The following is a 71,741-nucleotide window of genomic DNA, read 5'->3' on the forward strand; positions in this document are numbered from 1 at the left end:
TGTTTGCTACTGCTACCCTTTGAAGCTTCAGTAAATTAAAAAACTAATAGAAAACATCAGAAAGCTGCTTTATTGGTTCTAAAAGCTATTAATGAAGAGAAGGGGGTAGCAAGAGGAAGCTAAATATCTAACCATTATTGAAAATATAATTATAAAATGTTCATAGAATGGAGTAACATGCTAACATTCAAAGTGATTTTGTATCCCAGTGGGCATGGCTCAGTGGTTGAGCATCGACCTATAAACCAGAAGATCATGGTTGGATTCCCCATCAGGGCACACGCCCAGGTTGCAGGCTCTATCCCAGTGTGGCGTGTGCAGGAGACAGCCGATCAATAATTTTCTCTCATCATTGATGTTTCTATCTCTCCCTCTCTTTTCCTCTCTGAAATAAAATAAAAAAAATTTTTTTAATGATTTTTGTAGAAGACCAGTTAATTGTAAATAAGTATTTCATGGTATGCTTTAAGTGGAAAAAAACAACAACACACCATTATAAATGTAAGTATAATATGATTCAAACTTGTCTTTTTAAAAAAACCTGTGTATAGTTTTGCTAATCTGTACCTTCTTAATTTGTAAAAGAAATGTATATTTGTAATAAAAAAATGTAAAGGAAGAAGTCTCAGTTTCCCTACCTTTAACGGGAACAATAATGGTAAGAACAGTTCCTGACGCAGTGCTTAATAACTGTTAGCTATTGATAGAAATGTAAGCTCTGCGGGGGGGGGGGGGGCGTTCGGATTTAAACACCTTTTTGTCTCCCACAGAGCCTAGCGGCTTGCCCCCCGCCTGCTACGTATTTGATATTTGCGATCAGAAGAGTCCGCCCACCCCCGCGCCGCAGGACGCACCACAGGGCTCTCCGGAGCAGGGGACCGACGCAGCCCAGAACCCAAAGCTCGGGCCGCGGAGGCGTCGGACCTCCTTCGCGATCGGACGCGGGACCGGAAGTGGCGAGGGCGGGGTCTGCGCTGAAGGGAAGGTGGCGGCCCGGCGAAGATGCTGCTGGACCTGTCCGAGGAGCACAAGGAGCACCTGGCCTTTCTGCCGCGCGTGGACAGCTCGGGTCCGGGGCGCGGCGGCGCGGGTGGCGTTGTGTGGTCCGGGAGGGGAGCCGCGGGGCGCGGCGGGGGGTGGCGTTGTGTGGTCCGGGAGGGGAGCCGCGGGGCGCGGCGGCGGGTGGCGTTGTGTGGTCCGGGAGGGGAGCCGCGGGGCGCGGCGGGGGGTGGCGTTGTGTGGTCCGGGAGGGGAGCCGCGGGAGCGCCCGGTGCTCACGGTCTCCTGGCTTTCGTTGCAGTGGTCGCCGAGTTTGGGCGCATTGCGGTGGAGTTCCTGAGGCGAGGCGCGAACCCCAAGATCTACGAGGGCGCCGCCAGTAAGAGCAAAGGGGCGCGGCCCTGCCGGCTGTGCTGGCCGTTGTCTGTAGCCCTGAGAAAGGGGCCATGGCGACTCCGAGGGTCTGGTGCCCTTGTGGTAGAGTAAAACCGGGGGGGGGGGGGGCGCCTTCAGTGCGGGCGCGGGTCCTGCCGGTTCCGAAGAAGCGGAGGTTTTTAGAGCTTCTGTTAGTCAGCCTCCTCGCGTGTGAAATAGACACCCTACCGTCTGCGGGACATGCTGTGAGGCTTGCGCTCACCGAAGTGTGCGGGCTCGCCCGGTGAGCCGACCACGCAAATGTTTGGTTATTATTCCTTGTTCACACATCTTCTCTTGGTGAGGCATTGCCTTTCCCGCTGCACGAGGGCCGGGTTCTCAGATGGTCGGTCCCTGTGGCGTCCCCTGCCGCAGGCCTGAGGGGCAGCGCACCGGAGGGGCCGCGCCAGGCTGATCTCGGGGGTCGGCGTTGGTGAAGAAGGTTACCGCGGGCACTGCTGAAGGCATTGGGCTGGGAGCCGAGAAGGCGCGGACGCTGTTACCAACTCATTATTATTATTATTTTTAAATATATTTTATTGAGTTTTTACAGAGAGGAAGAGAGAGGGATAGAGAGTTAGAAACATCGATGAGAGAGAAACATGGATCAGCTGCCTCCTGCACACCCCCTACTGGGGATGTGCCCTCAACCAAGGTACATGCCCTTGACAGGAATCTAACCTGGGACCCTTGAGTCCGCAGGCCGACGCTCTATCCACTGAGCCAAACCAGTTTCGGCCCAACTCATTATTTTTAATTGCAGTGTTTGGGGGGAAAAAAAAGGAATAATGGGCAATATTTAGTCTTAAATAAGAGTTTGAATAAAAGGATAAAAAACACACAATAATTTATTTGCTCATTTTTCCTTTTTTCTCAGGAAAACTCAATGTGAGTAGTGACACTGTCCAGCATGGCGTGGAAGGATTAATATACCTGCTCACTGAAAGCTCAAAGCTCATGGTAAGGGCTTCTGTGGACTGTCTTGCATTTCCCAAACCTTAAGAAGGTCATGCATACTCCTCTACATCATAGTGCTGGCAAATACCTGCTTATTTCAGTAATGTTATTCATGGCTTATTTTTTATTTGATGAAGGCAGGCCTAAACAATATGACTAACAGTCTGCTTTCATGAATACCTCCACCTATAATAATAAGAGCATAATATGCTAATTAAACCGGAACTTCCAGACAAAGCCGGGGCTGCAAGGGAAGTCCCCTCCTGGTGCCTGCCTGCTGGGGGGAGGGGGGGGTGTGGGGGAGAAGACCTCTTGCATGAATTTCGTGCATCGGGCCTCTAGTTACTGAACCATATACCGTAGTATGTATCCTAAGAGAAGGGAGAATATAATGATTTACTTTTTTGCATATTAGCAGCATCTGGCATGATGAAGAACAGGAGAGAAAACAGGGCATTTTAATAATTCTATATACTTTCATTAAGTACTTTTATGTCTCGGAAACTCAGATTTTAAAATAGTGAGAAGGGTTGCCTTTAACTAAGGAGTGTTGTTTCTTTTACCAGACAGAATTTGGGAATTTACCAAAAGAATTCGGGGATTTCATATTCTTTTGTTTATATCAACTGTTTTAGCATTTTCTAGACAAAGATCAATTTTGATGTTCTGTTAAATTCAATCACTTTAGATTTCTGAACTGGATTTCCAAGACTCTGTTTTTGTTCTGGGATTCTCAGAAGAATTGAACAAATTGTTGCTTCAGCTTTATCTGGATAACAGAAAGGAGATCAGAACTATTCTGAGTGAACTGGCACCAGACCTCCCCAGTTACCACAGCCTTGAATGGCGACTAGATGTACAGGTATGGCTTTTTATTATTATTAATCTGAATTAGATACAAGATTAATTTTAGGTTTATGTCTTTAGGCCTATTCTTTACCAACTTAACCAAACTCTGGTTTGAAACTTGAGAGGTTTTATTTGTTTGTCTGTTAGGTAACATTTTCTAAAATATATCTTTATTGTTGAAAATATTACAGGTGTACCCTTGTTTCCTCCCCCCCCCCCCCCCATTGACCCCCTCTCCCGATCCCAACCCCCTCCCAAGGCCTTTTAACCAAAGAACTTATATGCATATATGCATAACCCATGGACACAGACAATAGTGTGGTTAAGGCCTGAAACTTTAGTTTTTTAATGTTCATTTTTCAGGCCATTTCACAAATAGTTCATTTTCTTATTTTTTTTATTAATATATATTTTATTGATTTTTTACAGAGAGGAAGGGAGAGGGATAGAGAGCCAGAAACGTCGATGAGAGAGAAACATCGACCAGCTGCCTCCTGCACACCCCCCACGGGGGATGTGCCCACAACCAATGTACATGCCCTTGACCGAATCGAACCTGGGACCCTTCAGTCCGCAGGCTGACGCTCTATCCACTGAGCCAAACCGGTTTCTTATATTTTTAATGTGTCAAATCAGTTTAATTTGCAAAGTTTGTAAGAAATAGGTTATTTTGGAAAAGGAGATGATTATGCAGATTTTCTTTAGTGATGCTTAGATTTTTTTTAAACTTTTTTGTTTAAATAAATACACATATAGAAAAGTGCACAGGTCAGTGAATGTACAGTTCAGTGAGTTATCTCATGGTGAAAACACCCATGAAACCAACACTTACCCATAACCAGCATCCCAGAAGTGCCTTCCTCACCTCCTGCCAACTACTTCCCCTTTTCTCTTTTCCTGATTTCTAGTACATAGATTACTTTTGCTGCTCTTTAACTTTTTGTATATGGAATGATTCAGCAGTGTTCTTTTGTGCCTGGCTCTGGCTTCTGGACATATTATATTTGTGAGATTCAGTTGTTTTTAAAGCCATATAGATAACCAAAAGGGAGTTTTCAGACTATTGCATGTAACCCTTAAGCAGTGACAGATTAAGACATGTTTATTGATTGTCATCCATTTGCTTTGCTAAATGCTTTGGGAAACAAAAGTGTAAGATGCTTTCTCAGCTGGAAAAGATATTTTCATTTAGGAATATTAGATGTTCTCAAAAAACTAGTAATTAAAGATAGTTATGAAATACTAGAGGCCCAGTGCTCAGATTCGTGCACCGTTGGGGTCCCTCAGCCTGGCCTGCGAGGATCAGGCCAAAACTAGCTCTCCAACATCCCCCAAGGGGTCCTGAATTGCGAGGGACCCCACTGGTGCACGATCGGGACTGGGGCGGGGCCGCGAGAGGGCTCCAGGGTGTGTACAGCCCGTGTTGCCCAGTCCCTATTGGGGCTGATTGGGGCCAGCCAGCTGGGGAGGGACCGCGGGAGGGCTCCAGGGCATGTCCGGCCCGTCTCTCCCAGTCCCGATTGGCCAGACCCCAGCAGCAAGCTAACAAACCGATTGGAGCGTCTTCCCCCTGGTGGTCAGTGCGCATCATAGTGACTGGTCAAACGGTCGGACACTTAGCATATTAGGCTTTTATTATATAGTACTAGGGGCTCAGTGCACGAATTCGTGAACCTTAAAAGGAACTGTGGGCCTCAAGGCTGTGGTGGGCTCAGGAGCGGGTCTTGGCCCATCCTCCACACCCCGGCCTGGCCCCTCCCGTTGTGACCCCCAGTCCCCTGTCTGATGGCACCGGCCCCACTCATACCTGCTGATGGCACGGAATATTAGATGTTCTCAAAAATATTAGATGTTCTCAAAAAACTAGTAATTAAAGATAGTTATGAAATACTAGAGGCCCAGTGCTCAGATTCGTGCACCGTTGGCGTCCCTCAGCCTGGCCTGCGAGGATCAGGCCAAAACTAGCTCTGGGTGAGTGGTGGCTGCTGCCCCGATCACCCCTCAGGAACAGGGGGAGGTGGAGAAGCCCTCAGGGGTGATTGGGGCTAGCGCCAGGGGTGATTGGGGCTGGCGCCAGGCACTGGCAGCAGGTGCAAGTGCCCGGCAGACCGCAGTGTGTGGGAGCAAAGAATTTTCAGTAACCACCAGAGGCTTGCCCCGATGACAGTGACCAGTGCCCCACCTTGGTCTGGTGCCCCCACTCACCTGCTCCACCATCCCGCCATGGCCAATGCCCACCATGTCCCACGCTCTGCCTCCTGCTGCCAACACCCGCCATCATCCGCGCGCGTCCCCTGGTGGTCAGTGCACATCATAGCGACCGGTTGTTCGGTTGTCTGCCATTCAGTCTATTTGCATATTAGGGTTTTATATATATAGATAGATGGTTTTGGAGGAGGGAAAAGAATAGAATTGTGTAAATCAAGATACACATGAGTATTTCAAAAAAAGCTATAGTTCAGGTATTTCAGTTAATGTATACAGGAATGATCCAGAAAAGTTTCAACAAAAGGGGGTGAGATCTCAGAAGGATAAATGAATAGAAAAAAAAAAAAAAACCAGGATAAATATTCTTGACAGAGGAAACAGTGTAAGCTGTAAAGGCCCACATGCACATGGGAATGAGCATGTTGAATATGTCAGCGGTCGCCAACCTTTCGGACCTCCGTGGACCACTGGTTGGTGACTGCTGGAATATGTGGTTTTTAGCACACTAGCCTAGCCAAACTGAACTGCATATTGGAATGACCTGGGAGCTTTAAAAAATTCTGTGCTCCATTCCGCACCCCACTCCCCTAGAGATTCTGACTTATTGGTAAGGGGTTTGGCCAGGGCATCCGTAGTTTTTTTTTTTAATGTTTTTATTGACTTTAGAGAGAGATGAAGGGAAAGGGAGAGAAAGAGAGAGAAACATCAACGTGAGAGAGAAACGTTAATTCGTTGCTCCCACACACACCCTGACTGGGGATGTAACCTGAAACCTGAGCATGTGCCCTAATGGAGAATCAGAATCAAACTGGTGATCTTTCAGTGCATGGGATGATGCTTAACCAACTGAACCGTAATGGCCAGGGTTTAGGAATTTTTTTAAAAGCTCTCCATTTATCCAGGTAATTCTAATATGCAAAAAAGTTTGTAAACCACTGTTATATTGGATTCTTCCTGACTTGAATAGGTGGTCCAAATAGGTTATAGAAATTCTGCTAGAGGAGTTTAGCAATTATAATTTAGTTTGATGAGTATTTGAATAGATATTAACACAGGATATGGCATAAACCAGATTATAGAATCCATGAGGGCAGGTACTGTGTCTTGTTAATAATTGTGTCCCCAGCATAGTGCCTGGCATATAACAGGAATTCACTGCTAAATATAAAAACAGTTGGGAGGGTGGCTAGTGGTGGTAAGCACCTTCTTAAAAAAATGATTTATCAAATATTTCTTGTATACCTATCATGGGCTGTGGATACAGCAAAGGACAAGGTACAGGTTAAGCAGCAAGTCCTGCAGAGCTCTTGGGGAGGAGGAGATCATTGGTGAAGCCTTTATGTTTAGGTCCTTTCATAATAACCAGGTGGAGGAGAAGTAGGGATGGTCATGTTCATGAGGCTCAGAGGTAATTTATCTTATACATTTTTACCTCTCTTGTGTGGGGATATCTTCTGAATCCTGGGGTCCAGTAGCCCTTAGAAATTTTTTTTTTTTTTTTTTGCTTTATAGATTTTGAGTTTTTCATGATAAAGACATTTTAGAAATTAGGAGGATAAGCAACTAAATTTTCTAAAATTAAACTCAAGAGAGCTCATTTATTCAGTGAAATTAGTTTGAATAGCTGGGTTACTGCAAGAATTAATACAGTTTAAAGTTGAGGGGGTACTGAATGAATACTGCCTCATGGTGAAATGAATTTAAGTGCTAAAATAACTACTCAGAGAACTAATTAATTCTGTGGGTGAAATGCATTTAAGTGCTAAAAATGCTACTCAGAAAACTAATTGATTCTGTGTGCACATTAGTTGAAATTATTACAAGTGATTTTAACTGGAGTGGATTTTTCTGCTATGGGAGGAAGACTTCTCAAATGAAAACCAGCAAAAAGGCTAGGGAACTAGTAACAATACAGAACCTTTCATTTTTGAGTAACTGATTTGTCTAATAGAGATTGGTAGTGAACCATCTAATTATTGTGCAGTTGCTTATGGGAAATAAATTAATCATAGTTGAGTTTCTAAAAAAAAAACAACACTTCCTGTACTTCATAAATTACAAACATAATTAATACCTTTATTAATACCTTCAGTAAACTGAATGCATCTGGCATTGGTGGAAGAGGATGTTACCTTAGCGCTAATGTATTTAAAGTTGCTATTGTTATTTTTACAGGGAGAAGGCAGAATTTCATCCCCATTAAAAATAAGTTCATATCAAGAACTTTGTGGAATAGATACTGTTCTTTATCCTGTGGTAGTACTACTGAGTGTCATTCAGTTTCTTTCTGAGAAAGAATTAGGTGTAATTTTACCTTACTAGGTGTTTGTTAGGTATCCTATATAATAAAAGCCTAGGTGGCGTCATGCCCTCATGCAATGTCGTCACAAGATGGCCGGCACCAGATAGCCAGCAGGGGAGGGCAGTTAGGGGTGATCGGGCCGGCAGGGGAGGGCAGTTGAGGGCTACCAGGCCTGCGGAGGAGGGCAGTTGAGGGCGACCAGGCCTGCAGGGGAGGGCAGTTGAGGGCAACTGGGCCTGCAGGGGAGGGCAGTTGGGGGCAACTGGGCCTGCAGGGGAGGGCAGTTGGGGTGATCAGACCTGCAGAGGAGGGCAGTTGGGGGCCATCAGGCCGGCAGTGGAGGGCAGTTGGCCATCAGACTGGCAGGGGAGGGCAGTTGGGGGCCATCAGGCCGGCAGGGGAGGTCAGTTGGGGCCATTGGGCCGGCAGTGGAGGGTAGTTGGGGGCCATCAGGCCAGCAGGGGAGGTCAGTTTGGAGCCATTGGGCCAGCAGGGGAGGGCAGTTGGGGGCCATCAGACCAGCAGGGGAGGGCAGTTGGGGGCCATCAGGCTGGCAGTGGAGGGCAGTTGGGGGCCATCGGGCCAGCAGGGGAGGGCAGTGGGGGTTATCGGGCTGGCAGGGGAGGGCAGTGGGGGACATCGGGCCGGCAGGGGAGGGCAGTTGGCCATCGGGCTGGCAGGGGAGGGCAGTGGGGGTCATTGGGCCGGCAGGGGAGGGCAGTTGGGAATGATTGGGCTGGCAGGGGAGGGCAATTGGAGTCATCGGGCCAGCAGGGGAGGGCAGTTGGGGGCAATCGGGCCGGCAGGGGAGCGGTTAGGAGCCAGCAGTCCCAGATTGTGAGAGGGATGTCCAACTGCTGGTTTAGGTCCGAACCGTAAACTGGTGGTTGGACATCCCCCAAGGGGTCCCAGATTGGAGAGGGTGCAGGCCAGGCTGAGGGCCCCACCCCCCATGCACGAATTTCGTGCACTGAGTGTCTAGTATTATGCAATCTTTATCTAGAAAATTTTAAAAATGGCACAGATATGTATCTTATAAGTACATATACATATCATGTTGCCCTGACCAGTTTGACTCAGTGGATAGAGCGTCGGCCTGAGGACTGGGGTCCCAGGTGTGATTCTGGTCAAGGACACATGCCCAATTTGTGGGCTTAGTCCCCGATAGGGGGCTTGCAGGAGGCAGCCAATCAATGATTCTCTCTCATCATTGATGTTTCTGTCTCTCTCTCCCTCACCTTTTGTCTCTGAAATCAATAAAAATATATTTTTTTAAAAATAGATGTCATGTTATCTAAAAGTGGGAGGATAGATTGAGTGACCTTAAGTCTTTCAATAAAAAATTCCTGGCTTAATTACACCTAGATACATTTGGTCCCTATCTGTCAGTGCAGATAGAGAGGGAAAAGAAGTATAAATAATGCATAACTGAATGAATAAGTAGTATTTCCAGTAATCATATTTATTCTTCTGTACTAGAGAAATGACCTTTAAGAGATAATTTGCCTTACAAATACCTATTTTATGTTGGGAGACTAACTCACCCAAAGGAATTAATTTATTGTTTCCAAATTATTTTGAGACATTAAATTTCAGCATTGGATCAGTATTCTTGGGGGTTTTTTGATGTACAAATGATCCAGAATTAATTGGAAGAAGTTATTAGTCAGAATGTTCTGTTGTGGTATTAAGTTAATCCTGAAATCTTAGGTTTAGATTTGTCACTCACTTGGAAATCTCTTCAGTTTGGCTTCTTGTCCTTTTGACATTACTCCAGTAGTTTTAGATAACAATCTTGCTTTCTTGTATAACAAGATGTTTCAGGTTCATCTTGTACAATTCCTGTCCCAGACTTCTATCGAATCAGCTATTCAAGGAGGTCCTGATTCCTTTTAATGGAAAATCGTCTGTAGAGAACACATTCTGGTATTGGGTTAAATGCCATAATTTCCAAGTTGGTTATTGTTTCTAGTAGTTTTTTTATCTTTTAATAATATATCACTAGTACTTTTATTTTTAATCCTCACCTGAGGATATGTTTTTATTGATTTTAGAGAGAGAGGAAGGGAGAAAGAGGGAAACATTGATGTAAGAGAGAAACATTGCTGAAACCGGCTTGGCTCAGTGGATAGAGCGTCGGTCTGCGGACTCAAGGGTCCCAGGTTCGATTCCGGTCAAGGGCATGTACCTTGGTTGCGGGCACATCCCCAGTAGGGGGTGTGCAAGAGGCAGCTGATCGATGTTTCTCTCTCATCGATGTTTCTAACTCTCTATCCCTCTCTCTTCCTCTCTGTAAAAAAATCAATAAAATATATTAAAAAAAAAAAAAAAAAGAGAGAGAGAGAAACATTGATTGGTTGCCTCCCATACATACCCTGACCAGGATTGAACCCAAAACCTAGTTATGTGCCCTGATCAGGAATCAAACCTGCAACCTTTTGATATATGGGATAATGTGCCAACCTACCAAGCCACCTGACCAGGACAATAGTGCTTATTTTTTAAATTTTGGAATAGATCATACAAATGAAAGATTATAGATACTCAGTTTTAAGAAAAATAATAAAACAAGTACCCAATTGCCAAGCTGAAGAACTAGAACAAAACCAGTACCTTTGAATCTCCCTCCCGTAATCAGAACCCCTCCCAGCATCCTGGAGGTAGCCTGAATTTTCAGTTAATTTTTGTTTATAATTTTTTACTCGCTTACAGTGGATGAGATTTTCCATTCCCATCACCTGCAGTGCTCCATATGGAAAGCTTTTTAATCATGCTAGTGAAACATGCATGATTCACTATGGTTTTATTGGCCATTTTCTTGATTCTAATAAAGTTGAGCATACTTTCCTATTTATCTGTTAGTGTTATTCTTTTGTCAAGTGCTTATTTCAGTCTTCTGTATGTTCTCTTGGTTTTATGTTTGTTCCTTATAAATCAGAGCAGTTATTCATGCATTCTGGATACTAATTTTTTTTTGCTTGTATGTGTTACAAAATACTCTCAGTTTGTTGCTTGTTTTTCCACCATCTTTATGTATCCTTTGAAGAAAATTTAATAATTTTAAAATAGTTAAATTTGTCATTTTTTTCTTTATGGTTTGTGCCTTTTATATCATGTTTAAGAAATTTTTCCACACTGTAAGGTTGCATGTATGTTCTGATTTCTTTCTTTTTTTTGCCCCAAAAAAGTTTTAAAGTTTACTTTTTATTTTGAAGTCTATACTTTATCTGAAGTTTTATTTTTGTACATGATGTAAGTAATTATAAATGTAATGTATTCAGCTTGATTATTAAATAGATATTATGCTCTTATTCCATTTAAAATCAAGCTTTCAAGCAGAAGCCTCAGGCAACAGATAAAACCATCGGTGACTATAAAGCTACACCTTAATCAGAATGGAGATCACAACACCAAAGTTCTGCAGACAGACCCAGCTACCCTGTTGCACTTGGTTCAGCAACTGGAACAAGCATTGGAGGAGATGAAAACAAGCCACTGTAGGAGAGTCGTGCGCAGTATCAAGTAGTCCCGGTTTTAAGGTTTATTTCCTTTTTAATTGCTTGTGAATTAATGATGTGCAGCAGTTAGTTTTAAAAAACTATTTTTTTAGTTAATTGATAGTGATAACTACATACAGATTCTATGAAAGTTTTTTTCCTATGACAAGATATGAAGTCATGTTCAAAAGCTAACATAAAGTTTCTTTCCTGGTGCTAAATGTGGTCAGCTTCTTGACAAATTATGATGTATTTTATATTTGAAATGTGTAAATAGGATTGAATCAGCTGAAAGTGAATCTATACTGTTCATATTATCTGTATATATGAATGATTATACTTTTCTTAGTACTTCGTTTGACTACTTAACTTCATTACTTTCCTCCTTATTGACCAAAATTTGAAAATAAAATTAGCAGTATTACTATTACTATTCAGAATGTTTCTAGACAGTTCAGTGTTTTTGAACTTTAAAAGCAACTCATGGATGTTAATAGTCACAGAATAATTGGAAATAAATATGGATTTTTTTAAATACTCTATAGCTTAGGCAGTTCATGCATTTTTCTTTGCATATTGCTTAAGTTTGAGTTGTCGTGGCTAATTAGTTTAAGTATTTAATAATCAAATCTGTGCAATCATATATTATATTTTATCAAGGACTACTTTTTCCTGAGTACCCAAAGTATCTAAGAGACATGCTGTCATTTACATTTATAAACAATGCGTGCAGGGGGGAGAGATCAACCAAAGGACTTGTGTGCATCCATACGAGCCTAACCAATGGTTAAGGACAACAGGGGAGTGGGGGCATCCATGGGGTGGGGTGTGGGTTGGGAATGGGGGGATGAGGACAAATATGTGACACCTTAATCAATAAAGAAATTAAAAAACAAAACAAAAAAAACACAATGCGTGCAGGAGTAATATAATTGATTCTTAATTATCTGGCTAAAAGTTACAGTCACTTTTTATATTTTTGTTTAAATAAAGTATAAAGAAGGCAAAGGAAGACCATGTTTACTACATTCCAGGCTTTCTTCCTTACAAACTGGATTTTTATTTTGTTTCATTTTTTAGTAGGTAACCAGAAGCTGTGTGGCCTGCAAAACTCAGATGCTGGTGTGTCAGGTCAACTTGTTAGAGTACAGGGACACAGGGAGAATTAAGGAAAAAAGAAGACTTACAGAGAAAAATCACATGGAAGTGGGATTGAGTCTTAAATATTTGTCCAGGGCCTTATTCTGAGAGTGTCATCCCCATGGAACAACCCAGGAAGGCCTAAGAACCATGAGACTTTAAGCTGCACTCTAGGCTCTGCCAACACTGCCTCCTGAGAATGAGAGATTTTTAGGTCAGAGTGACATCATGTTTCTTTCTCTCATGAGAGAGCCTATGAGGAAACAGGCCATTGAAAGAAAAGCACAGTAGAAATTGCCACCCATCAGCCCTTGCAGGCATGTGGGCTAGCCCTTTCCCAGAGGTATATTTCTGCAGTTATGAAATAACTAGATCAGATACTAGCAAACCATAATAAAATAATTTTTAATTATAATGATAACATGAGTAATGAAGATTTCATATTTATCTCACAAAGGAAAACTACATGAAATAGCATATGTCATCGGGTTTTAGAGCAACATATCTGCCAAGTTTAGATGATATAAATAGCTCTGCGATTAAAAAAAAAGCTCTGTGAGGCAGCTTCTTTGTCCATATTTGGTGGAAGATAAGCAGGACTGACCCCAGCCAAGATTGAAATAATAGCCCTGTGTCCCTTCAGGGCAACCTTTCTTCCACCTCATATCCACTGTTCTTCACGCCAATCTAAACAAGAAAGCATGTGCTACTCTTTCATTTGTATCAAACTTTCCTGGCCTCCTCTCTCTATTTTCCATTATTCTTTCTGATGTTCTGCCTTCTTTACCTTTTGGGTCCAGAGTGAGTTGAGAGCAGTCTCCTAACATCTTTTTGAACCTGGGCTCACTTTTTAGTATAGGCCATCTAGGGAGCCTCTTCCCTTTCTTGTTTAAACAGTCCATACCCTATAGGCAACTCTGCCTTGTTGGTTTTATGCCATTTGATTTGGGGGTTTTTTTGGTAGCTTATATATGAACATATTTTCTGCAGATGCAGTCACTGTTCTACTCTCCTCTGTGATCAAGCTTTCTGACTCTGAGTAATGTGCCTTTTCATCTATAACTAAATTCTTATTAAAACACTAGGGCCTAATGCACGAATTCATGCATCTTGAAAGGAACGTGGGCCGCGGGCTGCGGTAGGTAATAGGGGTGGGTTTCAGCCCATCCTCTGCGCTCCCGCCCGGCCCCCGGCCCCTTCCGTGGCCTCCGGCCCCTCTGCTGGCAGCCCCGCTCTCGCCGCTGCGGCTCCCATGCGCTGATGGCACTGGTCCTGCTCATACCCACTGATGGTGCAGAGCAATTGGGGCCAGCGCCAGCAGCAGGTGTAAGCAGGGGCTGCTGCCTCCATCGCCCCTCAGAAGCAGGGGAAGGTGGAGAAGCCTTCAGGGGCGATCAGGGTTGGCATCCACCACTTGCACCTGCTGACGGCGCCAAGCGATCGGGACTGGTGCCGGGTGCTGGCAGCAGATGTGAGCGGTGACTCCGGTGCTGGCAGCAGGTGCGAGCACTGGGCGAGTCCGCAGCACGTGGGAGCAAAGAATTTTCAGTAACCACCAGAGGCTCGCCCCAATGACAGCAATGGCCCCGCCTTGGTCTGGCCCCTGCTCACCTGCTCCACCATCCCACTGCAGCTGACACTTGCCATGTTCCGTGCTCTGCCGCCTGCTGCCAACACCTGCCATGTTTCCACGTGCGCCCCCTCATGGTCAGCACACGTCATAGCGACCGGTTGTTCAGTTGTTCCGCTGTTCGGTCTATTTGCATATTAGGGTTTTATATATAGAGATTTTGGATTATTATTGTGCTGATTTTTCAGGATTGGCTGATGCTTGTTTAGACTTAAGTGTCATATCCTTCATTAAACCCAGACAAAGCTGTGAGAAGGAAATAAATATGTGTCACACAGTCTGTATATACTTTACCCACTGGAAGTCTCCTTTGTTTCACAAGATTTCAGTTAGCTTGTTATTGATATGTTCACACTTATACAAATCTAAAGCAACAGACTGGAAAGGTGATGGGGAAGTGGTAAGAAGAAAATAGATCTTCTCTGAAAACTGAAAAATAAGAACTTGACGGTAAGGAAAGTTTGAAAATCATTAAGCGTGTATGTCAAGGATGCATATATGGGGGCCCTTAAAATTCATAACATTATGTGACCTTTTAGGCTATAATGCTATGAAAAAAAAAAGTTAACAGGTCAGCCTTTGGAGCTGGATAAAAGAGTTTGAATTTAGGCTCTGTGGCTTATGGGTCCTTGATAAATTCCCCGAGTCTTGTTTTCTTCATCTCTAAAATAGGAATAATAATACCTTCTTTATTGGCTTAAGTGAGACCATGTATATAGAATGTTTATCATAGTACCAGGCTTTAGAAAATACTCATATAGTCTGAGATCTCATTATTTTATGGCATTGAATTATGTATCATATTCACTGAGACATAATTCAAGAAATAGAAAATGTTATCTAATAGTTTCTGGATAGTAGGATTATGGACATTTATTTTCCTCCTTAACTTCTAGAACGAGTTTGTAACTCATAATATTAAAAAAACAACTTTGAGCCCTAGCCAGTTTGGCTCAGTTGGCCTGCGGACTGAAGGGTCCTAGGTTCAATTTTGGTCAACGGCACGTATCTCGATCCCTGGTGCCCATAGTGTGTGGGACACAACCAACTAATGTGCCTCTCTCAAATCAATGTTCTCTCTCTGTGTCTCTCCACCTCTCTTCTACTCTCTCTAAAAATCAATGGAAAAATATCCTTGGGTAAGGATTAACAAAAAACAACTTTGAAATTTGAAGTAAGGAGAAAAAAAAGATCAAGGAATTTAAGTACATTTTTAAATAATATTTCATCCAAATTCTAATTCTTGGAATGATATACACATAGTTCTCCAGAAAATTCAACTATTCAAAAGTAGTCATCCCCAAAGGACTCAGGTGGTCAGGGTGAGGGTTTTACACAGAAACTTGGTCAGGAGTCCCTTTTTTCTATCTTTTTCTCTCCCTACTAGTAAAAAAAGCAGGGGAAGCTCGAGATATTATCTAAGCCAACTCTTTTTTTCAGGTAATATTACATCTAACCAAAGAATTATCTCTGTTGTTTTTAATCTCCAAAGGCAACACATTTGTAGTTTTTACAGCCCTTATGGTTAGGAAGTTCTGCCAGCTGCTATATTAAAGTATTCCTGCTATAATTTATGTAACTCGCCTCTGTGCTTATTTTTAAAATATATATTTGATTAAGTCCCTCCTTAGTTTACCTTTCACAGTTTCCATAATCCTAGGTTATTCTCTCTTTTTATGTCACAAACAGTAGAAAATATTTTGGTGAAAAGGGTATCATAAAACACTTGCCTCTAATTTAAATATATTCACTTTTTAAACCATTGTGACTGTTCAAAATTGAAAACTTATTTTTAAAAACAAGCCCAACTCTGTCATTAATGTGGTTAGTTCAGTGAGCTTTACAAACTTTGAAAATGACGTTTTAATTATAAAAGCAGAATTATCCCATTATGTCCTATATTTGCAAAACAGTATACTACGGAGTTGAAAAAACAATGACGTACTTTATTTCAATAAAGTACATATATGATCACTGAATAGTAATGGCTCTTTGTTTTTTGGTTATATAACTCCACTGCTCTGCCCAGGAACTCAAATGATTAATTATGCTTGATAGAGATGAGTCCATAGTGGGGAAGTATAAAAAAGGTGGGGAAGTATAAAAGAAGTATAAGTTCTATTTCCTTAATGGGCTTAATCTGAAAAGGAGCTTGAGAAATACAAAAATGTGCATTAATGTATTCTGAATGTGGCTTATGCTCAGGTTGTTGCTGTTTTAAACACAAGCAACTTTATATGAGTTCTTAAAAATAATTACGTTGTAAACTAGAGGCTCAGTGCACAAAATTCGTGCACGTGTAGGGTCCCTTGCCTTCCTTCGTTCCATGCTGCCTCCTGGTGGTCAGCGCACATCATAGCAAGCAATCAAACTCCCAATTAGTTGAACTCCCAAGGGGACACTTTGCATTTTGGGCTTTTATATAGAGAGAGATTGTCTGTTATCATTAGGAATATTACTAATTATGTGGCCATCAGAGTTGGAGGCCATGCTCTTTCACTGTGCTTGAGCCCAAATTGATGCTTTTAATTTATTTTTTAAAATATATTTTTATTGATTTCAGAGAGGGAAAGAGAGATAGAAACTTCAATGATGAAAGAGAATCATTGATTGGCTGCCTCTTGTATGCCCCACACTGGGGATTGAGCCCACAACCCTACATGTGCTCTGCCCTGACCATGTGCCCTGCCCTGTCCAGGAATCAAACCTCGACCTGCTAGTTCATCGGTCAAAGCTCAACTGCTGAGCCACATTGCTGGCCAGGCTAAATTGATGCATTTTATTTTCAGGTTTTGTTATTTTTTTAAATAACTATTGTTGAAAGTATTACATATGTCCCCCTTTTTCCCCCCCATTGGCCCCCTCCAGCCAGCCCCTCTCCCCCACCCCAGGCCTTCACCGCCCTATTGTCTGTGTCCATGGGTTATAAATTGATGCTTTTTAAAAATATATATATTTTATTGATTTTTTACAGAGAGGAAGGGAGAGGGAGAGAGAGTTAGAAACATCAATGAGAGAAAAACCTCAATCAGCTGCCTCCTGCACACCCCCTACTGGGGATGTGCCCGCAAACAAGGTACATTCTCTTGACCGGAATCAAACCCAGGACCCCTGAGTCCGCAGGCCGACGCTCTATCCACTGAGCCAAACCGGCCAGGGCTAAATTGATGCTTTTTAATTGCAAAGATTTTAATTTTCATTTTCTTCTCTTGTAGTTGTATCTTTTCTTGCAAAACAGTCTGCCAACAACCAGCTAAATAGAGGCAACAGAGAAAAAAGATTTTTGCCCTTTCTCACAAACCACCAAGTCTTTCACCTCTTTTATTCTTATTTTTCTTACTCTTTACTCTCTTATATTGAACTATAATTCACCAGTTTATGTATGGCATTGTGTTGATCAGAAAAACACAGCAAATATAAAGCCTTTTCTAGCTCTTTTAGATAATGGTACTGACTCAGTTTTTTTAAATATTTATTAAGTGCTTAGAGTGATCCATGTTGTGTGTCGAACAAAGGGTAAAGTCCTATTCTCAATTTAGAATGCTCCCATGCTTTTCAGCCTATTCATCCTTGAAAATAGTTTAATCCATAAACTCATTAGGCTGCAGAAAGGAGTCTCCTAAGGGAGCTATTTTGAAAGAGGGATGTTCTGTGCTGCTATCTACTGGAACCTCTTTTCCTTGAAACTCCACCTTCTTCTGGAAGTCAAAAACATGATTTATTGGCTAGAGCTGTAGAAATGTGCAGAGGAAAGGGGAGATCACTACATAATATTGTGGAATACCTGGACATGGTTACAATGCCAGAAATTATCCTTCCTCCCTTCCCATTGAAGTGGGGTTCCCTGAGGTAATCAGAGGTGTGATGGGAAAAGCAAATTGAGTTCTTTTTTTACCTGCATGCCAATGTTGTGATTGTCATAAATCCAATGAGAAGTGGATGCCTGTGGTTTTGAAGGAATGTGCTTAGTTCACAGAATGAAAAGGCTTCTCAGTTAACTCAAAGACTAAAAACACACAGATTAAAATTCAGAGAATGAGGAAAAGAAAATCCAGGGAAGTCTTTGAGTTTCATTGGGGCAAATACAGATGGTTAGGATATGATTTTCTGGCATGATCTGCAAACCGTGCTTTTATTCCAAATAAATAAGAAGTTCTTAAAAAGCTCTAGTCAGTTTAAGTGCTGCAACATCATAAAATTGCTTGGTTTGCAGCTGAGACTGTTGCACAGTTCATAGACTAAGAACAAAGAATGGCTGCAGGCAATTTTTTTAGTACTTAAAGGTCAAAAATGATTTGTCTCATGATATAAGCAATGTAATTAAAACCTTTTTTTAAATGTTTTTTAAATGTTTATTGGGAATTTTTAAAAATTTATCCTTATTACAAATGTCCCCCTTCTCTTCCCCTTATTGACCCCCAGGTCTTTTTTTTTTTTTTTTCTATGCTTTTTTTCTCCCTCTCTTTGTCTTTGCCTTGATATGAATACAGAATTCCATGCCTTTCTTAGGCCCTTACAACAATTTATTTTCATGCCAAACCTCTCATTAAGCCTCCTCCTTTCCTTTAAAATTTTATTTTTGAGAAATGATTCACATAAATTTCATCTTTTCAGAGTGTACAATTCAGTTGTTTTTAGTATGTTCACAAAATTGTACAATAATCACCACTATCTGATTACAGAACATTTTCATCACTTCAAAAAAAAACCAAATACATTAGCAGTCACTCTCCATTTCCCCTCTCACTAGTCCAAGCATGTCAGACTTGCGGCCCGCGGGCCCCGTGCAGCCCATAACGAATATTTTTGCTGCCCAGCCGATATGACAGTATGTAAGAAATGTTTTAATAAAAATTTCATAACTTAATTTTTACAATATCCTGTTATACATAACTAGTGGATCGGTGCACGAAATTCGTGCACATTAAAAGGGAATTAATTAGAGGAAATATTTTAATATTCCTATTTGCCCTTTCTCTATAATAGAAGTGTCAGAGATGAAAGAAAATTAGTAAAATGTATATGACAATCTCCCTCCTGTCAGAGTCTTGGGCATGCCGCGGGACCTAGAGTCAAGTCCCCACCCACTACCCGCACACGGTTCAAGAACACAGGAGACCTAGACCCAGCTGGCCCCACCCCCATTGGGTGAGACCCAGACCTGGCCGGCCCCATCCCCGTCAAGCCCCACTGGGCAGGGGGTGCAGCCTGAGGTCCCCTGACCCAGTGTTGGGGTGGGGGGTGCAGCCTGCGGTCTCCCAGCCCGGCGCCGGGGCCAGGGCACGGCCTGAGGTCTCCCATCAAGCCCCGCCAGGCAGGGGGCTGTGGCCTGAGGTCTCCCGTCAAGCCCCGCCAGGCGAGGGGCATGGCCTGAGGTCTCCCGTCAAGCCCCGCTGGGTGAGGGGCGTGGCCTGAGGTTCCTCATCAAGCTCCGCTGGGCAAGGTCTCCCAGTCTGGCGCCGGGGCGGGGGGCATGGCCTGAGGTCTACCGACCTGGTGCCGGGGTTGGGGGGTGCAGCCTTAGGTCTCCCAGCCTGGCGCCAGGGCGAGGGGTGTGACCTGAGGTCCCCCATCAAGACCCGCCAGGTGAGGTCTCCCAGCCTGGCGCTGGGTTGGGGGGTGCAGCCTGAGGTCCCCCATCAAGCCCTGCCTGGCAAGAAGTGTGACCTGAGGTTTCCCATCAAGACCCACTGGACAGGGGGTGCAGCCTGAGGTCCCTCGCCCCCGCCAGGCGCCATGCAGTCTCAGGTCCCTGCTTTTCGGTTGTGACATTACGGTGTCTCAGCTAATTTGCATATTCCTCTATTATATAGATAGACTAGAGGCCTGTTGCATGAAGATTCGTGCAATAGGCCTTCCTTCCCCTGGCTGCTGGCACCAGATTTCCTCCGGCACCCGGGACCCAGGCCTTCACTCGGGCCGCCGCCTTCTGTCTTCGCTCCGGCCAGAGTCTTCTGGATATTTCATATAAGTAGAATTATACAGTATGTGGCTTTTTGTATCAGGCTTCTTTCACTTAGCATCATGTTTTCAAGGTTCATGTTGTAGCATGTGTCAGTACTTCATACCTTTTTATGGCTGAGTACTAGTAATATTCCATTGTATGGACACTCCTTTGCTTTTTACAGTATTCCTGCTCTTGCAATGAAAATAATCTTATATTTTATTTTACAGTGTTTATAAGAGAACCTCTGACAGATTTAGTAATGTATTTTCTATAATTATGGCTTTCTAGAATTATCTTCCCAGATACAAGTTAGAAAAGTGTGAGCGTGATTTCTTTGCTCCGGCCGGAGCCTTCGGTCTTCTTCGCTCCAGCCGGAGCACCGCTCCTGTAGCTCCCTCCACCCCCCGCCCTCCTCCTCATAGCAGGCATCCCACCCTGCCTGGCTGCTCCGTGCCTGCATATGCAAATTAACCCGCCATCTATGTTGGGTTAATTTTCATGCTCACCCTCATTGGCTGTGGGTGTCGTGGAGGTATGGTCAATTTGCATATTTGTATTTTATTAGTGTAGACTAGAGGTCCGGTGCACAAAATTCATGCATGGGGGGGTGTCCCTCAGCCCAGCCTGTACCCTCTCCAATCTGGGACCCCTCGAGGGATGTCCGACTGCACCCTCTCCAATCTGGGACTGCTGGCTCCCAACCGCTCACCTGCCTGCCTGCCTGCCTGATTGCCCCAACCACTCCGCTGCCAGCGTGATAGACACATAACTGCTCCCATGTTGGCCCAATTGCCCCTAACTGCCCTCCCCTACCAACCTGGTCACCCCTAACTGCCCTCTCTTGCCGGCCTGATCACCCCCAACTGCCCTCCCCTGCAGACCTTGTCCCTCCCAACTGCCCTCTCCTATAGTCCAGGTCCCCCCCAACTGCCCTCCCCTGCAGGCCTTGTCCCTCCAAACTTCCCTCCCCTGCAGGCCTGGTCACCCCTAACTGCCCTCCCCTGCAGGCCTGGTCGCCCCTAACTGCCCTCCCCTGCAGACCTGGTCACCCCCAACTGCCCTCCCCTGCAGGCCTGGTCACCCCCAACTGCCTTCCCCTGCAGGCCTGGTCACCCCTAACTGCCCTCCCCTGCAGACCTGGTCACCCCAAGCTGCCCTCCCCTGCCAGCCTGGTCGCCCCCAACTGCCCTCCCTGCAGGCCTGGTCACCTCCCAACTGCCCTCCCCTGCAGGCCTTGTCCCTTCCAACTGCCCTCCCCTGCAGGCCTGGTCCCTCCCAACTGCCCTCCCCTGCAGGCCAGGTCCCCCCCAACTGCCCTCCCCTGCAGGCCTTGTCCCTCCCAACTCCCCTCCCCTGCAGGCCTGATTGCCCCCAACTGCCTTCCCTTTCAGACCTGGTCCCTTCCAACTGCCCTCCCCTGCTGGCCTGATCACCCACAACTGCCCTCCCCTGCCAGCCATCTTGTGGTGGCCATCTTGTGTATTAGAGTGATGATCAATTTGCATATTACCTCTTTATTATATAGGATTATTAATCACGAACAACAACGTTTGCCTTACATGCAGGTGCACCATTTCTCTCCACTAATACTAGCAGCTAATATTTTAGCAGCCGATTGCCACGTCATTAGTCTTGTACTGACTTGTTTGTTGTGCGCAACAGGAAATATTTTGCTTTTGGAGAACAAGAAGAATAGGTTTATTTGCATTATGCTTTTTAATTTGTACAGTTACTCAGTGTCTGGTAAGTTAATGTTCAAGAAAACATTAATTTTTATTAAAATGTTCTATTATGTTAACAATTACTCATTTATTTCAACCCTTTGTATTCAGCATGCCTCTATCGAAATAAACCTATGTTTTTATGAAAATTGAAGCTTTTGTTTTTTTGTAGCCCATATAAACTTAAACCTTGTTTATTTGGCCCATGTTAGCCTTCGAGTTTGACATGCTTGCTCTAGTCCCTGGCAATCACTAGTCTTTCTGTGGATTTATCTCTTCTGAATATTTCATATAAGTAGAATTATACAATATGTGGCTTTTTGTGTCAGGCTTTTTTCACTTAGCATCATGTTTTCAAGGTTCATGTTGTAGCATGTGTCAGTACTTCATACCTTTTTATGGCTGAGTACTAGTAATATTCCATTGTATGGACACTCCTTTGCTTTTTACAGTATTCCTGCTCTTGCAATGAAAATAATCTTATATTTTATTTTACAGTGTTTATAAGAGAACCTCTGACAGATTTAGTAATGTATTTTCTATAGTGATGGCTTTCTAGAATTATCTTCCCAGATACAAGTTAGAAAAGTGTGAGGGTGATTTCTTCCTAAGCCAATTATTAGTAGAGTTATTCTCCAGTGTTTTAGTTTTAGTCTTATTCAGGAAGTTAGACTAGTTAGGGAACTAGTCAGCTAAACTGTTGAAGAGACACTTAACTGAAATTGACTCCAAAAAAATTATATTGGTATTATTTTTATTTTTATTTAAAAGATTTCCTACTAAAATGAGAAGTGTTCTGTGGGCATTTCATAGGTTTAGAGAAGATGGGAAAGCAAATAAGGATTTATGCTTTCCTATATTCATTTTGTATATTTTTCATTTAGATAAAACTGAACATGGGGTTGGGGGACAAGAAGAAATAAACCAAAGAACTTACATACTTATATGCATAGCCCATGGACATGGGCAATAGGGTAATGAAAATCTGGGGGGTGGGTATGGGCTGGGAGGAAGGGGGTAAAGGGATGATATCTATAATACTATCAAAAACAAAAAATATACAGTACTGAACATGGTATAAAACTTGCCTGTAGTGGAATAGAAAAAATGCATTTCCTTTAGTTTAAGTTCACTCCTCAGGATATTGTAAACTAATTTTGAAATAGTGTCCTGAGGGGTCTCTGGGATCCCGGTCTTCAGGTGACGCAGCTGCTACAGCCCCTGCTCTGGGATTCCTAGGACAGAGGAAATGAGAGGTAAGCAACACTGATTCAGTCGATGCATGATTACACACAGGCTGGATACAGCAAATAAGGAGCTCTGCATACACAGAGGTAGTAATTAGCTCGCGAGGCATATTGGGAAGGCACTTTTTCCCTTTATCAGTTTTGCTGTTTTGGTAATTACACTCCCATTTATGTTTGGGGAGTAATCTCTTCCCCATTAAATAGAGTTTTGTGGGACTGTCAGACTAGAGTCCATGCCTTCCACTATTCACGCTGAGCTTCTTGGGACTATGAAATTGGAGGAATCAGAGAGAGTGGTATGGCAGCTGCAAGATACTTGCTGACCTGTTACATGGCCTCCTGGAGACATTCCTGTTCTTGTCCTATAAGGATAGTCTCAGAGCTGCCCCTTGATTCTGGAGAGTACCTGATACATGTCCAATCAATTCCCATGCTCGCCCCCACCTCCCCTCCCCACTGGCCTGCTTGCCCCCAACTGCCCCCCTGCTGGCCTGCTCACTCCAAACTGCCCCCCCCCCCGCTGTCCTGATCACCTCCAACTGACCCCCCCTGACTGCCTGCTCAACCCCAACTGGCCCCCTTGCTGGTCTGCTTACCCCCAACGGCCCCGCCCCCCACCAGCCTGATCACCTGCAACTGCCATCCCATCCTGGCCTGATCATCCACAACTGCCCTCCCCTCTTGGCCTCTAACCACCTCTACCTTGGCCCCGCCACCATGGCTTTGTCCAGAAGAACGTCCGGAAGGTCTCCTGGAAGGTCTCCCAGTCTAATTAGCATATTACCCTTTTATTAGTATAGATAGAGGCCTGGTGCATGGGTGGGGGCCGGGTGGTTTGCCCTGAAGAATGTCCCGGATCAGGGTGGGGGTTCCATTGGGGTGTGAGGCAGCCTGGGTGAGGAGCCTGTGGTGGTTTGCAAGCCAGTCATGCTCAAATGGGGTGATGGTCCCCGCTGAGGGGGGGCGCGTGGCTAGCCTGGGTGAGGGATTGAGGGCTGTTTTCAAGCTGGCCACAGCCTCTTCAGGGTCGGGGGTCCTGCTGGGGTGCCTGGCCAGCCTGGGTGAGGGGCTGAGGGCCGTTTTCAGGTTGGCCACGCCCGCCAGCAGGGACCCTCACCCCATGGGGGTGTGGCCAGCCTAGGTGAGAGGCTGAGGGCCATTTTAAGGCTGGCCACACCCCCTTCAGGGTGGGGGTCCCGCTGGGGTGCCTGGCCAGCCTGGGTGAGGGGCTGATGGCTGTTTGCAGGCTGGCCACAGCCCCTTCAGGGTGGGGGGGTCCTGCTGGGGTGCCTGGCCATCCTGGATTAGGGGCTGAGGGCTGTTTTCAGGCTGGCCAAGCCCCCCAGTGGGGACCCACACACCCCGCTGATCCAGGCTCCCAGCCCCTCCTTTTCATTTTTTTTTTCAGCATCTCCTTGAGTGGAGGCCAGGGCCGGCTGGAAGCAGGTATCTGGGATTTATTTATCTTCTGTAATTGAAACTTTGTAGCCTTGAGCAGAGGCTAGGGCCAGCCAGGGCGGGCAGGAAGCTTGGCTTCCTCCATTGCCAGGGGCAACCCAAGCCTCCTGATAGCTCTGTGGCTGCCAGCCCTCTTTGTTGGGTTAATTTGCATACTCACTCCTGATTGGCTGGCTGGTGTAGCAGAGTGATGGTCAATTTGCATGTTTCTCTTTTATTAGTGTAGATTAATAAACGAATGAGTAAATGTGAGTGAGTGAATAGTACATACAGTAAGCTCTCTGGAACTTCAGCATAGGGAAACAGCACTTTAGCCTGAAGTGGTCAGAAAAGATTTCTGAGTTGTTGAGAGGAGGGCATGATTTGAGCAGATAGATGGGAAAGATGGGCATTCTAAGCAGGAGATGAATATGAACGAAGGCACAGAAGTGGGAAATCAGAGACTGCACCTTTGTCACCTTTGCTGTGGTATGGGTTGTGGGTGCTGCCTTTTGTGGCTCCTGTGCAGAATGACCCACTGTCACTGCAACCGTAGATCTGGTTCTCTCCTCAGGTTCCACTTCCCTTTTGCCTTTTTTAGTGGAGGTGGGTGTTCTCTGGAGCTTTGGGTATTTCAGGAATGGAAGAGGAGGTGTCAGTGTCATTTACCCATTGTGCCTTTCAAACTTTCCCTTTTCACTCTTGTTTCAAAGCCCCAGCTCATTAGAATGTATGCTGTTCATTAATAGCTGCCTTTCATGTACTTCCTGGATTCTTCCTCTTTTCTATCCTCTATTTATTCAACAAGTATTTATTGAGCACCTACTATATCCCAGGGTCTGTTTTAGGTACTGAGAATACAATGGTAACAAGAGAAAAATCACTGCCCTCATTGAGCTTACATTCTAATGGTGGGATCTATACTAATAAGAGAGAAATATGGTAATTGACTGTCACTCCATGACACCCACAGCCAATCAGGAGGGAATATACAAATTAGCAGGACAAGGATGGCGGCAGCCATGGAGCCAGCCAGAGTGGGCGGGAGGATTGGGTCGCCCCCAGTGATGGAGGAAGCCAAGCTTCCCACCCCCCTGGTCCAGCTGCCAAAGGAGGAGCCTGTGGGTGTGGCGGCCACGGAGCCGGGGGCGACCCAAGTTTCTTGTCCCCCCTGGCCAGCCGCTGAAGGAGGGGCCTGTGGGCGGCAGCCATGGAGCTGGCCTGAGCGCACGGGAGGCTTGGGTCACCCAGGCCAACCACCGAGGGAGGGGCCTGCAAACGGCTCTCAGCCCCTCACCCAGGCTGGCCACTCTACCATCGGGGTGAGGGTCCCTGTTGGGGGGAGTGGGCAGCCTGAAAATAGCCCTCAGCCCCTTACCCAGGCTGGCCACGCCCCCATGGGGTGAAGGTCCCCACTGAGGGGCTTGGCCAGCCTGCAAACAGCCATAAGCCCTTCACCCAGGCTGGCCAGGCACCCCAGCAGGGACCCCCACCCTGAAGGGGGTGTGGCCAGCCTGAAAATGGCCCTCAGCCCCTTACCCAGGCTGGCCATGCCCCCAGGGTGTGAGGGTCCCCACTGGGGGGCGTGGCTGGCCAGAAAACAGCCATCAGCCCCTCACCCAGGCTGGCTAGGCACCTCAGCAAGGACCCCCACCCTGAAGGGGGTGTGGCCAGCCTGCAACCTGCCCCAGCCCCTCACCCAGGCTGGCACCATCCCCAGTGGGGACCCCCACCCCAATTGGGTGTGGATGGCCTGCAAACCACCACAGGCCCCTCGCCCAGGCCGCCCTGCCCCCCAAGGAAACCCCCCACCCTGATCTGGGACACCCTTCATGGCAAACCAGCCAGCCCCCACACGTGCACCAGGCCTCTATCTATACTATTAAAAGGGTAATATGCTAATTAGACTCGGAGACCTTCCAGGAGACCTTCCGGACGTTCTTCTGGACAAAGCCATGGTGGGACCAAGGTAGAGGCAGTTAGGGGCCAAGAGGGGAGGGCAGTTGTGGGTGATCAGGCCAATGGGGGGGCAGTTGGGGGTGAGCAGGCCAGTGGGGCGGGGGACAGTTGGGGGTGAGCAGGCGGGCAGGGGGTGCAGTTTGGGGTGAGGAGGCCGGCAGGCAGATGATTGGTTAGGAGCCAGCAGTCCTGGATTGCAAGAGGGATGTCCGACTGCCGGTTTAGGCCCGATCCCCAGGGATCAGGCCTAAACCGGCAGTCGGACATCCCCCCAGGGGTCCCAGATTGGAGAGGGGTTCTCCCCCCCCCCCCTCCGCCCCCATGCACAAATTTTGTGCACTGGGCCACTAGTAGATAACAAAAGAAAATAAATGTGCCCTAGTTGGTTTGGCTCAGTGGATAGAGTGTTGGCCTGTGAACTGAAGGGTCCCAGGACCGATTCCAGTCAAGGGCACATGCTGGGATTGTGGGCTCAATCCCCAGTGGGGGGTGTGCAGGAGGCAACCAATCAATGATTCTCTCTCATCATTGATGTTTCTATCCCTCCCTCTCCCTTCCTCTCTGAAATCAATAAAATATTTTAATAAATGTTTACTATAATTTTGGGTTGTGCTAAGTCTTCTGAAGAAAAATAAAAACAGATTAGGGTTTAAAGTGTGGGGTCAGAGTCAAGAGCTGCCATTTGAGGTAGACTGGTCAGAGAAAACTGAAGAGGTGATGCTGGAGTATAAATCTAAGTGAAGTGAAGGAGTGAACTATGGAACATATGGAAGTGTATTCCAGACGGAAGAACAGGTATATAAAATGCCCTGAGGTAAGTGTGAGGAGGTTAGTGTGGCTGGAGTTAAGTGAGGATAGAAGTGATCAGAGGATGGGCAGCCACAAGGTTCTGAAAGGCCGTTTAGCTTCCAGTTGTTCTCCCCCATGTTCTTCCATCAAATTGGGCATGTGGATGATCCATCCAACAGTTTGGCCTCGTTTCCTGAATCTCATTTCCTAAGGTCTTCCCAGTTTCTTTCAGCCTCTTGTTCCCATGGGTACATTCTGGATACTGTCCCCACCTGAACTGTTCTATTTTTGAAGTCACAATTGTAGACATCCTATCCTTTGAAATTGATCCAGCTCATTGGTCATTTACTTCCAACAGTCAAGTTGTTGAGCTTCAAATGGGCCCTCAATTCTCTTACCCTACTTTCTATTTGACAGCCTTTGCCAATCTGTATTTCCCTCCCTATCCAGCTTGGATTCACAATCCATCACTTCAAACAACCCATCACTGCCAATATTCTAAATCCTTTTCATTTCACCTATATTGCCCACCATAGGTGAACTCAACTGTCCATCTTTTTTCTTCATAGTTCATGGGGTGCTGAGACCTATAGGAGAAAATATGCAGAATCACACAGACTATCAAGTTTATATATTAAATATCTTCAATCTCAACTAAGCTCTTAACACTGCCAATCTAGCCTTCTGTTTCCCTAGTCAACTGTCTCCCATTTTCAGCAACTAGTTTAAATCTTCTCCCCTTAAACCTCTGACTCACCCACCACCCCTCCCATTCTCTGTTGATGATTGCATCCTTCACAGAATATAAGTGACCAGATAGGAATTTTCTCCACTTCTCGTAAACAAACGTACAATCCTCTCTGTTCTCTGCACTGATACTCCTCTTTTCTCCAATCTAGTAGAAGAGGCATTTCTGGATCCTTGACCCACATGCCTTTTCAGTTACCACACTCTCTCTTATCCATTTCATTAACTTTTGAAAAAGTTCACATTCTCTTTCAAAGACACTCCTGGTAACATTTCCAGGACCTTCCATGTTACTAAATCTAGCATACATTTTTCAGTCCTTATCTTACTAGATCTTTCGTTAGTATTTGGTGGATGTATCACTATGTCTTTTCCCATCCTTGTGTGTGTGTGTAAAACACTCTCCTGTTTTGCCTCCAACATCTCTGGCAATGTGTTCTCGTTCTTCCTTGCAAGACTCTGTCCTCGATTCTCCTCTGAGTTGTAGATTTTCCTCAGAGCTTCGTCCTAAGCCATTTCTCTCTACAGACTTGTACCAGGTAATTTGGTTCATTCTCTTGGTTTTAATTACTGTTCATTTTCTTTTCTTTTTTTAAATATGTTTTTATTGATTTCAGAGAGGAAGAGAGAGAGAGATAGAAACATCAATGATGAGAGAGAATCATTGATTGGCTGCCTCCTGCATGCCCCCTACTGGGTATTGAGCCCACAACCCAGGCATGTACCCTTGACTAGAATTGAACCTGGGATCCTTGAGTTCACAGGCCAACACTCTATCCACTGAGCCAAACTGGCTAGGGCGATTAATGTTCATTTCCTGATGACTATCAACTATAGCCCATATTAGTCTTCTGAATTTGAAACACATGTAACTTCCTATCAGCTCTCTGCACTTAGATGTCTAAAAGGCACTCAGGCCTGGCTGGCGTGGCTCTGTGGTTGAGTGTCAACCTGTGAACCAGAAGGTCATGGTTTGATTCCTAGTCAGGGCACATGCCTAAGTTGCAGGCTCAATGCCCAGTGTAGGGCATGCGGGAGGCAGCCAATCGATGATGTTTCTCTCTCATCGATGTTTCTGTCTCTCTATCCCTCTCCTTTCTCTTTCTCTAAAAATCAATAAAAACATATTTTAAAATAATAATAAAATATAAGGTACTTCCAACTTGAGATGAGCAAAATTCAACTCATCTCCTACAAACTTCATTTTCTCCAGTATTCTTTATTCAATAAATGACATTGTGCTCGGCCAGAGGGACGACTCACTGTCCTGCCTACCAAAAGGTTGCCAGTTTGATTCCTAGTCAGGGAGCATATGCAAGGCAACCCATAAGTCTCTCTCTCTCTCTCTCTCTCTTTAAGCATGTCCTCAGGTGAGGATTTAAAAAGAAGAAATGACATTGCCATCCAGACAGTTGCTCAAATCAGAGATATGAGTGTCACTCTTGGCTTCTCTTTCCCCCTCAGTCACCATAAGCTGGTCAATTACAAACTCCTATCAATTCCACCTTCTTAACTATCACTCATATTAGTCCACATGTCTCCATTCCTGTGGCCTCCATGTTCTTGCCTGGGCTACTGTATCTCCCTCCAGTTAACTGGTCTCTCTGACTCCCTCTTAAGCTTGCTGATCCCCCAATCCCATGCATTTCCTACACAGCAGCCAGAATTATTGTTTAAAAAGAGAAATCACAGCCCAGCCAGCATGGCTCAGTGGTTGAGTGTTTATCCATGAACCAGGAGGTCATGATTTGATTCTGGTCAGGGCAGATGCCTGGGTTTTGGGCTCGATCACCAGTGTGGGGTGTGCAGGAGGCAGCTGATCAATGACTCTCTCTCTCTCTCTCTCTCTCTCTCTCTCTCTCTCTCTCTCTTTCTTATATTTTTAAAGGAAGGAGAGAAGGCCAGGAGCACAGGGGAGCTGCTGAGAGGTGGAGGGGCCGGAGAGGAGAGGGAAGTGGCTGGGAGGTGGGAACGGGGGTCTGATCAATGACTCTCTATCATGGATGTTTCTATCTCTCCCTCTCCCTTCCTCTCTGAAATCAATAAAAATAATTAAATAAATAAATAAGACAGAGAGAAATCACATCCTTTGCTGCTTAGTACCCTTCAGTTGATGTACATTGCTTTTGGGATAAAGTCCTGGCTCCTTGTCTTTATCTCCAACCTCATCTCTCTAGCATTCTCACCTTCTTCATTCTGTGTTCTTTCAGTTCCTTCACTTCCATTATCTGGGTTTACTTCCTTCATCTACCAAAGTAACTCATATGCATTTCTCTTGTTTTAGCTTAAATTTCATTTTCTCCAGGAGGGCAGGAGCCCTGCTCTGCTTACATAGTGCCACATGCTGCCCTTACCATAAATTTTACAGGTTTTGTTGTAATTAATAACTTAATTACCTATTTTTTCTGGATTGTAGGAGATGTGTTTTTCTTGTTTTCCTCTGTATCCCTGGTGTCTTTCACTGTGACTAGTAAATGGTAAGCTCCTACTAATGTGGAAGGAGAAAGGACTATGAAATGAATAGGATACAAAATTTGCACATGTTTTGTATAGTTTGCATTAACCTCATAAGTTATAACTCAGCCTTTTTTCCCCCTTTAGTGGGAAGACATTGAGGTCATTGAGTCTGCAGATGCCATTGAATAGACAGAGCCAGATATTTACTGAGACCAGTGGTTCTCAGCCTAGGATGCCCTTTGAATTTACTGTTTCCTGAGTCCCACCTTCATAGGTTCTCATTTAATTGGCCTGAAATTTGCAAAAGCTCTCCACATCATTCTGATATACAGCAAAAGTTAACATGATAGTTGCTGGGGTTTTTCCTCTCTGATTGCTACACTGAGCCTGTTGGAGAATAAGAAACTCAAACGTTCCAGGTTCAGCAGTGCCCTGGCACCACCAGTGCTTTCAACTACAACTAAAGGTGGCTGATACAGTAAAAAGAAATCATTGGTATAAGTAACTGTCAAGTCCAGAGATCGATGTGGTTTCAGCAAACTTGACCCAGTGGCCCAGTGACCACCACTTATCTCTCTGCTTCTCTCACCTGTCTTAGTATTACCGTTCTCCAAATTTAGGCCTTCCTCATGGCCAAAGATGACAGCTGCTAAAGGTACCCAGAAAGCAAACCCATCTTTGTCTCAGTATCAGTTTTAGAAAATGTTTTCAGATTCACTTTGACTGAACTGGTTTAGGTTACAAACCAGTGTTCAAAGGGTTGTAATGTGCTAGAACGAGAGTAGAGTCATTTTCTCAGGAACCATAACAATCCTCAAATGAAAGTAAGGTGTTTGAGGAAGGAGGAGGGAAGAAAAATCAATGCAGAGACAATCAAATGTCTGCTTTCACCACATAGTGGTTTGGCCTAGCTGTAGAATTTGCTTACAAAACTGTAATAGTACTTTATAGATTACTAGAGGCCCGGTACACAGATTCATGCACTGGCAGGGTCCCTCAGTCTGATCTGCGCCCTCTTGCAATCCAGGACCCCTCGGGGGATGCCAGACTGCTGGTTTCAGCCTGATCCCCGCAGACCAGGCCAAGGGACCCCACCGGTGCACGAATCCATGCACCGGGTCTCTAGTATGCATATAAGATCTTTGGGTAATCTTCTCCCACCCACCCCTCCCCTTACCTCTGAGATTTATCAGTCTGTTCCATGTTTCCATGCCTATGCATTGCATGTCTGCCCCCTGGTGGTCAGTGCAGTCAAACGATCTAATGGTCGCTTAGGCTTTTATATATATAGATACTATATTATAAAGTACACAATACTTTATAAGTAACATAAATACATTTCTACATCAATTCCCATAGTTAGTGACTAATCATAAATTAAATACGATTATATTCATCACAAAATTATTTAGTGAGAAAGAACTTGAGAACAGAAAATTTGATTTGCATCCTGTGAATGTAAGTTGCCGTATGTATGGGTTTTGCCTAGTGCCTCAGTGAACAATGTCTTCTTGTCTAATTTTGAAAAACAAAAAGTCTAAGACCCTCCAGAGAGTCTGATTTGTGGATTCCCACCCTCCAAACAGTGTCCAGCCAAGAAGATTCTATGGAACTTTGCTTTGTAAAATTTTCATTATGAAAGAAATAGGGTTTAAATCCCCCCAAAAAAATATTATTGAATTATAACACTGAGTATGCCATTTCTAAAGACATGCTAAAAAAAAAACAACAACAACAAAAAACCCAGCACATAGAAAAATTCCTCTAAAAGCTCCCTCCCTCTCCCCATCCCCCAGGTGATGCTAAATCTCCCCAGTTGAAAACTCACTGTCCTAGAGTTGCTCTCACCAAATGCCCCTCTGATTATAATTTGGCTTTGCATAAAAAGTTTCCCATAGGCAGAAATTTGCTAACCAGCAAATATGGATCTGGGGTCTGCTTGTAATTAAGTCCCCATTGCAAGTTTATTATTGGTATTCACCAGCCCTTGGAAGCTCATTGTGTGCTAACATTTCAGTTTATGAGTTTATAAAACCGAGGACCACAATCCAGAACAAGGCCCTTGCCATAAACTTTACTACGACCAGAGATGTTATTCTGTCCTGGTGGCCAGACAGTCATTCTTCAAGCCACCCTGAACAGACACCTTTCCATTCAAATTGTACCAGTAAAATTCTTTTGAAAGGGGGAATAAAATAACACAGGTAGAATTTTTTTTCCGTTTAGAAATGCAGTGCCTGAATCCTCTGTCTATATACCTAGCAAGATAGCATATCTTAAACATAGTGAAAGGAGAACAAGACCCCCAGGCACCATCATCCTAGGGCTGAATATGAGAAGTTCCCTTGAAGAGAGTTCTTATAAGGAAGAACTCAGCAGCCAGAATGTGTACATTGAGTAAATATGTGGAGGGAGAGAGTAAGCTTATTTGCAAGAGGTGGAGACTGATTTCATCTATAGGGCTGCAGGTCCCATTATTCTGGAAAACACAGAGAGATCTTCCAGTGATGAAATATCTTGGGCAAACCCTCTGCAGAGATGCAGTTGTTGATGTTTTTAACTATAGAAGATTTCAAACATGTACAAAAGTAGATAGAATATGCCTCATATGTCCATCACTCAATTTCAATAATGATTAATTCATGGGCAATTTTTTTTTCATCACCCCCATACACATGCACACACTTTGCTCTGTGTCACCCATTCCCACTCTCATGTAATTTTGAGTTAAATCTCAGACATACTTTCTAAGAGGGAGATCTTTCAGTTGAGGAACAAACTTATTTTGGCTGGCTATATGACAATGGTCACCATGGTTAGAAGACTTGTATGTCTTCAGATTGTGATTCCCTTACAGTGATGTGTCTTTGTTAAGTATGGGATTATGCTACTTTGTCCCAGTAAAATTTCATGTGTTCTTGAGGGATTGTGATGTGTGCTGTTATTTAAGGGGTTGTTCACAAGCAATCAAGAGCAAGTCTGAGGATTCTGGGAAAGGTGTGAAGGTCAGATCCTCACCTTGAGCCTTATGGAACTGGGTTTGATTATCTGTGATCCATAGTGACTACAGGTGACCCTTCCTGCCACACGTGGTTTTGTCCTAAGACGGAAGAATCCAGACTGAAAAATGTCTTGAGTTCTTACTACCTTTTGGGTCAAAACCACACTTTTCTGAGTGAAAAGGTAAATACATTTCCTGGAGGGAGTGGACATTCCCATTGTCATTAGGAGGTGGACAGCCAGGGTGGGCTTTGATTAAAGTTAAGACATATGCCTTTCTTTCATAGCCTGAGAGAATTTGGGAGCTTAGATTCCAGTTAGGAGAAACAGGCTCAAGACCCACATACAAAGGGAGAGCTGACACCTCCCTTACTGGGGATCACAGGGAGTCAGGCAGAGAGTCCATGATCTTGATTTGAGCATTCTGATGGGACCACATCTACTAAGACTTGTAAGTTGTCCTTTATGTTGTATTTTCCTTTCGTTATTTCTTTTTTTTTTAATTTCTTTATTGATTAAGGTGTCACATATTTGTCCTCATCCCCCAATTCCCATCCCACAACCCTCCCCACGGATGCCCCACCCCCCTGTTGTCCTTAACCATTGGTTAGGCTCATATGCATGCACACAAGTCCTTTGGTTGGTCTCTCCCCCCTAACCCCACCCTCCCCTAACCTCCCTCAGAGGCCCGACAGTCCGATCGATGCCTCCTTGTTTCTGGGTCTGTTCTTGTTCATCAGTCTATGTTGTTCATCATTTCCCCTAGATGAGTGAGATCATGTGTTACTAGAAATATACTTATAAGAACTGATCCAAATGCGAGACGAGCAATAATAGTTATGCTGACAGGCAAATGAATCAGTCTGTATTGAGTTTCTTTCTGGACCAACAGTTCTTTTGAGACCCAATTTCAATGTCCACCAGTTCCTTATGTGTACATGTCAGCACTGACTTTTCAGTTCTGGATGGTGGACAAATGATGGTGGTAATGCAGGTCCAACTCCCTCTGGTTTGGTCTCGCCCGGACCCAGGGGCGCGGCCTCACCCGGACTCAGGGGCACGTGGCCTCATCCGGACCCGGGGGCGTGCGGCCTCACCCGGACCTGGGATCCAGCCCCACCCGGACCCAGGGGTGTGGCCTCACCCAAACCCGGGACCCAGCCTCACCCGGACCCAGGGGCGTGTGGCCTCACCCAGACCCAGGGGCATGCGGCCTCACCCGGACCTGGGACCCAGCCTCACCCTGACCTGGGTCCCAGCCTTGCCCGGACCCAGGGGCACGTGGCCTCACCTGGACCCGGGACCCAGCGGGGCTTCGTCTTCTTGATCCCAATTCCTGTCGGTCAATTCCCTCTTAGCAATTCCTTCGGCCATTTTCTCAAAGCTCCGGGGTGGCTGCCGCGGAACTCGCTGGGCAGCGGGCTCGGCGAGGCTTCGGTGTGCCCGGTGCGTGGCAGCGGGCTGGTCCGAGGTCGCTGTGATGGCGCTTGGGTCTGCAGCGGCGGCCGGTTGCTGGGCGTGTGCACCTGGCCACTTCCGGGGCACAGAGATTCTCGAAGGACTCGGAGGTCAGCAAGCGCGGAGTCTCCCACCCCATGTCCCCCAGGGGCTCGTCTGTCCGTGCTCGGCAGTGAGCGGAGCCGTTCCCTCAGCCGGAGACCGCCGCGGGAACCGCGCCGAGCACGTTCCAGGCCGCCATTGTGTCGCCAGAGCCGTAGTTCTTAAAAGTGTGACCTTTGGCTCACCGGCATCAGCATCATCCCGCATCCCCCTCTCTTTTATTCTAGTTATAGAGCATCTGCTCAGCCAGCCCTCCAGTGGTTCTGGATGGTGTCTGCTCTGTTTTCCAGTTGTAGTTTCAAAATTGTTGTGGTAGGCAACCATCAGGCGTCCGCCCTATGCCGCCATCTTGGTCCTTCTCCTGGGATTTGCTCATTTTTTTGTTGTTCTTGGAAGAGTGTGGAAACCTGGGAAGGCATTCCTGGAAACTCTGCTCCCTCCCGACGGGGGCTGGGGCCGTCTGCCGCCTCGGTGGCCTGGAGGATGGAGACCCCGTGACAAGCGCAGCCTCTCCCCGAGCGTGGCACTGGCAGCGCTTCGCTCGCGCCCCTACCCGGTGTGGACACGGCCCCCTGCAGCCTCTGCCGCCCGACGGCCAGGCCCCACGCCGGCCCCACGCGCCCGCGCCCAGGTAGATGGGAGCCCGCCAGGACCCCGCCCTGCCTCAGTATTATTTCATTCAGCCCGATGTTCCGGAGACATCAAGTCGCCAACCACCAAGTGCCAGTGAGCTCCATGACACTGAGAAAGTTACCTTTCTGGGTTTAATGTCCCATCTGTATAGCAAGGACAGTGATGCCCAACATGCTCCGTCACAGGGCCCGGAGCCAAATAATCCCTTTTGTTATTTCTGAACATTCAATAAAATCATGTTTAAAGTCTTAGTCTCTTTTCCCCAATCTAGTATGAAATTAAGAAAAGAGGTTTGGTATACTAGTACATGTGAGGCAAATCAGTACAAGGGAGACTAATAGCAACCTGCTGTGAAAGACCAGTCCTAACATTGCAGGGCAGCATTTGCAGAGAGGTTCACCCCCTTGAAGCCAGATACATTGATGACTAGGACATTCAAAATACAAATGCAGCCCAGCCAATGTGAACCAGGAGGTCAGGTTCAATTCCCAGTCAGGGCACATGCTGAGTTGCTAGATAGATCCCCAGTAGGGGGCATGCAGGAGACAGCTGATCAATGATTCCCTCTCATCATTGATGTTTCTCTCTCTCTCCCTCTTCCTTTCTCTCTGAAATCAATCCTATATAATAAAGAGCTAATATGCTAATTAGACCAAACAGCCAAACGACCATCCAGACAACATTCCAGACAACCATCTGGATGACCTTCCAGATGAAGCCAGGGCTGCGAGGGCTGGCTGAGGCTGCGAGGGGCTGCAAGGGCCAGCCGGGGCTGCAAAGGGCTGTGAGGGGCTATGAGGGCTGGCCGGGGCTGCGAGAGGCTGGAAGGCTGGCCAAGGCAGCCTGGGCTGTGAGGGCCGAGCCTCTTGCACACATTTCATGCATTGGGCCTCTAGTATAAATATATTAAAAAAAATAAAAAAGCAAATTCATGGAAGGGCAAGTTAGAAGGTCACTGCACGTACCTACGGGAAGGTGCAGACTCCTAAGAGAACTGAGAAGAACTTAAGTTTACACCTCAGGCTGATCCTTGGTACAGAGACAGCCTACAACAAAAACAAAGCAAAAATATCAAACCTTGGGGATGGGGGAGAATCTGATCTTCAGAGTTAACACATTATCAGATTTAAATGCACAGGTTTTTTTAAAAGATATTTTTATTTATTTCTGAGAGGAAGGTAGAGGGAGAGAGAGATAGAAACATCAATGATGAGAGAGAATCATTGATCGGCTGCCTCCTGCAAGCCCCCAACCGGGGGCCAAGCCACAACCCAGGCATATGCCCTTGACTGTAATCAAACCTGGGACCTTTCAGTCCGCAGGCCGACGCTCTATCCACTGTGCCAAACCAGGTAGGGCTAAATGCACAGTTTTAAATAACAAGAAAATGACAAGGAATACAAAAAACAAAACAAAACAAAAAAACAGAAAAGTATGGCCCATTCAAAGGAAAAACATAAACCAGCAGGAACTTTCCCTCAAAAAGACCTGGTGGTGAATTAGATAAAGACTTTTATTTTATTTTTATTTTTTTAATAAATCTTTATTGTTCAGACTATTACAGTTGTTCCTCTTTTTCCCCCGATAGCTCCCCTCCACCTGGTTCCCACCCCACCCTCTGCCCTTAACCCCCCCACTGTCCTCGTCCATAGGTGTATGATTTTTGTCCAGTCTCTTCCCGCACCCCCACACCCCCTTCTCACCCCGAGAATTGTCAGTCCTCTCCCTTCCTATGCCCCTGATTCTATTATATTCACCAGTTTATTCTGTTCATCAGATTTTTTATTCACTTGATTTTTAGATTCACTTGTTGATAGATATGTATTTGTTGTTCTTAATTTTTATCTTTACCTTTTTCTTCTTCTTCCTCTTCTTAAAGAATACCATTCAGCATTTCATATAATACTAGTATGGTGGTATTGAACTCCTTTAGCTTTTTCTTACCTGTGAAGATCTTTATCTGCCCTTCAATTCTAAATGATAGCTTTGCTGGGTAATCTTGGTTGTAGATTCTTGCTATTCATCACTTTGAATATTTCTTGCCACTCCCTTCTGGCCTGCATAGTTTCTGTTGAGAAATCAGCTGACAATCATATGAGTACTCCCTTGTAGGTAATTAACTGTTTTTCTCTTGCTGCTTTTAATATTCTCTCTTTGTCTTTTGCTCTTGGCATTTTAATTATGATGTGTCTTGGTGTGGTCCTCTTTGGATTCCTTTTGTTTGGAGTTCTCTCCGTTTCCTGGACTTGTAAGTCTATTTCTTCACCAGGTGGGGGAAGTTTTCTGCCATTATTTCTTCAAATAGGTTTTCAATATCTTGCTCTCTCTCTTCTTCTGGCATCCCCATAATTCGGATGTTGGTACACTTGAAGTTGTCCCAGAGGCTCCTTGCACTATCTTCATATTTTTGGATTCTTTTTTCTTTTTGCATTTCCAGTTGGGTGTTTTTTGCTTCTTTGTATTTCAAATCTTTGACTTGATTCTTGCAATCCTCTAGTCTGCTGTTGGATCTCTGTATAATATTTTTATTTCAGTCAGTGTATGATTAATTTCTAGTTGGTCCTTTTTCATATCCTCGAGTGTCTCACTAAATTTATCGGCAGTTTCTAGAAAATACTTGAAAAACCTTATAACTGTGGTTTTGAACTCTATATCCTCCATTTCTTTCATTTGTGACCTGTTTGTCTCCGCATTTTGGCTGCTTCCCTGTGTTGATAGAGTGGCTTTGTGTGCTACATGTCCTATAGGGCCCAGTGGCTCAGCCTCCCCAGTTACCTGAGGTGGACACTCTTGGTACACCCCTTTGTGGGCTGTGTGCACAGTCTTGTTGTAGTTAAGCCTTGATTGCTGTTGGTATCACTGGGAGGAATTGACCTCCAGGCCAATTGGCTGTGAGGATCAGCTGTGTCTACAATGGGAGAACTTCCGTGCTGGAGACACCCTTATGAGGCAAGACATGCTTCAGTGGGGCTTTGATGCTCACTGAGTCTGCCCCCTGAGTGTGTCCCTTATGGATCAGAGGAGTTGTAATCTTGATGGTCCCACTCTGACCACTGGGTACACTGGCTCTTGGATCTCCAAGGAGGTGCTAGTTTAGCCTCTGCCTGAGGCCACCTAGAAGGAGCTATGGAGAGATCTGCAGATTCCTTTTCTTTGTTTGGGTTTTGGAAGTGCCAAGATGAGGCCCAGCTGTAAAGCAATGCAAGCTGCTGTGGGGTCTTGGGCCTTCTTTTGGATGTTCTTGGACTCTCTGACTCAGTTGCAGTTTGTTAGGTAATTTTAGATTTCAAAGGACCAGGCCAATCATATGCAAAAGCCTCTGCACACAGCTTGGGTGGGGCGGGGTCTCAGGGCAGAGAAAACAGCAATGGCTTCCATCAGCCCTGTCCTAAGAGGCCCCTGGGTCTCGGTGTCCCACGGTAATCACTGCAAGCACCTCTGAGAGAAAGCTGCCCTCGAATTCCACCCGATGCCAGACAGTCCAATTTCTTCTGGTATGAGTATGGGTTCCCAGAGTCTCACCTGGAACTGGAGTTCAGAGCAGTCAGGAGCTTGTATCTCCCTCCCGATTGAAAAAGACAGCTGCATACTCAGTTGCCAGCCCTTTCTGTGCCCGCATGCCTCCATACCTCTGCACTTTACTTCCGTAGCTCCTCTGAGTCTCAGTGTGCTTTTCTTTTTCCTTCTAGTTGTAGGATTTCCACTCAGCCAGCCTTCCTTTGGTTCTGGATGATGTCCGTTTTGTCTTTTAGTTGTAGTTTTGAAGTGGTTGTGCGAGGCAGCAAGTTCAGGTGTTTACCTATACTGCCATCTTGATTTCTCTGGAAATCATCTCTAGATAAAGACTTTTAAACAGCTGTCTTAAAGCTACCCCAAAAAGTAAAGGGTGATGTAGAGAAAGTCAAGAAAATTATGTGTAAACAAAATGGAAATATTAATAAAGAGAAAACCTAAAAAGAAATTTTAAAAAATTCCACAGCTGAAAAGTATTCTTAAATAACTGAAATTTAAGAAAAAACAAACAAACAACAATCACTAGAGGGATTCAAATGCAGATTTAAGCAGGCAGAAGACAGAATCAGTGAACTTGGATATAGGAAAATGGAAATAATAGTGTCTGATAGTCAAAAGGAAAAAAAAAAGTAAATAAAGCCTAAGGGACCTGCAAGATACCACCGAAGGGCCAACATACACATTATGGAAGTCATAGAAGGAGAAAAGAGAAAGAGGCAGAGAGAATGCTTGAACAAATAATTGCCAGAACTCTCTAAAATTTTGGAAAACTTACAAATTTATGGAAATTAAGAGATTAAAAATGGTGGCAGTGTAAGTGGATGTTGCATGGACTGGACACACTCCCAAGACCAAACTGCAGTTATAACTAAAATACAGGAAAACTTCCTGAATAAATTAACAGAAGACACGCTGGAGAGAACTCTAATAACTGAGGATGGAAAATAGAGACTGCCTAGAGACTGATAGGAGGGGCAGAAGCATGAAAGGACTGACTGGGCTCCCACAAATAGCAACAGAAGTTCCGGAGAGATATCTCAGCTGTGGAGGGTTACCACTGAGAACTCTGGAGTCTAATCACCAAGCTGGGCCCACCCAGCAGAGAGCACCAGAACTGAGAAGGATACCCACATAACATCTGGCTGTGAAAAGCAGCAAGATTGCTGTCTGCCAGGGAGAGATGGTTGGAAGTGCATTCCCTGTGGAGCCACTTACCTTGTGATCTGGCAGAGAGAGGGCAGAGTGGACTGGAGCTGTGTGAGCAGAAGCCAGGATCAGGAGCTCTGGGGTTAGAACTCAGAAGGCAGAAACCCTGGTTTCCTGTGCTGAGTCATTCCCTCAAGCTGTGGAGGTCATCTTACACAGACATTTACTATACAGGTAGCTCTGCCTTGGTGGGGGATTGGGGGGAAGACAGTTAAACCACCCTATTGGTAAACACCTTGACCCAAGGTGCAGAGTTTCTGAGGCCCATTAAGAGACTGAAAATAATAATTAGCTTCCAGACAGAAGCAGTTGCCCCACCCTGTTTAAAAAACTCTCATAATACCTGAGTATGATTGCCTGAGGGCTATGCAAGATGGAATCCTATCAGTTTGTAGATAGTGGCGGTCTCTGGAGGCTTTGAGTCTTTGCCTCATCTAATTAATCAGAAATAGTATTTGACACTGTCCTACACTAGCAACTGAGAGGCATAGAAGATCTACCTACTACTAGTAGATAGTCACAAACCCAAACAGGCAGCCAAAATGAGACAAAGAAACAACTCCCAAATGAAAGAACAAGAGAAGTCTCCAGAAGAAGAGATAAATGAAATGGAGATAAGAAATTTATCTGATATAGAGTTCAGCATAATGATAGCAGATGCTCAACAGCATGAGAAAAGATATAGTAACTGTGAAAAAAGAACAGTTGGAAATAAAGTATAGCATAGTACTAATAAAGAACACATTAGAAGGAATACAAAACAAATTAGAAAAAGCTGAGGATCGAATCAAGGAATTAGAAGACAGGGTAGAAAAAAATCACTCAACCAGAGAACCAAAAAGAAAAAACAATTAAAGAACAGGAGGACAACTTAAGGGAGCTGTAGGACAACATGAAACATAACAATATTTGAAGAGTAGATGTGCCAGAAGAGGCAGAAAGGGAAAAAGGGACAGAGAATGTGATTTAAAAAACAATGGCAGAAAACTTCCCTAACCTAGTAAAGGAAAAAGTCAGATAAGTTTAGAAGGCACAGAGAGTCCTAAGCAAGAACTCAAACAGGCCCACACCCAGACACATTATAATTAAAATGCCAAAAATTAAAGACAAAACGAGAATATTAAAGGCAGCAAGAGAAAAGCAAACTGTTACTTACAAAGGAGCTCCCATAAGGCTGACACCTGATTTCTCATCAGAAACTCTATAGGACAGAAGGGAATGGCATGAAGTACTCAAGATAATGGAAAGCAAGGATCTGAAACCAAGATTACTATATCCAGCAGAGCTATCATTAAAAATAGATGGTGAAATAAAGGGTTTCCCAGACCAAAAAAAAAAAAAAAAAAGGCTAAAGGAGTACATCACCAACAAGCCAGTATTACAGAAAAGGCTAAAGGGACTGCTGTAATGAGAAGAATTAGAGAAAGAAACCTAGGCAAAAAAATTAAAATGGCAATAAATAAGTACCTATCAATAATAACCTTAAATGTAAATGGATTAAATGCTCCAATCAAAGATATGGAGTAGCTGAAAGTGTACAAAAGCATAGCCCAATTATATGCTGTCTGTAAGAGACAACTTCAGAACAAAAGTCACACAGTATGAGAGTGAAGGGATGGAAAAGAAAAAAAGCTAGAGTAGCAATACTCATATCTGACAAAATAGACTTCAAAATGAAGGCCATCACAAGAGACAACAAAGGTCACTACATAATACTAAAGGGATCGATCCAACAGGAGGATATAACCCTGGTAAACATATATGCACCCAATATAGGAGAACCTAAATATATTTAAAAAAACTTATAGAGGACTTTAAGGGAGAGATCAACAACAATACAATCATAATAGGGGACTATACATCTGCTGACTTCACTGGATCTTTCACACAAAAAATTAACAAGGAAACAGTGACGGCAAAGGAACACTGGATCAGATGGATTTAATTGACATTTATAGAACATTTCACCACAAAGATGCAGAATATACATTCTTCTCAAGTGCACATGGGTCATTCACAAAGATAGACCACATGTTGGTAATGCCAGGGTTCTTGATACAGCATCTAGAAGGGTTCAGGAACCTGGAGAAGGCGCTGTGCGTAAATTAGAGTCCAGAGACAAAACATAATTTTGGAAGGCATTATGGGGAGCCAGAGAAGACTTAGCTAAAGGAACTAAGTTCTCCTTGTCTCAGGATCCCTTGCTTTTTATTAACACAATCTGTCCTAAGGTAAGGTGGAGATATACACATCAAAGGGTAGGGTTTGTATACACAATCCATCATCAAATTGGAAGAATTGTCTTTGGCTGTTCAGGTGTTTGGCCAGTAGGAAGCAATAACATGTAGATTAAGATGCCCTTAGCTGTATGGCAGCAAGCAATCATTTAATGCATCCTTTTCAGATTTGGGGAAATGCCCTCAGCCATCTCCAGATGATTCAGCCCTGCTGACATGCTGGAATTGGCTTCTGGCATCTCACCCTTTTTGACTTTATAAATTTAACAAGAATGTATATTTTAAGATTCTTAAGTTCAATGGAAAGGATAGAGTTCTATCAAGTCCCTTTAAATTGCTGTCAGGCATTAAAGGAATCAGTCTGTAGTTAGTTTCTTTCTGGGCCAACAGTTCTTTGAGTTCCAATTTTCAATGTCCAAAAGTTCCTTATGTGTACATGCCAGCAATGATATGCTAGTTCTGGATGGTGAACAAATGGTGGCAATGCAGGTCCGACCTTCTTTGGTTCAGTCCTGGGCAACCTGCAGTAATGCACAGCTGCTCACTGCTAGCATGGCAAGGTGTCTTCACTATCTTCATTTCTGGTCTGTTTCTCCTCTGTTCTATTTCTGTGCCTGGAGCAGTCTGGTCAGTTCCTCTCTGGATTCATTGTTGCAGGAATCCACACAGGCTTGGAGGTGTTTTATGGAAATATACAAACATATTCTCGACCAAAGGTTAGTAAAGGAATCTCTTCTATAAATTAGACTTGGGATCTTTTCATTTTTGCCCAAACGATTTTCCTTTGGCTTATTTTGACACCATGTGTGTTTTCATGGGTGTCTTGCTATCAGCATTACAAGTGAAAAATAATTTTCAAAGTAAAAATTTAAAGCAATTCAAATATTTAGCAGTTCTCAGATTAGTAACACCTTTATATATATTTTTTAAATATTTTTATTGAGGTATTATATGTGTACATATCTTACTATTACCCCCCCCACCCCCCACCCACACATGCCCTCCCCCCCCAGAGTTTTGCGTCCATTGTTTATGCTTATATGCATGCATACAAGTCCTTCGTTTGATTTCATAACTCCCCCACCTTTCCCAAACTTTCCCCCTGTACTTTGAAAGTCTGTTTGATGCTTTACTGTCTCTGTATCTATTTTTTGGTCACCACTTTATAATGTTCTTTACTATCCCTAAATGAGTGAGATCATGTGGTATTTTTCTTTCATTGACTGGCTTATTTCACTTAGCATAATGTTCTCCAATTCCATCCAGGTTGCTGCAAATGATGAGAATTCCTTCTTTTTTATGGCAGCATAGTATTCCATTGTGTAGATGTACCACAGTTTTCCGATCCACTCATCTGCTGACGGGCACCTAGGCTGTTTCCAAATCTTAGCTATTGTAAATTGTGCTGCTATGAACATAGGGGTGCATATATCCTTTCTGATTGGTTTTTCTAGTTTCTTCGGATATATTCCCAGGAGTGGGATTACTGGGTCAAATGGGAGTTCCATTTTCAGTTTTTTGAGGAAACTCCATACTGTTCTCCACAGTGGCTGCACCAGTCTGCATTCCCACCAGCAGTGCACGAGGGTTCCTTTTTCTCCGCATCCTCGCCAACACTTGTTATTTGTTGATTTGTTGATGATAGCCATTCTGACAGGTGTGAGATGGTACCTCATTGTTGTTTTGATTTGCATCTCTCGGATAATAAGTGACTTTGAACATGTTTTCATGTGTCTCTTGGCCTTCCTTCTGTCTTCTTTTGAAAATATTCTGTTTAGGTCTGTTGCCCATTTTTTTATTGGATCATTTATCTTCCTCTTATTGAGTTGCATAAGCTGCCTGTAGATGTTGGAGATTAAACCTTTATCAGTGATAGCATTTGCAAATATGTTTTCCCATGCAGTGGGCTTTCTTGTTGTTTTGTTGATGGTTTCTTTTGCTGTAAAAAAGCTTTTTATTTTGATGTAGTCCCATTTGTTAATTTTCTCTTTAGCTTCCATTGCCCTAGGGGCAGTGTCAGTGAAGAAGTTCTTGTGGCATATGTCTGAGATTTTGTTGCCTGTGGATTCCTCTAGTATTTTTATGGTTTCCCGTCTTATGTTTAAGTCCTGTATCCATTTTGAGTTTATTTTTGTGTATGGTGTAAGTTGGTGATCTAGTTTCATTTTTTTGCATGTATCTGTCCAGTTTTCCCAACACCATTTATTGAAGAGACTGTCTTGACTCCATTGTATGTTCATGCCTCCTTTGTCAAATATTAATTGAGCATAGTGGTTTGGGTCGATATCTGGGTTCTCTATTCTGTTCCATTCATCAATATGTCTGTTCTTGTGCCAGTACCAGGCTGTTTTGAGAACAGTGGCTTTGTAATACAGCCTGAAATCTGGTATTGAGATCCCACCTACTTTATTCTTCTTTCTGAGGATTGCTGAGGCTAGTCGGGGTCTTTTTTTATTCCAGATGAATTTTTGGAGAGTTCTTTCTAGGTCTGTGAAATATGCTGTTGGTATTTTGATGGGGAGTGCATTGAATCTGTAGATTGCTTTGGGTAGTATGGACATTTTAATGATGTTGATTCTACCAATCCAGGAACATGGTATGTTCTTCCATCTGTTTACGTCTTCCTCTATCTCTTTTTTCAGTGTCCTGTAGTTTTCTGCGTATAGGTCTTTTACCTCCTTAGTTAAGTTTATTCCTAGGTATCTTAATTTTTTTGGTGCGATGGTAAATGGGATTGCTTTTTTAGTCTCTCTTTCTGTAAGTTCATTATTGGTGTATAGAAAAGCCATAGATTTCTTGGCGTTAATTTTGTATCCCGCTACATTGCCGAATTCATTTATTAAGTCTATTAGTTTTTTGATGGAATCTTTTGGGTTTTTTATGTACAATATCATGTCATCTGCAAATAAGGACAGCTTCACTTCTTCTTTTCCAATTTGGATGCCTCTTATTTCTTCTTCTTGCCTAATTGCGATAGCTAATACTTCCAGTACTATGTCAAATAGAAGTGGTGAGAGTGGGCATCCCTGTCTTGTTCCTGTTCTTAGGGGAAATGGTTTTAGTTTTTGCCCATTGAGTATGATGTTTGCTGTGGGTTTATCATAAATAGCTTTTATTATGTTGAGGTATGAGCCTTCTATTCCCACCTTGTTGAGAGTTTTTATCAAGAAAGGGTGTTGGATTTTGTCAAATGCTTTTTCTGCATCTATTGATATGACTATGTGATTTTTATCTCTCAATTTGTTTATGTGATGTATCACGTTTATTGATTTGCGGATATTGTACCATCCTTGCATTCCTGGAATAAATCCTACTTGGTCATGGTGTATGATCTTTCTGATGTACTGCTGGAGCCGATTTGCTAGAATTTTGTTGAGGATTTTGGCATCAATGTTCATGAGGGATATTGGCCTGTAATTCTCTTTCATTGAGTTGTCTTTATCTGGTTTTGGTATTAGGGTGATGCTGGCTTCATAGAAGGAGCTTGGAAGTGTTCCTTCCTCTTGAATTTTTTGGAATAGTCTGAAGAGGATAGGTTTTAGTTCTTCCTTGAAAGTTTGATAAAACTCTCCTGTGAAGCCATCTGGCCCCGGGCTTTTGTTTGCCGGAAGCTTTTTGATGACTGCTTCAATTTCTTCCATAGTTACTGGCATGTTGAGCTGTTTAGAATCTTCCTGATTGAGTTTTGGAAGGTTGTATTTTTCTAGGAATATGTCGATTTCCTCTAGGTTGTCCAGTTTGTTGGAATAGAGTTGTTCGTAGTATTTTGTAACAATCCTTTGTATTTCGTCGGGGTCTGTTGTTATTTCACCTCTTTCATTTCTGATTTTGTTTATTTGGGTCCTCTCTCTTTGCTTCTTGGTGAGCCTGGCTAGAGGTCCATCGATCTTGTTTATCCTTTCAAAGAACCAGCTCTTGGTTTTGTTGATCTTTTGTATTGTTTCTTTGGTCTCTATGTCGTTTATCTCCGCTCTGATCTTTATTATTTCTTTCCTTCTGCTTACACTGGGCTTATCTTGTTGCTCTCTCTCTAACTCTTTGAGTTGTTGGGTTAGGTAATTTATTACCATTGTTTCTTGTTTTTTGAAGTAGGCTTGTAGAGCTATGAACTTCCCTCTCAGGACTGCTTTCATTGTGTCCCATAGATTTTGGATTGTTGTGTTTTCATTGTCGTTTGTTGCCATGATGTTTTTTATTTCTTCCTTGATGTCTTTGGTAACCCAGTCATGGTTTAATAACATGCTGTTTAGTCTCCAAGTGTTTGATTTCTTTGGGTTGTTTTTATTGTAGTTGATTTCCAGTTTTATGCCACTGTGATCTGAGAAGATACTTGATATGATTTCTATCTTCTTGAATTTGGAGAGACTTTGCCTATGTCCTAACATATGGTCTATCTTTGAAAATGACCCATGTGCACTTGAGAAGAATGTATATTCTGTGGCTTTGGGGTGAAATGTTCTGAAGATGTCGATTAATTCCATCTGTTCTAGTGAGTCATTTAGGATTGATGTTTCTTTGCTGATTTTTTGTTTAGAGGATTTGTCCAATGGTGATAGTGGGATATTGAAGTCTCCTACTATGATTGTATTACTGTCAATCTCTCCTTTGATATCTTCCAGGAGTTTTTTAATGTATCTTGGTGCTCCTGTATTGGGTGCATATATGTTTACCAGAGTTATTTCTTCTTGTTGGATTTCTCCCTTTAGTATTATGAAGTGGCCTTCATTATCTCTTGTTATGTCCTTCACTTTGAGATCTAATTTGTCAGATATAAGTATTGCAACCCCAGCTTTTTTTTCATTTCCATTTGCCTGGAAAACCTTTTTCCATCCCTTTACTCTCAGTCTGTATGCATCCTTTTTTTTGAGGTGGGTTTCCTGTAGACAGCAGATATCTGGGTTTTGTTTTCTTATCCAGTCTGTTACCCTGTGTCTTTTGATTGGGGCATTCAATCCATTTACATTTAAAGTTATTATTGATAGGTACTTATTTGACGCCATTTTTATTCTATACCCCTGTGTACCTTCTTTGCTTCCTATTTCTTTCTTTTTTTTACAGCAGACCCTTTAGCATTTCTTTCATTGCTGGTTTGGTGGTGATAAACTCCCTTAGTCCTTTTTTGTCTCTGAAGCTCCTGATTTCACCTTCAATTTTGATTGATAGCCTTGCTGGGTACAGTATTCTTGGATTTAGACCCTTCCTTTGCATGACTTGGTATATTTCATTCCATTCCCTTCTGGCCTGATGAGTTTCTGTTGAGAAATCAGTTGCTAGTCTGATGGGGGTTCCTTTGTATGTAACTGTCTGTCTCTCTCTGGCCACTTGTAAGATTCTTACTTTGTCGTTGGTGTTTGCCAACTTAACTATAATGTGCCTTGGCGTCGGTCTTTTGGGGTTCATTTTGCTTGGAACTCTGTGAGCTTCTTGGATTTGTGTGGGTTTTTTCTTCCCTATATCAGGGAAGTTTTCTGTTATTATTTCTTCAAACAGGTTTTCTATTCCTTGCTCAGTTTCCTTTCCTTCTGGCACCCCTATTATCCTGATGTTGTTTTGTTTTGTATTGTCCCGAAGTTCCCTTACGCTCTCCTCAATCTTTCTAATTTTTGTTTCTAGAAGCTGTTGTAATTGGGTATTTTTTTCCATCTTGTCTTCTAGCTCACTTATGCGGTCCTCTGCTTCATCTAGTCTACTCTTGATGCTTTCTATTGGGTTCTTTACAGCAGCGATGTCACTTTTCATTTCTTCTTGGTTCTTCTTCATTTCTTCTTGGTTCTTACTCATATTGTCGAATTTGTCTTCCATCCTTTTCAGCCACTTTATGACCATTTCTCTGAATTCTTTCTCTGATAGGTTGTTTGCCTCTAAATCATTTACTTCCTTTTCTGGTGATGCCTGCTTCTCTTTCCTGTGGGGGCTGTTTCTTTGTCTCCCCATGGTTTCTCTTCTCCGGATGTCTGGTTATATAGATTTCTCTCTCTGGCGTTGATTTAAAGGTATAAAATACAACACAACCAGGCACAACAGACAAGGCACTGAACAGAATTGTATTCACGATATTAATAACCTCCAATAAAGGTAACCACCAGAGAAAGACAAATTAGGGAATAGGAGTGGAAGAGGGAGAGTAAAAAGAAAGAACAACAACGAAGAAAAAAACAACAACAAAGAGTGTGAATCTGAACTTGGGAAAAGAGCAGAAAGAAAGAAAAGAAATAACAGAAAAGAAAAAGAAAAGAAAAAAAAAGTAAGAGAGACAAGAATGATACTAAGAGAGAAAAGGGGAACAAACTATATATATGGGGAGTAAACTCCACTAGAACAACCACTATTCCCAGCAAATTACAGCAACACGAGCCTGGAGATTAATACAAACTGCAACAGCAGCTAATATCAAGTGAGGCAAGGGAAAACAAAAGTAAAAAACAAACAAAAACAAAGCAAACAAAAGAACCAATCAAACCAACAAAAAGAATAATCTAAACAATCTCATAAAAAAGCATAAAAATTCAATCTAATCAACATTCAAGCAAACAACAACAAAAGGCCCGAGAGAAAAATAATTTTTTAAAGGTAGCGTAGAGAGTGGTTTGTATGGATTTGGAGCAGGGGGTTGGGAATTAGATATATAAGTAGGGTGAAGTTTTAGCAGGGAGTAAACTGAAAAAGTAGGGAAAATCTAAAGCCAGAAAGGGTTAAGATAAACTGGGACCAAAAGGGGAAAGGTTAGGAGAGTGATGGCATAATGTTAGCTTTGAGATAGGGTAAAGCGATTGTAAGGGAAAGATGCAAATCGAATGTAGGACACTAATCCAAAAATAAAAGAAAGAGAAAATCAAATGACATTAAAAAAAAAAAAGTAAAATAATAGTAATAATAGTGCTGATTGAAAATAAAAATGTAATAATTAAAAAGGTGAAAATCAAGTGAGGAAAAAGAAAAAAATATTAGTTTCTTAAGTAAAAGATGCAAAAAATGAAAATAAAAAAATATGAGAATAAAAAATTTAAAAAATTGAAAAAAGAATTGAAAATTAAAAAATAGGAAGACTAAAATGTGCAGTAGCGGCTGTCATTCACTTCCTCTATTATTCTGTTTGGTACGCCTTTTTCCCAGTCTGGGCGGTATTTCAGTTCAGCTTCATTCCAGGGCTCCTCAGTGTTGGAAGCCAGTCCTGCTTTTTAAGCCAGCCCTATCTTAATTTCTCGTATTTATTTTTGATTACACCAGAGACAATTAGCGTTTCAGCCCCTGGGTGGCAGTGTTTCTGAATTGACTTCCGGGCCTCTCTAGCTCTTTTTTCTTTTTCTTTTTTTTCCCCTTCTATGGCACTCACTACCGGTTTGTGGAGATGTGCGCCTCAGAGCTGCCTCTCTGATGGTCACACGCAGCTCTGGCCCCAGGTTCCGAAAAAACACCTTCCCCCTGCAGTCTTTCAGGGTTTCCACCTGGGTTTGTCTATGTGTTGGGCTTAGCAATCAGAGTCGGAAAGAGCCCAGGTGTGCGGACCGTGGGTCTGTGCCCCAGACTAAGGAGCCTGCACTCCTTTGAAAATTCTTAGTCTGACCCTCATCGTCAGATTAAAATGAGTTGCTTTCAAGAGGTCACTTCTGTTAGCAGCTCAGAAGACCCCCCTCCTCATTCACGGATCACGGCAGTTCCAACTGCCGCTGATTTTTCTAGGCACAGACCTCCCGGCTCCTGCCGGTCCTGCGGCTGCCGCGCTTCCCTCACCCAGCGCCTCCCTCACCCACCGCGGGGATTAGAAACCGCCCCTCATTTCAGGCGAAATCTGACCTTTCCGTGGTGCAGTGAAGAGTTTCTTTGAATCGGAATGTTTGCGCTGATAGGGGACCGGTGGTCTGGTGCTCCCAGCAGTTCAGTGTTTGCAGTTGTCGCGGAAAGTCAGGTTTCCACTAAAATCCTCCTTTCCTTGCAAGATGGCGAGGCGCCCGGCGAGCCCGCAGCTCCGGGAGGGGACCCAGCCCCTGTGGGTGCTGCGCGGTCAGAGGAACACTGCCCAGCACTCCCCCGCCTTCTCCTGGAGTTTAGCTGTCCCTTGGCTTGCCCACATACACTCCCTCTGCGAGCCTCTGCTGCTCCGACTCTCCGCCCCAGGAACAGTCTCCAAACCCGACTCTGTTCCGTCGCCATTTTCCCACAGCAAGCCCTTTATATTTTTTAAGAATAAATTTCAAAAATACAAGACATAATCAATTAATAGATTTAATTCTGTACTCTAGATTTGTCATGAGGCAAATTCAGATTAATATTTCAGTAATTTGTCATTTCAAAAATATTGAGATATTGAACAAGTTTTTATCATTTGATTTAGTAAACTTTAAAGTTTTAAGTTGCCAGCAGCTCTGGAAAACCACCTTTGAGGCTGGCAAAACAGGTTTTGGCCTAGCTTGGTCTATTTAGATGTAAATTGGTCACATTCTTTCCTTAGAGATTGCTGCCTGGCAGGAAACTTTGGCCTACCTGCCTAATTTAAAAAGACCACATTTTTTCTGCTGGGGGAAGGGCAACTAGCCCCTTCCTCCATTAGAGAGACACAGCTAGCTCCTGCCCCCCCCCCCACCCTGGGCTATTGGACCTTTATAATTAATATATTATTTATTTATGTTTCAACAATTTTTTTGAGATTTAAATCCAATTATAATTATTTTAAGGCATTTTCTTTGGAAAAGTTTTGTAACAGAGATAATTTACAGATTTTCTTGGTGGCTTTAATGTTAACTTTTGAACATTAAAAGTCCATTATTATTTAAATAAACTACTTTTTGTTATGGAAATACCTATCTTGTTGCTAGAACCAGCCTATATTTTTTCCTGGGTCAACTCCACCATCTTTCTGAGGAAAAACTAGTCTTTGGGGTTTTATTCTGTACCATTCGCAAAGAGAGTCAAGTTTAGCTCAAAACTCTAAAATCTGAAATCGGATGGTTGCATGCATTTGTTTTAAGCTAGCTTCTCTCTTTACACATGTACAGAAATCCCAGACACATTTCTAAATTTTGTAAAACTTTTCATGGCAAGAAAGAGACTTTTTCTAGCACACTAGAGAGTTTATGTTACAGGATCACCACGTGTCTCCCTTCCCCCACCTCCTGCTTGCCTTGGGGAAAATTTCAGCAACTGATTATGCCAAGTTTCTTTTCCCAAATAAAGGCATGCTTAATAGATAAAAACAGATTTTAAATTTTTTTGTATTTTGCTTTCCAAAGTAATGACTAGCCCTTAGAGTTATTTTTGCAAAATTTTGCTTTTCCCAATGTGTTCTTCTATATTTCTTAAACAAAGCATTAGGGAATATTTTTGAGGCAGAGATTATAGCTCCGCCCTCTACAGCCGCCTCTGAAATCAGAGGCAGAGGATCTAGCGGCTTTTTAGAAATTACAGATTTTCGGTCCTCGATACAAATTAGGTATTTTATGATTTGAACAAGAAACCACATTAAAGATGAATTTTGCCTTTTAACCAAATTCTTCCCCATTATAATCTGACTTAAACAAAAAGTATCACCCATGCACTTACGGATCTGCGGGCTTCCAAAGCTGAGATGGGCTTTACACACAGTTCATCTCTCCACCATTAATGGTGCTATTTTATCAGCTCAGGTGAATTCTTCTTTTCCAGATTTCTGTCCTTGTCTCGAGCACCATTTAATACCGGGATTCTTGATCCAGCATCTAGAAAGGTTCAGGTCCCTGTTCGGGTGCCATTTAATGCCAGGGTTCTTGATCCAGCATCTAGAAGTATTCAGGAACCTGGAGAAGGCGCTGTGTGTAAATTAGAGTCCAGAGACAAAACATAATTTTGGAAGGCATTTTGGGGAGCCAGAGAAGACTTAGCTAAAGCAACTAAGTTCTCCTTGTCTCAGGATCCCTTGCTTTTTATTAACACAATCTGTCCTAAGGTAAGGTGGAGATATACACATCAAAGGGTAGGGTTTGTACACACAATCCATCATCAAATTGGAAGAATTGTCTTTGGCTGTTCAGGTGTTTGGCCAGTAGGAAGCAATAACATGTAGATTAAGATGCCCTTAGCTGTCTGGCAGCAAGCAATCATTTAATGCATCCTTTTCAGATTTGGGGAAATGCCCTCAGCCATCTCCAGATGATTCAGCCCTGCTGACATGCTAGAATTGGCTTCCAGTATGTTGGGACACAAAACAAGTCTCCACAAGTTCAAGAACATTGAAATAATATCAAGTATCTTCTAAGATCACAGTGGAATGAAATTAGAAATCAACTACAGTAAAAACACACAAAAATATTCAAACACGTGGAGGTTAAATAACATGTTATCAAACAATGAATGGGTTACCAATGAGATCAAGAGAGAAATAAAACACTTGCTTGAAACAAATGAAAATGAACACACAACAATCCAATACCTCTGGGACACAGCAAAAGCAGTCCTGAGAAGGAAGTTCATAGCACACAGGCCTACCTCAAAAAAACAAGAAAAATTAATAATAAACTATTTAACCCTACAACCTAAGGAACTAGAAAGAGGACAACAAGAAAAGCTCAGAGTAAATAAAAGGAAGGGAATAATAAAGATTAGAACAGCAATAAATGACATAGAGACTAAAAACCAACACTACAAAAAAATCAGTGAACCCTAGCTGGTTTGGCTCAGTGGATAGAGTGTCAGCCTGTGGACTAAAAGGTCCCAGGTTTGATTTTGGTCAGGGCACTTGCCTGGATTGTGGGCTCTATCCTCAGTAGGGGGTGTGCAGGAGGCAGCCAATCAATGATTCTCTCTCATCATTGATGTTTCTATCTCTCTCTCCCTCTCCCTTCCTCTCTGAAATCAATAAAAAATATATTTTTAAAAAATTCAATGGAACCACCCTAACTGGTTTGGCTCACTGGATAGAGAGTCAGCCTGTGGACTGAAGGGTCCCAGGTTTGATTCTGGTCAAGGGCATGTACCTTAGTTGTGGGCACATCCCCAGTAGGGGGTGTGCAGGAGGCAGCTGATTAATGTTTCTCTCTCATTAATGTTTCTAAGTCTCTATCTCTCCTCTCAGTAAAAAATCAATAAAATATATATATTTTTAAAAATTCAATGAAACAAAGAACTGGTTTTTTGAAAAGATAAACAAGATTGATGAACCATTAGCCAGACTCATCAAAAAACAAAGATAGAGGACCCTGATAAATAAAATCAGAAACAAAAGTGGAGAAGTAACCACTGACATCACAGAAATACAAAGGATTGTAATAAAATACTATGAACAACTATATGCCAATAAGCTGGACAATGTGGAGAAAATTGAAAAATTCCTAGAAAAATACAATCTCCCAAAACTGAATCAGGAAGAGTCAGAAAACCTGAATAGACCAATAACAACTGATGAAATAGAAGCAGTAATCAAAAAAATTCCAAGCAAACAAAACCTGGGTCCAGATGGCTTCACAGGGGAGTTTTACCAAACATTTAAAGAAGAAGAAACACCTACACTCCTAATACTATTCCAAAAAGTCTAAGAGGTAGGAACACTTCCAAGTTCTTTTTATGAGGCCAGCATTATCCTAATTCCAAAACCAGATAAAGATATTACAAAGAAAGAAAATTGCAGACCAATATACCTGATGAACATATATGCAAAAATCCTCAACAAAATATTAGCAAATTAGATCCAGGAATATATTAAAAAGATCATACAACATGACCAATTGGGAATTATTCCAGGGATGCAAGGCTGGTACAATATTCACAAATCAATAAACATGATACATCACACAAACAAATTGAAAGAAATAAAAGCATATGACCATATCAATAGATGCAGAAAAAGCATTTGACAAATCCATTTTTGATAAAAACTCTCAGCCAAGTGGGAATAGAGGAAGCATATCTCAACATGATAAAAGCCATATATGACAACCTACAGTGAACATCACACTCAGTAGGAAAAAGCTAAAACCATTTCCCCTAAGAACAGGAACAAGACAGGGATGTCTGCATTCACCACTTTTATTCAACATAGTACAGGAAGTGCTAACCACAGTGATCAGACAAAAAGAAGACATAAAAGACATCCAAATTGTAAAGGAGGAAGTAAAACTCATTATTTACAGATGACATGATATTGTGCATAGAAAACACTAAAGACTCCACAAAAAAACTTCTAGATTTAATAAGTGAATTTGGCAATGTAGCCGGATACAAAATTAACACCCCAAAATCGATGGCTTTTTATACACCAATAATGAATCCTCAAAAAAAAGAAACTAAACAAGTAATCCCATTTATCATTACAACAAAAAATTAAAATACTAGTACTTAGGAATAAACTTAACCAAGTTGGCAAAAGACCTGTACTCAGAAAACTACAGGACATTGAAAAAAGAAATAGAAGAAGATATAAACAAGTGGAAGAATATAATGTGTTTATGAATTGGGAGAATCAACATCATTAAAATGTCCATACTACCCAAGGCAATCTACAGATTCATTGCAATCCCTATTAAAATACCAAAGACATATTTCACAGATCTAGATCAAATACTCCAAAAATGTATATGGAACCAAAAATGACCCCAAATAGTGCAGCAATCTTGAGAAAGAAGAACAAAGTTTCAAGAATCACAATACCAGATTTCAAGTTATACTACAATGCTGTTGTAATCAAAACAGCCTGGTACTGGGGATTAAAAATGGTGACAGAGTAGGAGGATGCTGCATGGACATGCTCCCAGGAACAAGCTGGAATTACAACTGAAATAATCAATGGAAAACTCACAGGAGAGAACCCTGATACAAAAGGACCAAAGATGGAGACCGCAAAGAGACTGGAAGGAGGGGCAGAGGTGTGAAAGGGTTGGTCAGGTACCCACAGACAGCAACTGAAGTCCCAGAGAGATGTCTCAGCTGTGGGGGGGGGGGGGGCGGGGTGCCACTGAGAACTCTGGGTTCTAATCCCAAAGCTGGGCTTCCCAGCAGAGAACAGCAAACTGAGGAGGGTACCCACATAACATCTAGCTGTGAAAAGCGGTGGGGTGCTGTCTGCCAAGGAGTGACAGCTGAAAGTTTTGGCACCCTCTTAAAGGGCCAGTGCACAATAATTCCCTGTGGAGCCACCCACCTTGTGCTCTGGCAGGGGGCAGGTGAAGTGGACTAGAGCTATGACAGCAGAACCCAGGACTGGGGACTTGGGGGACAGAGCTCAGAAGGAAGACAACTCAAGTTTCCTGGGCTGTGTCATTCCCTCACACAGTGGAAGACATTTTTCCCACATAGACATTTGCCTTTCATGGGGGGAAGGCAATCAACACACCCTATTGGAAAACACTTTGCCCTGAGGCAATTTAAGAGATTAAAAGTAACAATTAGCCTCCAGGCAGAAGCAACTGCCCCACCCGGTTGAAAAAACTCTCACCACACATGGGGGCAATTCAAGTCGGAATTCTATTAGTCTGTAGACAGAGGCAGTCTCTGGAGGCTTTGAGTCTTTGCCTGATCCAATTAGTCAGAAACAGCCTTTAACACTGTCCTGCACTAGAGATTGAGAGGTATAGAGGATCTACCTAATATATAGTCACAAATCCAAATAGACAACCAAAATGAGGAGACAAAGAAACAACCCCCAAATGAAAAAACTAGTTAATTCTCCAGAAGAAAAGATATATGAAGCAGAGATAAGAAATTTATCTGAAACAGAGTTCAGAGTAATGGTGTTAAAAATGCTCAACAGTATGAAAAAAGATATAGTAACTATGAAAAAAGAACAGTCTGAGATAAAGAATAGCACAACACAAATATAGAACACATTGAAAGGAATACACAGCAGATTAGGGCAAGCTGAGGATTTAATCAGTGAATTAGAAGACAGAGTTGAAAATATCACTCAATTAGAGAACCAAAAAAAAAAAAAACCAATTAAAAAACAGGAGGATAGCCTAAGAGAGCTGTGGGGCAATGTGAAACATAACAATATTAGAATAGTAGGTGTGCCAGAAGAGGCAGAAAGAAAGAAAGAAATAGAGAAGGTGTTTGAAGAAATAATGGTAGAAAACTTCCCCAACCTGGTAAAGGAAAAAGTCACACAAGTTTAGGAGGCACAGAGAACCCCAAACAAGAAGAACCCAAACAGGCCCACACCCAGACACAACATAATTAAAATGCCAAAAATTAAAGACAAAGAAAGAATCTTAAAGGCAGCAAGAGAATATAAAACTGTTACCTACAAAGTAGTTCCCATAAGGCTGACACCTGTTTTCTCATCAGAAACTCTACAGGCCAGAAGGGAATGGCATGAAGTACTCAAGGTAATGGAAAGCAAGGATCTGAGACCAAGATTACTATATCCAGCAAGGCCATCATTCAAAATACATGGTCAAATAAAGAGCTTCCCAGACAAAAAGAGGCTAAAGGAGTTCATCACCACCAAGACAGCATTACAAGAAATGCTAAAGGGCTCTGATCAGTTTGGCTCAGTGGATAGAGCATCAGCCTGCGGACTGGGGGGTCCCGGGTTCAATTCTGGTCAAGGGCATGTGCCTTGGTTGTGGGCACATCCCAGTGGGGGTGTGCAGGAGGCAGCTGATCAATGTTTCTCATCTGATGTTTCTGGCTCTCTATCCCTCCCCCTTCCTCTCTGTAAAAAATTAATAAAATATATTTTAAAAAAAGAAATGCTAAAGGGATTGCTGTAAGGGATTGCTGAGAAGAAGAAACCTAGCCATACAGAATTAAAATGGCTATAAATAAGTACCTCGCAATAATAACCCTAAATGTAAATGTATTAAATGCTCCAATCAAAAGGTGTAGGGTAGCTGAGTGGATAAAAAAACATGACTCAACTATATACTGTCTACAAGAGACCCACCTCAAAACAAAAGACACACATAGGATGAAAGTGAAGGGATGGAAAAAAATTTTCCATGCAAATGGAAATGAAAAAAAAAAAAAAAAGCTGGAGTAGCAATACTCATATCAGACAAAATAGACTTTAAAAGCATCATGCTAAGCGAAATAACCCAGTCGGAGAAAGATAAATATCATATGATCTCACTCATTTGTGGAATATAATGAACAACATAAACTGATTAACAAATATAGAGCCAAAGGGGGGAAAATATATACTACAACATAATATAAGTAATCCTGTTATTTACAGATTTTTAATATTTCCTACAACTTTTATGATATATACTATGTTAGTACAGTTTTGGTAATATTATTATACTTAAATCCTTTTATCCTTGAAATATTAATGTTTACTGCATGTGATATTATTACATATAAGATTATTTTTCTTTAATAATTGGTGTTTATTGCATGTAGCATCATATTTAAAATCTTTTTTCTTGAGATGTTAATGTTTATTGCATGTAACGTTATATTTAAGATCGTTTTTTCTTAAAATATTGAGGTTTATTGCATGTAACATTATTATATTTAAAAACGTTTTTCTTGAAATAAAAAAAACAAATAGCCTGGTACTGGCACAAGAACAGGCATCTAGATTAACAGAAGAGAACAGAGACCCCAGAAATTGACCCAAGCCATTATGCTCAATTAATAATTGACAAAGCAGGCAAGAGTACACAATGGAGTCAAGAGAGTCTCTTCAATAAATGGTATTGGGAAAATTGGACAGATACATGGGAAAAAATGAAACTAGATCACCAACTTACACCATACACAAGAATAAACTCAAAATGGATAAAAGACTTAAATGTAAGTCCGGAAACCATAAAAATCCTATAAGAAACCACAGGAAGCAAAATCTCAGGTATCTCTTGTAACAATATGTTTACCAATACATCTCCTAGGGCAAAAAAACAAAAATAAAACTAAGGAGAAAATAAACAAATGGGACTACATTAAAAAAAAAAAAAAGGCATCTGCACAGCAAAAGAAACTGTCAACAAAACAAAAAGGGAGCCCACTGTATGGGAGAACATATTTGGCAATAGTACATCTGATAAAATGTTAATATCCAAAATATATAGGTAACTCATACAACTTAACAGAAGTAAGACAAACAATCCAATTAAAAAATGAGCAAAGGACCTAAATAGACACTTCTCCCAAGTGGACATATAGATGGCCAAGAGACACATGAAAAAATGCTCAAGGTCACTCATCATCAGAGAGATGCAAATTAAAATGACAATGAGGTTTCACCTCACACCTGTCAGAATGGCTACCATCAACAAATCAACAAATGACAAGTGCTGATGAGGATGTGGAGAAAATGGAATGCTAGTGCACTGCTGGTGGGAATGCAGACTGGTGCAGCCATTATTAAAAAGAGTATGGAGTTTTTTCAAAAAATTAAAAATGGAACTCCCATTTGACCCAGTGATCCCACTTCTGGGAATATATCCTAAGAAACCCAAAACAGCAATCAAAAATAATGTTTGCTCCCTTATGTTCATAGCAGCACAATTTACAGTAGCTAAGATCTTCAACAGCCCAAGTGCCCATCAGTAGATGAGTGGATGAAAAAGCTGTGGTACATTCATACCATGGAATACTATGCAGCAGTAAAAAAAAAGGATCTCTTACTCTTTGAGACAGCATGGAGGGACCTGGAGAGTATCATGCTAAATGAAATAAGTCAGAAAAAGACAAGTATCACATGATCTCACTCACATATGGAATCTAATTAACAAAATAAACTGATGAATGGAGTGGATCCAGAGACATGGAAGCATGGAACAGTGTGCAGAATCTCAGAGGAAGGCTGGGGAGGGTGGGTGGATAGGAGTTAACCAAAGACCTTGTATGCATATATGCATAACCCATGAACACAGACAGTACGGTGGTGAGGGCCTGGGATGGGAGTTGGGGTGGCCTGGAGGGGGTCGATAGGGGAAAGAAGGAGGCATATGTAATACTTTTAACAATAAAGATTAAAAAACACACACACAAATTTGTGGAAATTAAACAACACATACTAAACAAACAATGGATCCAAGAAAAAAATCACACAAGAACTAGAAAATAGAGATGATTGAAAACAAGAGCACAACCTAAAACTTATGAGATACTGTGAAAACAGAGTTAAGGAGAAAATGTGTAGTTATAAGTCCTTACATTAAAAAACAAGAACTATCTCAAATCAACTGCCTAATTTTAAAACTTAAGGAACTAGAAAAAGCTAGCAGAAGGAAGAAAATAAGGAAGATTAGAGCAGAGATGAAATAAAGAATAGAAAAATAATACAGACAGAGAATAGAATGGTGGTTGGCAGGGACTAGGGACAAGGAGGAATGGAGAGTTGTATAATGAGGATAGAGTTTCAGTTTTGCAACATGAAAAGAGTTTGGGAGATGGGTGGTGGTAACCATTGCACAACAATATGAATGTACTTAATACCACTGAACTGCACATTTAAATATGGCTAAGATTAAAATAAATAAATAAATAAATAAATTGTTAAGATATAAATTTTACTTGTGTTTATTTTACCAGAATTTTAAAAATGGAAAATATTTGAAAATAAAGGGCTCTCAATAAGATAGCAAGAAAACCCAGAGAAAAGTTCTTGAGAGCCATTGAGCTTGTCATGAGAGCAGAGGTGAGTGGCCCATGGCCGAGTGAGTGGTTGGTAATGACCTCCCACTTCCCATTATTTTTTTGCTTTTCTTCCTCAATTCCTTTTTTCTGATCTGCTTCCCTGAGAAAAAAATCCCACTTCCCTGAGATCTTAAATTCCAAGATTATTGTGATGGTTCTAAAAAAACCACACAAACAACTGTGAGATATGAAAGGCCCTCTAAGTTTCTGATAGTCACATAGACTTTTAAAAATCTCTGGGGCCTTGATCTAGTAGTATCAGTATAGGTATGTCAGGGTAAAAGAATAAGCAGTTTTATGACATATTTGGGTTCAGTTTTCCTGAATCAGCATTTTAGGAATGGAATTTTGTGTAAGCTCCCCTGTTTTTCACTTGTTTTTCAATATAAATACACCTGGATGATGGAAAATTTCTGTTCTTTCCAAAATGAGGAGAATAATGTTACTCATTTTATTAACAGTGAAAAAAATATTGGAGAGATACATAAATGCTTAAAAAATGTTTAAATACTTAGTTACTATAGTCCATTTTCCCAATGTATGAATATTTATGTCTTTTTCTCAAACTGAAAATATTCTTCGTCACTAACCCCACCCCACACTTAATCAGGGAATTAACAAGTTTCACATTTACAAATTGAATACGTTGGACTTGTCAGCCTGTTTTTCACCTCTTGGGCACCAGAGGGCAGACTCTTAAGGCTCACTTATCTGGGACAAAAATCCTTTCATCTCCCACATCAAAGTTTTCTCTGGATTTGCTCCAGCACCTTGAAGAAGCTTAAAGGAACAATTCAGCTTTGCTCTTTCTGATAATTAATGTTTTCCCTGGTGGCTCACCACACCCACCAGAGACAGAAAGTAATGATTACGCAGAAGTCTGCTACCCTTTATCAATCTGTGCAATTCAAGGAATTGTCCTTGTAAAGTCTTTGTAAACAATTAGTTCATAATCTATTTTTGTTCTTGTTTTTAGGCTAAAGACTATCTAAAATTCTAGTCCTTATTGTAGCTTTCAAAGCTTATAAAGTGAGATAGTAGAAGTGAAACTGCCTTCTAAGGAGAAAGAAGCACCATATAGTTGCAAAGTAGAGTTACCTCTAGGAGATCGATAAATGAGACCAGGCCATTTGCATGATAAGTAATCAATAAATGGCCGACAATGATTGCTAGGGACAGATTTTTTTTAAAAGAGTAAAGTTGGGGAGATGGCAGCCAATGGGACAGCAGGCTGCAAGAAGTGTGTGAGTGAGAGAGCTAAAGGAGAGTGTGTGAATGTGCAGGGAGTGTCTGTTTTTGTGAGTGAGGGACAGTTATATTCCACAGAACTATTGGGGACCCCTGGCCAGGCAGCCTCTACTACCTCTAAAATCTCCTCCAGAGCGGCAGGCTCTGCCGCAGAGGCCGTGCCATCTTGAAGGGGAGAGCGGCTATGATCAGAAGCCCAGGCTTACCTTCAACTGGGGAGACCTTGGAGACCTCCCAGGACCCTACAGCCACAATGCCCAGGGACCAGCTGCCTCAGCTATGAACCCACAAACACCGAGACTCCAGTCTCCCTGGCTGTGGGCGCCTAAAATGTTTGTCCAGGGGGATACAAGATGGCTGCCGAATACGCAATAGGGTCCTGTGCCTTCTCACGCAGCAAATAGAAGGAACAGCTGAATTAAAAAACATCCAGCTGGAATTGGTGAAATAAACACAGCTGGTGAGGCAATCCATGGACAGAAAGGTCAGAGTTCGCCTGGAGAGAGGTGAGATCTGAGATCCAAGCTGGAGGAAGAAATGCACGCAGTGGGGTCTAGAGTCTCAGAGGGAGACTGCACTCCACCAAATCCGCAGCCCTTGGGGTCAGTGTAGCCCTCGAATGTGAAAGGGGGTCCACAGGGCTGCTGGCCAAGGGGGACTCTAGATCTAAGCCCACAGCCATGGGAGACTGTACCCAGAAAGGCAGCCTGAAGTGCTATACCAGCTGCACGGTGCCGGGGGGAGAAAGACACGGGGCAGCACAGTTGCTTTGTCTTTTTGACTTCCTTGCTTTTCCTTGCTAAGCCCAGTACATAGGATCTTCCCATTAAAAACACTCACCAAGAGGAGAAACCAAGATGGCGGCATAGGTTAAACACCTAACCTGCAGCCGGGCACAACAATTTCAAAAATACAACTAGAGGTCAGAACGGACATCGTCCAGAACCACAGGAAAGTTGGTGGACTGAAATGCCCACAGCTGGGGAGAAGGAGAAGGCCACGGGGACAGTCGGGGAAGCCGTAAAAGCCTGAGGTATGGAGAAACGGGCGGAGACACGAGCACATGCGCCTGCGGGGAGGATGGAACCGGAGAGGAGGGGGCAGCTGATGACCTGGCCGGAGTTCACTGGCAGGAAGGAGATAAAGGTTCCGGAGTGCGCTGAGCACCGGCTCCGATTGCACTGAACCCCATTCCGGGCGAAACCCTGGGAAACTCACTAACTTTCGCAACTCCGCCGCCCCCGCAGGCCGCCCGGCCCGGGACGCTGGGGACGCCGCCGCAGCGGCGGCGCCCGGAGCCCGGCAGCCTCCCAGCACCCGTCCCCGCCGCGCAGCCCCCGCTCGCCTGGTGCCGCGGGCCGCGCGCCCCGCACACCGGACGGAGGCCCGGGCGCCCTCTCCGTGCACCTCCCGGCGGCGCTAGACTTCAGTAGAGTTGACTGAATTCAAGGGATTAAGAAGTATAAATTGGAGGGACGCCGCGGCGGCGACGTCCGGAACACAGCGATGGCGGTGCCTGGAGCTCGGCGGCCGCCCAGCGCCCGTCCCAGCCGCGCGGCCCTCGTGCGCCTGGTTCCGCGGGACGCGCGCACCGCGCACCGGACGGAGGCCCGGGCGCCCTTTCCGTGCACCTCCCGGCGGCGCTACACTTCAGTAGAGTTGACTGAAATGAAGGGATTAAGAAGTACAAATCGGGAAGTTTGAAAAAGATGGCGGCGGAGGTTAAAGGCTGTTCTGTTGCCTCGCACCCAGCGAAATCGGAGGGGATGAGGTGTGGAGGTGCGTGGGTCTGGCTGGTGGCGGGGGAAAGGGGCTTTTGTTCCAAACCTAAGGGAGATTAGCTCTCCATCACCCTGAAACCCATCTTCTGGCGAACCCCGGGAGACCCAGATGCCTGCGGGGAGAGGCGGGACTCTTGCAGAGGTGCGCCCAGCAATCAGTGTTTGCTGCGCTGGAGTGCGGAACGAAGGGACTTAGATACGTGGAAGGCAGAAGGACCAGACTCACAGCCATCGCGGCTCGCCGCACCATGGCCTGTTGGCGCCCTGAGACCCCGCCCCGACCTGGGACCCGCCCCGCACGTTTGGAAGACCTGCCCCGCAAGTCTTGCAGGCACACCTGCGCCCCAAGCAACGGCTTATGCATGTGGGTGGACTGCCCTCTGGCAGCGGACCAGATGATCTGCTGTTCTAGTCGGACTGCTCCAGGGCCACTCAGACAGGAGGAAGAAACTACAGTTTTTGCTGTAATCCTTGCTGAGTGCCTAAGGCAGTAGCTGATCTACACCCCATTGGAGACCCAGAAACGAGGGCATCTAGTGGTCTGTGGGAGATGACACCAGATTTCAACCACGTGCATAAGGGACACATTCAACGGGAATATTCAGTGAGCGCCAAAGCTTTGCTGCACCAAGACCCGGCCCATAAACGTGTCTCCTGCACAGCAACTCTTCCTTTATAGACAAAGAGAGCCCCCCCAGTGACACCAACAACAATCAAGACTTAACTATACAAAGGAGGACCAAGATGGAGGCATAGGGCGGAAGCCTGATTGTTGCCTACCACAACAACTTTGAGACTACGACAAGAGAGCAGAGCAGACACCATCCAAGACCACCATAGGGCTGGCTGAGTAGATGCTCTACAACTAGAATAAAAGAGGGGTATGTGGGATGATGCTGATGCCGGTGACCCAAAGACCACACTTTAAGAACTACAGCTCAGGCGACACAAAAAAACTATGGCTCAGGCGATACAACAGCGGCCTGGAATGTGCTCGGCGCAGTTCCCCCGGCGGTCTCCGGCTGAGGGGACGGCTCCACTGGCAGCCAAGCACGGACAGACGAGCCCCTATGAGACATGGGGTGGGAGACTCCGCGCTTGCTGACCTCTGAGTCCGTCAAGAATCTCAACGCCCCGGAAGCGGCCAGGTGCGCATGCTCGGCGACCGGCCACCGATGCAGACCCAAGGGCCGACGCAGCGACGCCAGACTGGCCCACCGCCATGCACCGGGTGCACCGGAGCTTCGCCGAGCCGCCGCCCGACGAGTTCTGCAGCAGCCATACTGGAGCTCTGGAAGGATGGCCAGGGGAATTGCTGAGGGGGGATTGACCGGCAGGAATTGGGATCGGGAAGACGGGGCCCCGCTGAGACCCGAGTGCGGGCGGGGTTGCGCGCCTCTGGGCTCGGGTGTGGTCACACGCCTCTGGGTATAAGTGAGGCCTCACGTCCCTGGGTCTAGGTGAGGCCACATGCCCCTGGGTCCAGGTGAGGCCGGACTCCGGGTCCGGGTGAGGCCAAGTTCCCCTGGACCCGGATGACGCTGGATCCCGTGCCCGGGCGAGGCCAAGCACCCCTGGGTCTGGGAGAGCCCACACACCCCTGGGTCCAGGCGAGACCATGTGTCCCTGGATCCGGGTGAGGCCTCGTGCACCTAGGCCCGGGTGAGCCCAAGTGGCCCTGGGTCTGGGAGAGGCCAAGCGTCCCTGGGTCCGGGTGAGACCATGTGTCCCTGGATCCGGGTGAGGCCTCGTGCACCTAGGCCCGGGTGAGGCCACGTGCCCCTGGGTCTGGGAGAGGCCAAGCGTCCCTGGGTCCGGGCGAGACCATGCGTCCCTGGATCCGGATGAGGCCTCGTGCACCTAGGCCCGGGTGAGCCCAAGTGGCCCTGGGTCAGGGAGAGGCCAAGCGTCCCTGGGTCCGGGTGAGACCATGTGTCCCTGGATCCGGGTAAGGCCTCGTGCACCTAGGCCCGGGTGAGCCCTGGTGGCCCTGGGTCTGGGAGAGGCCAAGCGTCCCTGGGTCCGGGTGAGACCATGCGTCCCTGGATCCGGGTGAGGCCTCGTGCACCTAGGCCCGGGTGAGCCCAAGTGGCCCTGGGTCTGGGAGTGGCCAAACGTTCCTGGGTCTGGGTGAGACCATGCGTCCCTGGATCCGGGTGAGGCCTCGTGCACCTAGGCCCGGGTGAGCCCAAGTGGCCCTGGGTCTGGGAGAGGCCAAGCATCCCTGGGTTCGGGTGAGACCATGTGTCCCTGGATCCGGGTGAGGCCTCGTGCACCTAGGCCCGGGTGAGCCCAAGTGGCCCTGGGTCTGGGAGAGGCCAAGCGTCCCTGGGTCCGGGTGAGACCATGTGTCCCTGGATCCGGGTGAGGCCTCGTGCACCTAGGCCCGGGTGAGCCCAAGTGGCCCTGGGTCTGGGAGTGGCCAAACGTTCCTGGGTCTGGGTGAGACCATGTGTCCCTGGATCCGGGTGAGGCCTCGTGCACCTAGGCCCGGGTGAGCCCAAGTGGCCCTGGGTCGGGGAGAGGCCAAGCGTCCCTGGGTCCGGGTGAGACCATGTGTCCCTGGATCCGGGTGAGGCCTCGTGCACCTAGGCCCGGGTGAGCCCAAGTGGCCCTGGGTCTGGGAGAGGCCAAGCGTCCCTGGGTCCGGGTGAGACCATGTGTCCCTGGATCCGGGTGAGGCCTCGTGCACCTAGGCCCGGGTGAGGCCACGTGCCCCTGGGTCTGGGAGAGGCCAAGCGTCCCTGGGTCCGGGCGAGACCATGCGTCCCTGGATCCAGATGAGGCCTCGTGCACCTAGGCCCGGGTGAGCCCAAGTGGCCCTGGGTCTGGGAGTGGCCAAGCGTCCCTGGGTCCGGGTGAGACCATGCGTCCCTGGATCCGGATGAGGCCTCGTGCACCTAGGCCCGGGTGAGCCCAAGTGGCCCTGGTTCTGGGAGAGGCCAAGCGTCCCTGGGTCCGGGTGAGACCATGCGTCCCTGGATCCAGATGAGGCCTCGTGCACCTAGGCCTGGGTGAGCCCAAGTGGCCCTGGGTCGGGGAGAGGCCAAGCGTCCCTGGGTCCGGGTGAGACCATGCGTCCCAAGATCTGGGTGAGGCCTCGTGCACCTAGGCCCGGGTGAGCCCAAGTGGCCCTGGGTCGGGGAGAGGCCAAGCGTCCCTGGGTCCGGGTGAGACCATGTGTCCCTGGATCCGGGTAAGGCCTCGTGCACCTAGGCCCGGGTGAGCCCTGGTAGCCCTGGGTCTGGGAGAGGCCAAGCGTCCCTGGGTCCGGGTGAGACCATGTGTCCCTGGATCCGGGTGAGGCCTCGTGCACCTAGGCCCGGGTGAGCCCAAGTGGCCCTGGGTCTGGGAGTGGCCAAACGTTCCTGGGTCTGGGTGAGACCATGCGTCCCTGGATCCGGGTGAGGCCGCGTGCACCTAGGCCCGGGTGAGCCCAAGTGGCCCTGGGTCTGGGAGAGGCCAAGCATCCCTGGGTTCGGGTGAGACCATGTGTCCCTGGATCCGGGTGAGGCCTCCTGCACCTAGGCCCGGGTGAGCCCAAGTGGCCCTGGGTCTGGGAGAGGCCAAGCGTCCCTGGGTCCGGGTGAGACCATGTGTCCCTGGATCCAGGTGAGGCCTCGTGCACCTAGGCCCGGGTGAGCCCAAGTGGCCCTGGGTCTGGGAGAGGCCAAGCGTCCCTGGGTCCGGGTGAGACCATGCGTCCCTGGATCCGGGTGAGGCCTCGTGCACCTAGGCCCGGGTGAGCCCAAGTGGCCCTGGGTCGGGGAGAGGCCAAGCGTCCCTGGGTCCCGGTGAGACCATGTGTCCCTGGATCCGGGTAAGGCCTCGTGCACCTAGGCCCGGGTGAGCCCTGGTGGCCCTGGGTCTGGGAGAGGCCAAGCGTCCCTGGGTCCGGGTGAGACCATGTGTCCCTGGATCCGGGTGAGGCCTCGTGCACCTAGGCCCGGGTGAGCCCAAGTGGCCCTGGGTCTGGGAGTGGCCAAACGTTCCTGGGTCTGGGTGAGACCATGCGTCCCTGGATCCGGGTGAGGCCTCGTGCACCTAGGCCCGGGTGAGCCCAAGTGGCCCTGGGTCTGGGAGAGGCCAAGCATCCCTGGGTTCGGGTGAGACCATGTGTCCCTGGAGCCGGGTGAGGCCTCGTGCACCTAGGCCCGGGTGAGCCCAAGTGGCCCTGGGTCTGGGAGAGGCCAAGCGTCCCTGGGTCCGGGTGAGACCATGTGTCCCTGGATCCGGGTGAGGCCTCGTGCACCTAGGCCCGGGTGAGCCCAAGTGGCCCTGGGTCTGGGAGTGGCCAAACGTTCCTGGGTCTGGGTGAGACCATGCGTCCCTGGATCCGGGTGAGGCCTCGTGCACCTAGGCCCGGGTGAGCCCAAGTGGCCCTGGGTCGGGGAGAGGCCAAGCGTCCCTGGGTCCGGGTGAGACCATGTGTCCCTGGATCCAGGTGAGGCCTCGTGCACCTAGGCCCGGGTGAGCCCAAGTGGCCCTGGGTCTGGGAGAGGCCAAGCGTCCCTGGGTCCGGGTGAGACCATGCGTCCCTGGATCCAGGTGAGGCCTCGTGCACCTAGGCCCGGGTGAGCCCAAGTGGCCCTGGGTCTGGGAGTGGCCAAACGTTCCTGGGTCTGGGTGAGACCATGCGTCCCTGGATCCGGGTGAGGCCTCGTGCACCTAGGCCCGGGTGAGCCCAAGTGGCCCTGGGTCGGGGAGAGGCCAAGCGTCCCTGGGTCCGGGTGAGACCATGTGTCCCTGGATCCGGGTGAGGCCTCGTGCACCTAGGCCCGGGTGAGCCCAAGTGGCCCTGGGTCTGGGAGAGGCCAAGCATCCCTGGGTCCGGGTGAGACCATGTGTCCCTGGATCCGGGTGAGGCCTCGTGCACCTAGGCCCGGGTGAGCCCAAGTGGCCCTGGGTCGGGGAGAGGCCAAGCGTCCCTGGGTCCGGGTGAGACCATGTGTCCCTGGATGCGGGTGAGGCCTCGTGCACCTAGGCCCGGGAGAGCCTAAGTGGCCCTGGGTCTGGGAGAGGCCAAGCATCCCTGGGTCCGGGTGATACCATGTGTCCCTGGATCCGGGTGAGGCCTCGTGCACCTAGGCCCGGGTGAGCCCAAGTGGCCCTGGGTCTGGGAGAGGCCAAGCGTCCCTGGGTCCGGGTGAGACCATGCGTCCCTGGATCCGGATGAGGCCTCGTGCACCTAGGCCCGGGTGAGCCCAAGTGGCCCTGGGTCTGGGAGAGGCCAAGCGTCCCTGGGTCCGGGTGAGACCATGTGTCCCTGGATCCGGATGAGGTCTCGTGCACCTAGTCCCGGGTGAGCCCAAGTGGCCCTGGGTCTGGGAGAGGCCAAACGTTCCTGGGTCTGGGTGAGACCATGTGTCCCTGGATCCGGGTGAGGCCTCGTGAACCTAGGCCCGGGTGAGGCCACGTGCCCCTGGGTCTGGGAGAGGCCAAGCGTCCCTGGGTCCGGGAGAGACCATGTGTCCCTGGATCCAGGTGAGGCCTTGTGAAACTAAGCCCAGGTGAGGCCACGTGCCCCTGGGTCTGGGAGAGGCCAAGCGTCCCTGGGTACGGGTGAAGCCAGATCCTGGGTCCGGGTGAGGCCTTGCGCCCCTGGATCCATCCGGGTGAGGCTGGGTCCCAGTCCCGGGTGAGACCACGCGCCCCTTGGGTATGGGTGAGGCCACGTGCCCCTTAGTCCAGGTGACGCCGTGCCCCTGGGTTCGGCCGAGACCAAACCAGAGGGAGTCGGACCTCCGTTACCACCATTTGTCCACCATCCAGAGCTGAGGGGTCAGTGCTGACATGTACACATAAGGAACTACTGGTCATCGAAATTGGGTCTCAAAAGAACTGTTGGTCCAGGGGGAAGCTCGCTACAGATTGATTCATTTGCCTGTCAGCATAACTATTATTGCTCGTCTCACATTCAGTTCTTATTAGTATATATCTAGTGACATTTGATCTTGTTCATCTAGAGGAAATGATGAACAACATAGACTGAGGAACAAGAACAGAACCAGAAGTAAGGAGGCATCAATCGGACTATCGGGCCTCAGAGGGAGGATAGGGGAGGGTAGGGGGAGAGTGGGGGGAGGGGGAGAGTTCAACCAAAGGACCTGCATGCATGCATATAAGCCTATCCAACGGTTAAGTTCATCAGGGGATTGGGCCCTGCGTGGGGAGAGGGGTGGGATGGGAATGGGGGGATGAGGACAAATATGTGACACCTTAATCAATAAAGAAATTAAAAAAAAAAAAAAAACATTTTCAACTGAAAAAAAAAAAAAAAAAAAAAAACACTCACCAAGACTGCAGGAGAAAGTTGTTTTTGTGGAAACTGGGGAACAGAATAGGGAGAGACAAGCAGGAAACCAGCTCTGGGAAAGTCCATCCCTCCAAGCCAGTCTTAAGTGCAGCAGGGAAAGAAGAGGCTAAACACTGGGTTGAGGGGCCATTTGATCCCAGAAAGTAATACAGAAACATCGCCACCCAGGGGCTGTGTCAGAAATAGACACTTGTGCAAATACAACTGAAGGCAGGCAGAGAAACAAAGTGAGCAGAGAGATCCCGCCTACTTGAAAACAAAGTTGTGGCTTATGACACAGAGTAGTGGTGGATCGCAGGGAACTTCAACACTGTGCTGACTACTTGAGGGGAAACAGATGTGCCAGGAAGAACAGTAAGTGGAGAGGGGTCTTAAACCAGACCCCATGGGTCTCTGAAGCTCTGCTGAAGTGAACAACCTTCACTACTTCACTTTTTTATTTTTTATCTTTTACTTAAGAAACTAATAATCTTTTCCTCACTTTATTTTACTTTATTATTATATTTTTATTTTTAATTATTATTATCAGTATTATTTTACCATTTTTTATTTTATTTTTTCTTTCTTTTATTTTATTTTTGGATTAGTGTTCTACATTCTATTTTTATTTTAGCACTAGGGGTCCGATGCACGGTGGGGGGGGCCCTCAACACAGCCTGCACCCTCAACAATCTGGGACCCCTTGGGGGATGTCCGACCGCCAGTTTAGGCCTAAATCGGTGGTTGGACATCCCTCTTGCAATCTGGGACTGCTGGCTTCTAACCGCTCAGCTGCCTGCCTGCCTGATCTCACCCACAACTGCCTCTGCCTGCCTGATCACCCCTACCTGCCCTCCCCTGCCAGCCTGGTTGCCCCCACTGCCCTCCCTTACCGGCCTGATCTCGCCCCCAACGGCCGACCCCTGCCGGCCTGATGTCACCCCTAACTGCCTCTGCCTGCCTCATTGCCCCTAACTACCCTCCCCTGCTGGCCTGATCTTGCCCCCAACTGCACTCCCCTGCTGGCCTGATCTTGCCCCCAACTGCACTCCCCTGCTGGCCTGATTGCCCCTAACCCCCTGCTGGCCTGATCTTGCCCCCAACTGCCATCCCCTTCCAGCCTTATTGCCCCTAACTGTCTCTGCCTCTGCCCCCACCACCATGGCTTTGTCTGGAAGGAAGTCAGACATCCAGAAGATGGCTGGTCAACCCGGTCTAATTAGCATATTACCCTTTAATAGTATAGATAGATTATATAGGATAGGATTACTTAAATGGGAGGAGGGGAGCCTTTTTCAGCAGGAGGAGATGCTCTTGGCAGACAAAAATACATAATCCCTATATCTGGACTGATAGCCAGCCATATGCACTATACTACCAAACTGATCATGAAAAAGTTGAACCACTTTCTTACACCTTACACCAAACAGCTGTTGCCCTTAAAACCCATCCTCAGCCCCCACCTTAGGTTCTGCCTTCGCAGTTCACACAGATTAGGTTCTGATTCATTGGTTTCTATGCCAGTCAGTGTCAAAAGCTCTGCCTCCTAGGCAGCCATTGGCTCCTGGCACTTCACCTAGATTTGGTTCTGATTGGTCAGTTTCTATGCCAGTCAGCATCTCCAGGACTATCTCTGGGCCTGATCAAAGAGGCGGTACTGATCAGCAGCCCCAGAAGAGGCCCAGAGAGAAACAGAGGCATGGCTGATGGCAAAAGCAGGAGACAAAGAGAGAGGCAATGGCTGATCAACAGCTGCCATGGAGGCTGGCGATCAGACACCGCCTCTCTCTCCAAGCCTCTCTCAGGACCTGATCCACAGCCCCCTCAGCAGTCAGTGCTGGGTTGCTGCGCCCGCATCAGCAGAAGTCAGTGCTGGGTCACCATGGTAATCTAGCACTGACTTGCGGTGTTCTGTCAAGCCTTGGTCATTATGGACCCTGGCTGTTATATATATACTAGAGGCCCGGTGCACGAAATTCGTGCACTGGGGGGGTGGGGGGGAGGTGCCCCTCAGCCCAATCTGCACCCTCTTCAATCTGGGACCCCTCAGGGGATGTCCAACTTCCAGCAGTCGGACATCCCTCTCACAATCCGGAACCGCTGGCTCCTAACCACTCACCTGCCTGCCTGCCTGATTGTCCCTAACCCCACTGCCTGCCTGCCTGCTCACCCCTACCTTGATCTCCTGCCAGCCTGATTGCCCCTACCTTGCCCTCCCCTATCAGCCTGATCACCCCAAACTGCCTGTGCCTTGGCCCCCAGTCTGGCCTCCCTCTGGAGGCACCACCCCCATAACCCCAATGCTGCTGCCACTGCAGCTGGTTATGGCTGCCTGAGCCTTGGCCTTTGTAGCCACTGCGGCTTTGTCTGGAAAGATGTCCGGAAGACAACCACTCTAATTAGCATATTACCCTTTTA

At 45.3% G+C, this 71,741-nt stretch overlaps 1 protein-coding gene across 2 annotated transcripts; it reads left to right on the forward strand.

Moving 5' to 3' along the window:
- Window positions 1–887: 887 nt before the first annotated feature.
- Window positions 888–17,340, forward strand: COMMD2 (COMM domain containing 2). 2 transcript variants are annotated; one of them, XM_054714107.1, is made up of 6 exons: window positions 888–1,069; window positions 1,301–1,378; window positions 2,291–2,373; window positions 3,059–3,232; window positions 11,058–11,268; window positions 17,212–17,340. In XM_054714107.1, the coding sequence occupies exons 1-5, from the start codon at window positions 1,003–1,005 to the stop codon at window positions 11,253–11,255; spliced, it is 600 nt and encodes a 199-aa protein (XP_054570082.1). In that variant the 5' UTR covers window positions 888–1,002; the 3' UTR covers window positions 11,256–11,268; window positions 17,212–17,340. The 2 variants fall into 2 exon arrangements, with proteins under 2 accessions (XP_054570082.1, XP_008159071.1); XM_008160849.3 differs by lacking the exon at window positions 17,212–17,340 and having other exon boundaries at window positions 889–1,069; window positions 11,058–11,657.
- Window positions 17,341–71,741: the final 54,401 nt, after the last annotated feature.

This window comes from Eptesicus fuscus, chromosome 3 (assembly GCF_027574615.1).
Source record: "Eptesicus fuscus isolate TK198812 chromosome 3, DD_ASM_mEF_20220401, whole genome shotgun sequence".
Lineage (NCBI taxonomy): Eukaryota > Metazoa > Chordata > Mammalia > Chiroptera > Vespertilionidae > Eptesicus > Eptesicus fuscus.

What these genes read in the sequence shown, in the direction of transcription:
- COMMD2 (XM_054714107.1), top strand. Translation starts at nt 1,003, where the DNA reads ATGCTGCTGGACCTGTCCGAGGAGCACAAGGAGCACCTGGCCTTTCTG. An exon ending in GCCGCGCGTGGACAGCTCGG is followed by an intron (nt 1,070 to 1,300) that starts GTCCGGGGCGCG and finishes CTTTCGTTGCAG; the next exon opens with TGGTCGCCGAGTTTGGGCGC. An exon ending in AATGGCGACTAGATGTACAG is followed by an intron (nt 3,233 to 11,057) that starts GTATGGCTTTTT and finishes TTTAAAATCAAG; the next exon opens with CTTTCAAGCAGAAGCCTCAG.